Here is a 71,529-nt window from a genome sequence, read left to right as displayed (position 1 = left end):
AACACTGTATGAAAACAAACATGTCATTTATGATCCTTCTCTGAGACACTGAAACTGAATATTGATCATTATTATTATTTCACTTCTATCACAATCATATATGTTTATTATTAATAATGAGAGTAGAGTGAATAATAATGATGATAAAGTGAGAACATGCTGAGACACTTTGTCTTTTACTTCTCTGTTTTGTCACAAACCCGTTTCTTAAATAAACATGAGACTCATTTAAATTTATAATGATGAAGAAACAACAGAGAAGTCATAGTGACTCACACTGGACCAGTCTGTGCCTGCTCTATACTTATACATACACTATATACATGTATACATATATATATATAGATATATACATATATAAAAATAAATATATACATGTATCTACTCCATATGGACGACAACGCAGTTTGTCGTCTAACGCTCAAACTTGAGTTTATGTTTAATGTTACTATATTTTTAATGGTCCAGTTTTAGTGACATCTAGAGATGGGACTGCACATTGTAACAACAGGTTTCCATGGATACAGATCATGTGGGCGGAGCCACATTTTGTGATCCAAGTGAACATGTAAACGTGTTGTCACGTGAACGTGTGATCCATGTGAACGTGTTGTCATGTGAACGTGTGATCCAAGTAAACGTGTTGTCATGTGAACGTGTGATCCAAGTGAACGTGTTGTCATGTGAACGCGTGATCCAAGTGAACGTGTTGTCATGTGAACGCGTGATCCATGTGAACATGTTGTCACGTGAACACATGATCCATGTGAACGTGTTGTCATGTGAACATGTGATCCATGTGAACATGTTGTCACGTGAACATGTGATCCAAGTGAACATGTTGTCAAGTGAACGTGTTGTCATGTGAACGCGTGATCCATGTGAACGTGTGATCCAAGTGAACATGTTGTCATGTGAACGCGTGATCCATGTGAACGTGTTGTCATGTGAACGCGTTGTCATGTGAACGCGTGATCCATGTGAACGTGTTGTCATGTGAATGCGTGATCCATGTGAACATGTTGTCATGTGAACGTGTGATCCATGTGAATGTGTTGCCATTTGAACGTGTGATCCACATGAACGTGTTGTCATGTGAACGTGTGATCCACATGAACGTGTTGTCATGTGACTTCTCTGACAGTGACAGACGTTTTCTCTGTGGACGAGTGAAGTGAGGACGAGCCATGATCGACCTGAGTCACCTGACGGAGGAGGAGCAGGGGATGATCATGACGGTGCTGAGGAGAGACGCTGATCTGAAGAAGGCTGAGGAGGAAAGAGTCAGGTAAACACACACACACACATCATAATAATAAGTATATTTTTAATTAACCGTCTACAACAAAGACAGAAACAAAGACAACAAAGTTTAAAAACAAAGACAAACATGAACAAAGTTATTTAAGTTTAATCTTATTTATTACATTTCTTGATTCTGATTCTGCAGCAGTAAACCTCTGATCAGATTAACTCAGATTAAGTCAGAATCTTTTTGTAATGAATGAATGAATGAACATCATCTGATGTTTGAGGGAGGTAGAACAACTGTGGGCCCAGAGCAGAACTGTGTGGAACACCACAGGACAGAGAGCTTGAGGTTCTGTGAGAGTTGAGCAGTGTGAGTTCAGATGTGTGGAGCTGGTATTTAAGCTAATGTTGTGTTTGTCACATAATGTGATTTTACAGATTTCATTTAAAGAGTTTCCACTGAGCGAGGAACAGAAAACAAGCAGCACAACAAGCTGCTCTTTGTTTGTCTCTAACAGAATAACACAATCAAACGTCAGAGGACCATCACATTTCCATGTCACCTGTTCAACCTGTGGGCGGAGTCACACACACTCCTCACTGTTCAGGGAAACACACACAAAGTTCTCATTTTTAACAGTGAAGAATATTCACTGTGTCATGATCACATGAATGGGAACTGTGATTATTATGGTTCCCTCGAGTTTCCAGAGGAATTTTATTTTCCTCCTTTGATTCAATTTGAGTTTGATTGAAAAATATTCAGTGAATGTTTTTCTTGGGATCAATCATGTGTTCATGTTACATGAATGTGATCAAGAGGAAAATTAAACCTGATTATTCACATGAGATAGGCAGGGTATTAAAAGTATTATATAACGAGACCAAGAGATGATAATCTGTAATCTATACAGCCTGGTATAGATTATTCCAGACTGTGTAATCTGGAATAATCTATACAGACTGTTTCTGAAGTTTACTCAGAGATTAGAAAATCTATAAAATTACATAAGAACAAACACGGAGTTGTAAATAAATACAATGTAAAACATAAATATAATACATTACATGTAATGAAAGATGTAAATCACTAGGACTGTATGTTGGTGTCGCCCATTTAAAATATATCAAATTTACTTTTATTTAAATCGTGAAAATTTATCCTCATCCTCATTTATCTGTTTATTTGTTTACAGGTCACGTTTATTTAGTCCAGGGCCGCTCCAACACTTTATGGGGCCCTGAGCAGAATATGATTTAGGCCCCTCCTCCCTCCACCTCAGTGTAATAACACTTTTATTAACATGAATAATAGAGAATTGTGTTGAATGAAACAAATAAAACATTTTTTACACTTGTGTTAAAAACAGATTTAAAAAAAAAGTTGTAAAATAATTGATTCTGTCGTTCAGTGTTTGTGATCATATGTCTTTGATCACTTTATAACCCTGATGATGACTGATATTTATCATGTGAATAATGTTGAAGGACTCCTTTAAGCTGATGAGTGAGTCTGTTTCAGACTGAAGTGTGTGTTGTTTTCTCAGGAAACTGGAGCGAGTCCTGACGAGTGAGTCAGAGTCAGAGTCAGAAAACAAACTCAAGTATCTGAGCGGTGAATGGTTTTATGAGGCGAAGAGTCGACGACACATGGACACAATCCACGGCTCAGAAATCATCCTGGCCGCCATCAAACACAAGAGAGGTGTGTGTTTGTTCTTACTGTTGACTCAAGGACCGTTCTCATGCTTCACTCACTCACTCACTCACTCACTCATCGTTTTCTTTCTTCTGCAGAAGGTTCTGTCAGATCAGACCGATCCAGAACCTCCAGCAGTCGAGGTTCTGACATCGTGGCTCCACCAAAACCTGCCAGATGTTTGGAGCTGCTGCAGCTGCGCGACAACAAGTATTCACTCACTCATTCACCGTCTGCTTTCATGCTCTAGTGATTCATGTGAACATGACACTGATTAAAACACTCACACGTTCATACATGTTTGTCACATGACACGGAGATTATTCTTCAACATCAGCTTTTAATGTTCTCAATAAAATAAAAATAAAACTCAATAAAAACAATAAAAAACATACATTAATGTCACTTTTCCACTTTCATTCTCGTTGTTTTTTTTGTTTTTTTAAGTCAAATTTAGAATGAGAAAAGTCTTTTTAACTCATCTACAGTTGGACGTTGTTGCCTTTGATTCTTGTGTAAATGTAAAATAAAGACGATGAGGAGGCCGGTGAGTGGGAGTGTCAGTGAGGAACAAGGGGGCGGGGTTATGGGTTAGAGAGGAGTTTGTTGATGATGAGGATTTCTTTTTTTTTTATAGATATTTCAAAAAATGTACAACTTTTAATGAATTAGTTTGAAACACAGAGAGACACAGCTTCTGTGTCTCTCTCTCTCTGTCTGTCTGTCTGTCTGTCTCTCTGTATCTTGTGACTCTTGTGTAAACACAGGTGTTTCCTCGCAGAGAAAAAGCCGCTGCTTCGTTACAAAAACAAAGAGCAGAAAGAAACATTTTTACTCTTTTATCGTCAGTAACAATAAACTACTGTTTATGTCACTTTTAATGATCTTTATATCCTGTGATATTTATTTGGTTTGTACCAATAACTGTCTTTATTGCTATTTTAATATTTAAATTCACTCTAAATCCAGTGTTTTCAAATGGAGGCTTGTGGACCATGAGTACTCACTCACTCACTCACTCACTCACTCACTCACATGTAACCATCCTGTTTCTCTGTGTTTTTTTCCTTCAGTCATTTTGAAGAAGACAATGTAAACGTGGAAGTTTCTTCTCCACGAACCGTGAGTCAAACTTTAAACTCTTTACTTTCTCACAATTTGATTGAAAACATTCATTTTTTTAATTTTATTTTTTTCAGCCAAGACGTAATCCTTTCAACAGAGCTTCACTCGTCGTCGTGGAAACGCCAGAAAACAACGACCATGCGTCGTCCACTGAGACAGGTACTTTTATTCATTCAGTTACAAAAAGTTTCATTTGTAGATTTTATCTGTAACGACTCGTTTGTCTGACGTTTTTCTCTCAGAAGTCAAACCTCACACTGTTTCCAGTCAGACGTCACAAAGTTCCGTCCCGTCTCAGAACTCAACCCTCGGTTTCAAACCGGTGCCAAAGAAGAGGACGTTTGTGTCCAGACGTCGCAGCAGTCAGCCGGACGTTAACGGCCTGCAGGGGGCAGAGTTTCCTCTGAGGCAGACTCGCCTCGTTCCCGCTCCGAGGCCAAGCGTCCGGCGTGGATCCGGATCCGGCTCTGGCTCCGGTCTGAAGAGTTCTGAGGAAAAACCCGACCAAGGTTCAGTTCCAGACTTTACTGCGCAGGAAAACTCCCATCAGCCACCGGGCCACGTCTCTCAGGAGTCGTCTAATTCCAGTGTGGACAGAGAGAAACAACGGTCAGTGGATTTCTGTGATTCCAGAGCTGCTGTTGATGAAGGAGGTGACCTTTCACCTCAGAGAGAAACCACACCGACAAGCAATGAAGAAGAAGATCAGACCTTCAGAGTCCAGGATTCAGACAGTGTGGCAACAACAGAGAGGCATGAGGACCTGAGTCTGACACAAAGCATTGTGGGTAAGTTCAGTCGCAGACACATTAAAATAAGTTGTTAAATGAACAGTGAGGGACATTTTCGTCTCTTGTCTTCTCTCAGATCCAGATCCTCCCGTGTCCTATGATCTCAACTACATCGAGAAGTCCAATCAACAAACGCAGAAGAAAACAAAGAAGAAAAACGTCTTCACGTTGTCCACTCAGGCCAGCAGTCCCACGGGGGACGGAGACTCCATTGCCAAGGTGCTGGACTGGTTCAGCCGCAGTCTAGACAGCCTGGACTTTGTGGGCACTGAAGATGAACCACAAAGATCCACAAAGACCTCAAACAGACGTGAAGACACCAGCAGAGACGTCAGAGACAAAGACACGGTGGATTTTACTGAGAGTGACACACAAAGACAAGCTAACGTGGCTAACGAGATCAGAGCATCAGACAGAACAGGCAACAAGGAACCGAGGACACAGGAAATGGAACATGAAGACAACCAAACATCTAAAATCTCTCATCTGAAGACGTTCTGGGAGACAAAAAACGCGAAAAATATACTCACACACACGTCCAGCAACAGAGGACAAACCGTCTCATCAGAGGAAGACGACGAGGACGAGATCAGAGCTCACGCGGCGTCTGAAATCCACTCTGCTCCTGGAATCAACAACGAGGACAAAGACATGGAAGACAACGTTCACGTCAGTAATAAGCAGCAGGACGACTCCCTGGAGACAGACTCTTTATCTCAGAGGAACGAAATCCACTCACAGCGTTTAAAGTTAGCGTCCTGCTCCAGACCTGACAGAAGAAGCTCAGACGCTGAGATTTTAAGTGAAAGGACAGACCTTCAGTCCAGAGAGAGTCCGGACCTTCAGTCCAGAGAGAGTCCAGACCTTCAGTCCAGAGAGAGTCCAGACTCTCAAAGCATCAAATCAAATCCACAGCAACAGTCTCAGCCGGACACTGATGTCCAACCCAACCCAGAGTCTTTAGACTCTGAGAGGCTTCACATGGAGCAAAATGATACCCACAACAGCTCTAAACTTCACAGAAGCTCAGGTGAAGACACAGTTCTGTCTCCCAAACGTAAAGACGTGTCCAACAAAGACAGAGCCGACACAGCGGAGAGAATCAAGCAGCTGAAATCTTTCTGGGAACAGGAGAGAAACAAACCCATCTTCTACTCGCCTCCAACTCCAGACGACGGGAAAGTTCCCCGGGGTTCAAACCTGCAAAAACTTAACAAAAGATTCACAAAGTCAGAGTACGATCTGCGCTCGGTGGGACATGAGGACCAGGACACGGACGAAGAGGACTTTGACAGAAATCATTACCATTTTAACGTTCGTCCTTTGAATCAGGGATTAGACAAGATGTCGCCGACTCTGAGCACGAGCCGATCACAGTTCAACACTCTGCGAGAGTTCTGGGACGAAGCCACGTCAGAAACCAAGTCCTCGGTTTCCTTTGACAAACCCAAGAGTCCCAAAAGAAAAGAGCCCTCGAGTTTCCAGGAGATGAACGACATTTACCGTCTGTCTGTGGCCGAGAAAACAAGACCAGCCGTCATGAAGACACCTCCGTCTCCACAGAGCAGAACAAAGCCACGACCAGAAACCAGCGACAGAAACAAAGCGTCCAACTTTACCACAACTGAGTCCAGGAGAAGCTCCAAAGATTCTGAGAAACCCCTGAAACCACAGACCCGTTCTCCAAAGAGCCGGAGAGACTCCTTCACCAGGTCGAGTGGAAGTGGAAGCTCTCTACGTCGCAGCACCAGCATGTTCGCTCTGAGCGCTGCTGAAGAACAAGATCCAGACCAGTTTCTGATGGACCTAAGCCCCGCCCATTTCCAGAGCAGGAAGCAGAGGCAGAATGCAGAGAAAGGTGCCAAAGCCAGAAGGTCATCGGAGGGAACCGACGTCCTGACTCCACGCGCTCGAGCGTTTGTTCCCTCAGATTATCGACATTATCTGGGAATGACGGCGAACCCCGGCGTCCACACTTCCCCCGCGACTGACGACGACGTGGCGGCGGCAAAGCCTGCGTTTGAATTTGATCTGAACGCACCAATCAGAGCCAGCACACCGCTCACTGCAGAGGAGCGGCACACCAGGAAGGCCAAGGCCAACCAGCGCCCCCTGTGGCCAAACTACAGCAGCTCAGACACGGGACAGGAGTCGTCAGTGAGCAGCGCCTCAGAGACCTGGACCACGTCCAGGATCAGCTTCAACCGTGAGGAACTTTTAACTTTTACAGTAAATTCACAAACATGAAAGCAAGAAGTCTTTATGATGTGAACTTTAATTTCTACAGAATATTTGATAAAAGTTTTAAAACTGAACGATAAGACAGCAGGAAAAATGTAACTGATAAAAAGAAAACACATTTAAATCATTACAGCGTAAAAAATATATAAAAACTGTATTAACAGCTTTATAAACAGCTGCGTTTGTTTTTATCTTCACGTTTATGATCAGTGCAAAAGTTTTTTAGCTTGGAAAACTTCACAAATGACGACAGACAACAAAAAATAAATATCACAATTTAATACAATGTAACAAACATGTAAAAAAACAGAGTTCAAATACTGTTTCAGTGTGTAGCATATTTAGTTTTGTGGGCTGCAGTGAAAACATGGTGGTTCAAAATGGATCGGACTCTGCTCCTGATAGAAAAATGAAAAATGTAAAAAATAATTTCACCTACATTTTTTACTCACTGCACTTTTAAAATCTAGATGAAATGAAAGTTACAAACTTTACACCAAATAAAAACATCTGATGAATCAGTGATTAAAATATTTGATAATCATGTTAAAAAATCATATTACAGTTTTATTTTGAAGCAAAAACAAACAAAGCAAAGAGAAATAAAGACAAACGTCTTTGTTCCGTCGCACAAACGTTGTATCCTCGTCGTGTCCGTGTGCTCTGATCTGTCAACACTGAGGCAGCAGCTGTTTCTGCTGAGTCATGTTTGGTTGCTGGGCGGGGACTAAAGTGCACCAAAAAATAAACTAAATTTAAACATTTTAAATCATAAAATAAGACATTTTAATGTTATTATGACATAAAATAAAATAAAAAAATATGAAAATGTTCAGATTATATTATGTTTAAAATAATGGTAATTTCAACAGGACATGGTTAATTATTATGATAATAATAATGATGATCATGTGTTTGCTGGATGACAGTGAAGTTTATACAAACTGTTAATCACATGACATCAAACTGCAGGAGAAAAAGACGACGACGGTCAAAACCCTGTGAAGAAAGCTCTGCGGCGAGCGGAGGCGTGGCCTAAGACTAAAAGCATCGAGGACATCACGTCACCGTCGCTGTCGTCACGTGAGTTCACTTGTGCTACATTGTCATTATTATTATCATTATTATGATGATGATGTCACAGACATGAATGTCTCTGTTTGTCTCAGGAGACAGAAACAAAGACTCCACTGAACAAAGACGCGTCAGTGACGGTAAATATTTTAAATATTCATCATTTTATCTGATAAACAGACAACATGTGTGTTCATGTACAAATGTAGGTAAATCTGTCTCTGTGTCTCTGCAGCCTCGTCCGTCCCTTCCCCCTCCTCGTCCTTGTCTCTGGATCCAGAACACCTGAAGAAAATGAGTAAATCTGTGCCGTCGTTCTTACAGCAGGAGGTAAAACTGCACCTGTGCTTTGTCTTTGTGTCTCGTCGGTCAAAGGCTGCTGAAAAGCTTGTGTGTGTTTCAGGACGAGGACAGAGACGTCGCTGAGTCTCCGTATTACGAGGACATTTTCCTCAAAAGGAGCTCCATGACTAACCTGACCCACCGCTCCTCTGGCATGGCTTCTCTGTCGTCTGTACGTTCACTAACACTGTCACACGTCTGTTAACTGTCACTGATGTTCATGTTGTCACAGTACTAACAGTCAGAATAACACATAACCATATCACTGACATGACAGAGATCACAGACATGACAGAGATCACAGACATCACTCACATGACAGAGATCATTGACATCACTGACATGACAGAGATCACTGACATCACAGACATGACAGAGATCACTGACATCACTGACATGACTGAGATCACTGACATCACAGACATGACAGAGATCATTGACATCACTGACATAACAGAGATCACTGACATCACAGACATGACAGAGATCACTGACATCACTGACATCACAGACATGACAGAGATCACTGACATGACAGAGATCACTGCCATCACAGAACAGAACAAACTTCCTTCTTGGTTATGAAGTAATAAGAAGACATTAATGAATGACAGTACAACACACAGATACAAACATCACACTCACCCTCTCACAAACAATGCCCTGCATTAACCCCATGTTGCCTCAGGGGGTAGTAATGAGTCACCATCAATAAATACACACAAATATAAATTCTACACAGAAAATGTCTGTGAAACACTGAGTTATTATTATTGTGTGTGTGTGTGTAGTTAAGCGGCAGCATCATGACCATGTACAGCGGTGACTTTGGAAACGTGGACGTTCAGGGGAACATTCAGTTTTCCATCAACTACATCAACAAACTCCGAGAATTTCACATCTTTGTGGCCGAGTGTCAGGATTTAGCTGCTGTCGATCCAAAAAGACGCCGATCTGACCCGTGAGTACTCACCCTTAACTCGCCCTTAACTCACCCTTAATCCACTGACCCTTCAGTTTAGCTCTCTGTCTCCCTCTGTGTCTGTCAGTGGTACTGCAGCCTCACAGCAGGTGAACAGTAAACTGTAACTGAGGGTTTTTACCTGGTTACAGGAGGTCAGGTTATGATAACTATGAGTCATCCACACTAATTCCCTGTTCACATGAAAAACATGAAGACATGTGATGGTGTTTCGCTTTTAGAAACACGAAAACGCTGTTGATAACTAATGTTTTCAAGAAAACAAAACCTATTTTCACTTGAACACACGAGTGATCGTTGACCTCGTCTGACCTTCTGTGTGACTCCACTGAAATGTTGTGTTTTTGTTGAAGCTACGTTAAAAGCTACCTGGTTCCTGACAAAGCTAATCTGGGAAAGAGGAAGACGTCTGTGAAGAAGAAGACACTTCATCCAAAATTCAACGAGATCCTGAGAGTAAGAAGTCACCGCACACACACACACGCGCGCGCGCACGTGAACACACACACATGCACACACACGCACACACACAGGTACTTTCTCACACTGTCATCTTTGGCATGTCTATGACTGAGTGAACAAAAGCAGCCTCTCCTCTTCCTCCTCCTTGTCCTCCTCCTTGTCCTCCTTGTCCTCCTCGTCCTCCTCGTCCTCCTCCTCCTCCTCTTGTGTCTCAACAGTATCGTGTTCGTATGGAGTACCTCAGGACTCAGACGCTCATTCTCTCTGTTTGGCATCACGACACGTTTGGCAGAAACAGTTTTTTAGGCGAGGTCGACGTGGATCTGTCCACATGGGACTTTGACCACACCCACATGAACTACTTAGACCTGAAAGCAAGGGTAAATACACAGACACACACACACACACACACACCTACACACACACTTTTGTTTATTTAATGTTTCCTCTGTAAAACATTTCAGACCACGCCCACCCCAGCGCCATCAAGTGGACGAGGAGAGATGAAACTGGCCATACGTTTCCTGCCACAGATCAGCCACAGCGAAGGTGTGTGTGTGTGTGTGTGTGTGTGTCAGACGAGTGTGAACGAGAGTATGGTGATAAAGAACTTTGACCTGTGGGGGGCAGCACTGCAGCTCTCAGTGTTCTCAGAAATCATTAGAAGAACAAGAAAATTAAAGAGGCCATAGCATGGTCCTATCTCACTTCTATGTGAGATATGGAGGTGTACTTACAAACAGGAAGTCGTTTTTATGGTCAAAAACGTCCTTGTCGCTGCAAATGAGCCGATGGAAATGTCTCATCACCGACGCTCTCGTCAGCCGCGCTGTTTCAGACCAAAACCACACCCACAGAACATGGACTGTCTTGTGATTGGCCAGTTACCTGGAAGTGACGTAATTGGCACGTCAGATCTCAGACCCGCAGCTCCCCCTCTGGAAAGGTGGGGGATTGAGTAATGCCGTCGTCACGACCCCTCGCCGTAATCTCTTACGCATTTGATCCGGAGTCTGAGCCAGAGTCAGAAGACACTGTGACAAGTGAACCACCTCCATCACAAAGACGAGATGATAAACACACATACATGCAAATGAAACGCGTGTAGCTTAGCTTGTAGTTGACTATCGCTAATGCTAAACAACAGAACAAGCACACAAAGACAGTTTTACCGTTTGTAAATATTGTTATAAACGTATGGCACTGCTCCATCCTTTAGGTGAAGTTTGGTGCTGTGTCCTGCTTTATTTTGCCCAAAGTTTGTGTAACAATCCTCCGTGAAGTGGCTGCCCCACACATGGAGGTATTTGGGAAATGTTATAATAATTGGATTTATAAATCCAATTATTTCACAAAACCTAAGGTTGCTCTACAATTAAGAACAGAGAAGAAAACAAACAAACAAAACAAACAATCATTACATTACATTACATGTCATTTAGCAGACGCTTTTATCCAAAGCGACTTACAAAAGTGCATTTAAACATTTGGGTACAAATAAGAGCTAGAAGTAAGTAAGAGCTTCAAGTAGATCAAACTATGAAGTGCTAGTCATAAGTGCTACAATGTCTTAAGGTAGAGTCTAGTCGGAAGATGTGGAGGCTTTCAGCTGTCCGGATGTCGATGGGGAGTGGGAGCACAGTGAACAGTTCGAGTTCTGCGAGTGCCTCTGCGATCCTCTCAGTGAGGCGGCAGCGAGCCGGTTTGTCGATGCAGAGCGGAGTGGGCGGGCTGGGGTGTAGGTTTTGATCATGTCCTGGATGTAGGCTGGACCGGATCCGTTTGTAGCATGGAACGCAAGCACTAGAGTCTTGAAGCGGATGCGAGCAGCTACAGGAAGCCAGTGAAGGGAGCGGAGGAGCGGTGTAGTGTGGGAGAATTTTGGTAAGTTGAAGACCAGTCGAGCTGCTGCATTCTGGATGAGTTGCAGAGGTCGTATGGCACATGCAGGGAGACCAGCCAGGAGGGAGTTGCAGTAATCCAAGCGTGAGATGACAAGAGCCTGGACCAGGACCTGTGCCGCCTTCTGGGTTAGAAGAGGCCGCATCCTTCTGATGTTGTGCAACATGTATCTGCAAGATCTAGCTGTTGCAGCACTGTTGGCAGTGAGGGAGAGATGGTCATCAAGTGTCACACCCAGGTTCCTTGCGGTATGAGAAGGAGTTACCACAGAGTTGTCAAGGGTGATGGTTAGATCTGTGGTGGGAGAGCTTCTTCCTGGGAGAAAAAGAAACTCAGTCTTGTCGAGATTGAGTTTCAGGTGATGGTCAGACATCCACTGAGAGATGTCAGTCAGACAAGCGGTGATCCGTTCTGCTACCTGTGTGTCGGAGCTGGGAAAGGAGAGAATGAGTTGGGTGTCATCGGTGTGGTGTTGGGTGTCACGTGGCAAAAGCATGTTGGAGCCTATCCAGGGTTTTCTTCGGGACACCCAAACAGAACAGCATTACAGTAGTCCAGACGTGATGTAATGAAGGAATGGATCAGGGTTTCAGCAACAGAATCTCGACTCCGGCCATCGTTGTTGTTATGACGACACACAGAATTCGGATGACACACCGACAGGACGGAGGGAATGGGTGAACCAGAATAGGTAAACCAGTGTCGGGAGACCCTGCTGAATGTACCAGGGTCGTCGAAGGGAGTCGAAGAGATCTAATAACTACAACGCAGTCTGGTGTGAAGTCAGCGTTGAGTCTGTGAAGTTCCGCGGAGGTGCACTGGATCCTCCCCATCATCCAGAAAGAACAGTAGCAGTCAGTGGCTAATGCTACCGCTGGGGGAAATCAGCCAAAACTTCCCCAAAGTCACAAGAATCCACCAAATGTAGCAGGGATATTCCTATCAAATGTGAAAGATATCCACTGAGCCTTTCTTTGCTCATTGGCGGGAAGCTTGTGGAGCGTCTGCTATTGTTTATCACAACCCAGAACAGAGCAAACACTCTCTGAACCTTTTTTCCACATGTTCTCAACCAATACGCTCAGCAGCTAGAACAAGGGTAGTTCTTCTTCTTCGTCACCAGATGTGTCCAGACTCTAGTGCCTGCACTAGGAGGCGCTGCTGTTTACAGGATTGGTGAGATTCGCCAGTGACGTTATTAGTCAATGGAAGTGCCTTCCCGCTTTGTAGAGCTCAGGGAAACACTCTCAGCAGTGGCTGAACTGATTGTTAAGGACTTTTAGGGCTTCATAGACGAGGTCATGACGCAGATACACACCCAAACACACTCATCCGGTTGCGTACATTCAACCGTAGAAGAAGAAGAACTACTCTCGGTTGAGAACATGTCTTTGAAAAAAAGAAAAAGTATCTTCTGTCTCTGGGTCAGACTCCGCGTCAAAGGTGTAAGGGATTACAGCGTGGCATCGTGACACAGACATTTAACAATGTTTTGATAATGACTAGCAGAGCATCCATCGTGCCAGAGGGGGAGCTGCGTATCTGAGAGCTGACGTCACTTCCAGGTTTACGTCACTTCCAGGTACCTGGCCAATCACAGGACAGTGGGAAAGCTCTTGTTGACTGGCCAATCACAACACAGTCCGCGTTATGGGGCGTGATTTTGGTGTGAAACAGCGCGGCTGACAAGAGCGTCAGTGAGGAGATATTTTGATCGGCTCGTTTGCAGCGACTAGGAGGTTTTTGACCATAAAAACAAGTTAATGTAATATGTAAGTAACTAGTTTCAGTTTCTCTCTATGATAGATAATGAATGAATGAATGACGACTTCATTTTGAACATTAAAAACACTTCGAATTGTGAAAAACAAACAAACACAAAATCACCCATAAATAAATTAAACATCGTCGTAGGAAGAATTTGTTCATAAACAACAAAAATAATATGTGATTTAAAAATTGTGTAAAAAAAGTGCTTTGATTGAAGAAAATTAATGAAAATATGTTTTAAAAGAGATTAAATTACATTAAAAATAATAATAATATTATTTCTTAAAATATTATTAAATAATAAAACCTGATCTTTGTTATTGTTACATCTTCAGTTTTTATTTATATTAAAATCCTTTAACAGCAGGGACTTCAGTGTGTGTGTGTGTGTGTGTGTGTGTGTGTGTGTTAATCAGCTGTGATTGTTCTCACCTGAGTCTCTGTCATCAGTGAACCTTATAAAGACACCAGGAAGTTTCTCGTCACCTTCACTTGTTTTCCTCTGAGTTTCTTGTTTGATTTAATCTCATTTAAACAGAATCAGATTAAAACGTTTTAAAAAGAATATGTTATCTGAAATTAGAGGGAATTATGAGGTCATTTAATCCAGAAAAACTGTGTCCGTGTGACGTGAAGAAACTCTGTAATCTGTGTTTAATCTGAGCACATACTGAAGTTTCTGACAGAAAACGGCCCCTACAGGAGAAATAACCTCACAACAACACGTCATGTTTCATGACTCACTGCATCCTATTTATTTTATTTAAACTTTATTTAAACAGGGATCCTGAGAGAGTTTATAAAGTTTAATTAAACACACAAACTTGTGTATATTATAAAATAGATTAAAGTTCAGTTTGAACAGTTGCTCCCTTTTTAATCTTCTTTTACACAACACAGAATATTATATAAATATTTACAGATGCAAACTGGTTATATGTAGAAATGTTATCACACATGTGTATGTATTTGTGTATGTATATATATATATATATATATATATATACATATATGTATCTTTATTTTTTGAAGGCGTGGCTAAAGACGGTCCCAACACTGGTGAGGTTCATATTTGGGTGAAAGAATGCCGGAATCTGCCTTTAATCCGAGCCACCATCGACCCTTATGTCAAATGGTACAAACTAAACCTTTACACATTTCATATTTTATATTTATATATATATATATATATGTATATTGTATAACATATATTCCTGGTCATCTTCAGCTTTGTGCTGCCGGACACAAGCAGGAAAAGTCGTCAGAAGACGCGTGTCCTGCGTCGGACCACGGACCCCGTGTTTAACCACACGATGGTTTACGACGGCATCAGTGACTCTGACCTCGCTGAGGCGTGTGTGGAGCTGACTGTGTGGGACAGGGACAGGTTAGCCAGTCACCTGCTGGGCGGAGTGAGGCTCGGTGTGGGAACAGGTACTGCCACTAACTTCTCTGTGGTTGTCTGCAGTATACACTACCCTCCAGTAGATGGCGCCCTAGGCGACCATGATATTCCATCATGACACTGTTAATATTAACAACTCTAATTTACTTTTGTGAGTTTAGACAAATGTTGTGGGTTACTTCGACTCGAAACTCGAGTTTGAAAAATGAATGAAATTCAGTTTTTTCAACTTTTTAAATTTTCAGAGTTTACACAGAAACCTGATATAATCCAGGTTATTTACAACAACAACAGAAATCCATGTCTTCAAAACATATTCAACTGGAAATAAAGTAAAATCTGTGAAATAAAAGCATTAAATTAAGCAAAAATATAACATAAGGAAAATAAAACTACTGATATACTATAGTATAAAATATGACGGTGCAGCATAAAACATTAATTTATTTTAAAATTATGAAAATAAAGTGCTGTGTAAATGAGAATATTTAAATGAAACGTTTTTTAAACATTGATGTCTTTGATATTTCTGATGTTGATGTATTTGATGTTTCTGATGTCTTTGATGTTTCCTGGTGTCTTTGATGTTTCTGATGTCGTTGATGTTTCTGATGTCGTTGATGTCTTTAAAGTTTCTGATGTCTCTGATGTTTCGATGTCTTCGATGTCTTCGATGTCTTCGATGTCTCCGATGTTTCTGATGTTTCTGATGTTGTCTTTAAAGTTTCTGATGTCTTTAAAGTTTCTGATGTTGTCTTTAAAGTTTCTGATGTCTTTGATGTTTCGATGTCTTCGCTGTCTTTGATGTATGTTTCTGAAGGTTTTGATGTCATTGAAGGTAAAAGTTACGGCGCTCCGGTGAGCTGGATGGACTCGACGGTGCAGGAGGTGGCGCTGTGGGACCAAATGATGGCATCCCCTGATGAGTGGGTGGAGAGTCTCCTCCCACTGAGGACGGTCCACTCTGCAAAGACGGCTTTCAAATGAAAACACGCTTTAAAGGTGCAGTGCTTGGCTTTAAATAACCGCTCATTAATGTGATTCATCATAAAGCGACAGAATCAAATATGTGCATCAATTAAAAAGTGACTTTAATGTAAAACAGTGTTTACCACCTTTCATCAAATATTAGGATTAAAAGTTGATTTTTGAGCTGAAAATATTCTTTAATATTCAGGTGATTCTGTTTTTCGTCTTCTCTGATTCTTTGCTTTTATCTCAATAAATTCACTTCAGCATTTTAAAAAAACTGGGAGGTGTTTTTTTTAAATGCACTGCACCTTTAAGCAGCTGAGAGTTTATCGTAAATGACTTAAAAACAAAACAAAGAAATTCTGTCCAGGAAGAAATGTTTTCATAAAAAGAGTCACATTTAAGAGTTTATACCTTAAAATCCCTTAGAGATAAAATGCAGTTGTATTTAATGCTAAAATATAATTAGGGTTCGAGCAACAAGGTTGCAAGAATTCTTATTATTGTTATCACACATAAATTTTCAAATGTTATGTATTACAAAAAATGACATTATGTCTGGATTAAGATGTCAAATTATAGTTTTTACTGAACAGAAAAATGACTTTTAGTGGTTGAATGTTTTGGAAAAGTGTGTCTGCTTCTCTCTGACAGTATTGTTGTGTTCTTGCGTATCACATGACACATGATGAGCTTTTGCACTTAAATGTATTTAAATATGTAACCAATAAAGAAAGTGGTGCAGAACAAGTTTGCTCGAGTTTATTTATGTATTATTGTTGTTATTATTGTTGATAATAATCTGAAACATCTCTTTAACATTAATCGTGGGACTGATCATGTGACCAATCATGTGACTCTTTCTAAACATTTGTTTCACAAACGGAAACTTAAATAGCATAAATCTACAATCAGTACATTTTAAAACTAATGTGGTAAAATGTGATTATAAATTTGCATTTTTAATCTGTAAATCACCATGTTTACTGTAATACTTTAGCACATTTAAGACTAAACAGGATTATCATCAGATTATATAAATAATTACAAATGAGGTTCTTTTGTCTTCACTCAATGTTTTTGAGTTTATTTGATGAGATTTTCATGATAAATTAAGGAAAGAAAGACGATGAAGGAAACAGATCGAACAGGTGAGTTTATGTCAGAGAATAAACTGTAAATATTCTCTTCATCCTACGTTACACTACGTGTTTTCTTTTGAACATGCAAATATACAGATCATGAATAAATTATCATAAACTCTACATAAATGTGGTTTAGATGCTACAGGTTTAAACTTCTACACGGACAGCTGAGCGCTGGAGTCGCTGGACCAGATTAGAACGACGGCCTTCGTCTGATGTACAACACAAAGTAGACACTCATGGCCAAGAGGATGATCGCTATGACGACGAGGCAGATGATGACGGCCACCACAGGACTGCTGTACTCGCTCTGAGTGTCCGAAACTGCAGCACATCAAAGAATCAACACGTTAAACAACATCAAAAGGCTGTAATCTGTAATCTGTAATCCTAACGCAGACAACACCATCATTCTGTCCTTCACCATGGTCACCATGTCGGATTAGTGGAATATTGAAGAGGACAGAATGGACGCTGTCTGTGCCAAGTTTATGTCTGTAACGCTGTCAGGAAAATACTGAGGACGTCACAGAGCGTCCACACGTCCGTTGACCAAACCTGGCCTTAATTTTTGTCGTCTGATCCCGACATCGGAGAATATTTTTCGTAACTTTGACACACTCAGATTCTTACCATGAGCAGAGAAGTTTGTCGCGGAATCGTCTGAAAAAAGAAAACAAGCTCAGGTCAGTGTTTGAGAACAGAGGACACACAGAGTCCATCACAGAGGACACACAGAGTCCATCACAGAGGACACATTCACTCTCACACTCACAGTAAGATTAGATTAGAATCCACCCACTGATGACGTCACAAAAAATATTTCATATTAATATTTAAATTGAAAGTAATCCCACTGCCTTACAGCAGAACTGTAAATAAAAAGTCATTGGATTTGAACAGAATGTGGTTTGTGTATTCAGGATCAGACTCTCTACCACCAGAGTAAATTTAATCTGGATCTGATCCAGTCTCGGTGAAGGTCTTTTCTCTGTGATGTTTTGTGGACGTACCGTTGGTCATGTGACCCACACGTATGGCGCCTGAAGAGACCGTGGCGTTGGCCGTCGCACCCTCAGTCACAGCCGCTCTCCTTCTCCTGGCTGTCAAGGAACAATCCTGAAGAGAATTCATAAGATGAGTTCGACTCAGAAACGTGACGGAGCAGTTTGTGAGACGTGGAAAGTCTGTTTCCTCACAGGCTGCAGGAGGCTGCACGACGACACCTCACACAGTCTGGTGATGCAGTGCACGTAGAACGTGGACACTTCCTGGTTTTGGTGCTCCACAAATCTGAAGGCCTCAAAGGAGAAGTGAGCCACCTGAGACTGTCCGTTCAGAATCAGATTAGTCTGAGGGTCATGGATGCAGCTTTAGAGAAACAGAGACGGGTCAGGATCAGGATCAGGATCAGGATCAGGGTCAGGGTTGTAGGTTATTACTGTATGTTCACACGAGACTCACCCGACAAACAGATCATAGAAGGTGGATCGGTTGTTGTAAGGACCCGTGGATGCGAAACATCGGTCCAACAACACGTTGAATCTTTGAGAAAAGAGAGATGGGATGTCACAAAATGACACAATAAAAAATAGCAGCAAGTAATGTTAACAATACACTGCATATTATTAACATATATAAAAACTCTGTTCAGATAAAGTAAAACCATCTCAAATATATTAGAATGAGAAAAAGACCAACTTTGATGTGAGATTGGTGGCTTTTACTGCAACATAGATGTTGGTCTTCAGGTTGAGTCCTGTGTTTGGTATCAGCAGCTCCTCTTCAAAATTTGGATCCTGTTCAAAAGAAAAAAAAAAAAGTTACTGTGTGTTTAAAACACAACAGTGTTGTATGTATTTAAAGTTACTTAAAACCTTAATTTTTGATAAAAACTAAACCATCTCTTAGTTATGCTGCTATCGATCTGGGCTCACACTCACCCTCTCACACTCACCCTCACCCTCTCACACTTACCCTCTCACATTCAGGGTATGAATATATTACTGTCTTTGCCTAGTTAGTCTTGTCCTGCCTGTCGTCAATCTGCAGGTTCCTGTGACTCCTGCGCTGCAGGATCCAGGTCCAGTTGTGATAATATTATTATTGTTAGTAGTAATATTGTCATCATTGTTATGCTGTGATTACAACTGACAGGATATAGGCAGGACGCTACATAAATGACTGTAGTATTATACAACACATCACAACTAATATTTCATTTTAATGAAATTAAAGGTCCTGTTTAAAATTTGGTAGAAATTGGAGATAAAATATTTCAGCTGATTGTGTGAATAGTTGTTTTTCATTAATCCGAGAATTAAGCTTTTTTATGTTCATATCAGGAGGCGGATAATGTTTTGAGTTTTGATATTACTACGTACACAGCGTTGACATAATGGATGTAAAGACTCACTGAAAACAGCTGCATGCTCAGAGTGCTGACGAAACTGCCATTGTTGTCTTGTATCGCGACGTTCACTCCCGTTCTGTATGAAATGACACAGTCGCACACGTCGTACATTAGAAACGTCAGCTGTGGTTCAGTCTGCGATCGTGTGTGTGTTCCATTGTACTCACACGCTGACTTGAGTGTTGTTCATCACATACTGCATCGGGTAACGACAGGAGAACCTGTAGAGGATCTGTGAGCGGTACGTGACTGTACCAGTGACCGGGTCCACTGAGTTAACAGTGCCCGACATGTTTAAGAACTGGATATTTGAAAAGTCAGAAAATTCTCCCGTCCCAACCTCGTTAGTTACCTGTGGAAAAAAAAAAGATCTTGTAATACAGGATTGAACATTTGACAGTTTTTCTTTGACAAAGTTTGGCTTTAAGTGCAAAAACTGTTCTTAATGCCAAATATTCTAATTTTATAAGTTCATAGTATATGTGTTTTAGTCATGTAAACACGTTAGTCTCACTAAAATCCAGCTAGTCTTAGTCAGACTAACATACGTCGATAATGTGATTCATAGTCCGATTACTCCTGCATGTAAACACTTAGTCAGACTTGTCCTTCTCACCGTTCACTGTTTGTTTTTCTGTCACATGAACTGATTCTGTATGTATGTAAAGTATAGTCAGACTGTTTGTCTTAGTCAGACTATGACGTAAACTGGACTGTAACAGACTGACTGATCTTCACTGGGTCCCTGTTTGTTTTAGAATAGATTTTAAGAGGTGATCACTTTTAAAGCTTGTAGAACTCTTAACATTTCAAAGTATACACACTCTTAAGTTTGGGAATGGCTGCGACAAACGTTTGATGCAAATGAGTTGTGTACAAATTAAAATCAGATGCATAGGTTTGCAGTTGGAGGTCATTTTGAATCAAATTAAAAGCACTACCGTGAGGACACTGCTGCAGGCGCCGGCATCAGTTACATTCAGCGGGATTTTGAAGTTGAGGACCGGTGGAACAACGGTCAGGTCGGCTGTGCCGTAACACTCAGATTTACCGATCTGATTGTTGAGGACCATCAGAGACTCGTTGTAACCAGATTTAAACATTGGACAGATATAGATGCTCAGGCTCATGAACTCTGTGCCACAGGTCACGATAATGTCAGTGTTTTCTAGAATAGGTAAAAAAACAAGAAATGACAAGAGGATAAGAATGAAACTGTGAGACGAAAAACAACAGCGACGTGAAGAACATGTATCACAGACCTGGGTCCCTGAACGTGTCACTGCCGCTGCATTCAGATGGCGTCTGGGCCTCGGTCCTCAGAATGAGGCCGAGCTGGCACATGAGAATCACCAGTCTCATTGTTGTGAATGTGGACCTGTGAGAAAAACCAGAGTCACTAATGATTCACAGAGAATAAATAAAGTTCTGTGAAATGAAAGAGATTTCAATTTTCCCAATAAAGCTCCCTCCAACGATCAAGGAGTTCGATTTTGTCTTTCAACACGTAAGGAACACACGACACTGACAGTTTCTGTACGAGCACGTGTTTGGTTGATCAGTGTTTGTCGAAGCTGGAAAACTAAATTTATTTAGTTTGAATGTTTTTTCTTTTTTATATGGATCAATGAAACCAGAAAATATTCACATTTAAGAAGCTGAAAAATCACAGAAACGGTTTTGATTATTGAAATTAATGGGATAATTGTTGCAGTCCTAATTACGAGTAAAATCATTTAATAAAAATGAGTGAAAGGCAACCTAAAAACCAAGGAATAATTTTGTCATTTGGTTTAGAAACACAGTGAATCCACAAACAAAATCCCAGTATTAATAATGAAGAGATATTTGAAAATGAGATTAAAGTTGGTCTTACCTGTAAGTCTCCATTTTTGTTCTCATGCTCTTTGCTCTCAGATCTATCATTTATACAGTCGTCCCTCCACCCTGATCCACTCTGTGGTCCCAGAGGACAGTGTCGGGGATTGTCTCACACAATAGAGTCTCAGGTAACACAATCTCAGCCTTAATATTCACGCACATTTTCATTTTAATAACAATCCATGTGAACTTCAGGCAGTTTAACATGTCGGGCGTCTCCAGCTCACGTCATGTTGATGTGACGGAGATTCTTTCAAAGCAAAAACCTCCATTATGTGTATGAACATCTACAGTTTAACTGTAAAGAGGCATGAAAGTGCATCAGTGTTATCAGTTAAAGGTCCTTAAAAGGTCCTCTGTCAGGCATTTGGACTTAGTTCTTTATTCTGAGAGAAATTTCCAACCTTATGATCTCTCTCTTTTTGATTAAATATGGAGTTAAAGGGTCACATTATTCACACTTTGTTGTTCTCTATTTGACTCTATTTATATATACATATCTATATATATATATATATATATACGTATGTATACATTTACATATCTATACATACGTATACACATGTATATGTATAGATATGTAAACTAGTTCTTTCGCGGTTTCTTTCCTCAAAGAATTCTCCCAACTTTACTCTGAGCAAATCTCTCTCTATGTCGACGACTCCCATGTATTTTAGCTTTGGCCTGAAATTGTTCAAGTTTGGGCTGAAGTTCACTTGTTTATGGTAAAGATTGTGGGCTATGATAAACCGAGGTCGTGTATGAAAATGAACTTGTTGATAACATGACAGGAGATACTGTGTCAAGAGAAAACAGATATTTCCTAAAAATCCTCTGAGCAGCGAGTAAAAAAAGTCACCTCGAGGAGATGGACTCAGGCAGAGCCACCGACACAAAAAGAATGACAGAATGAGTAATGACAGGATTGGTTTATCCTCCATGAGGAGGTCAGCCAATCACAGCCTGAGGTGACCTGTCCATCACTGAGGGGAACAACCATTCACACTCACACTCATGCTCACTTCACTCTGTTTTTGGACAGCGCACAGCCTTCTTGTTGTGAGGCAACAGTGCTAGCCACTTGCTCCACCGTGACAAAAATGTCTTATTGAGAAAATTAAAATCCAGATCTTTTGTTGTTGTTACAAAAATAATCCAACACAAACAACAAATAATAACTGAAATAATAATGAAGTTAAAAGAAATCTAATAAACATCTCTTATCATTTTGTTCTTCTTCTTCCTCCCTTTAGGGGTCGCCAGAGTGTCTTTTTCTTGATTTGATAAAGGTTTTACGCTGAATGCACTTCCTGACATAACCCTCTCCACTAGGACTGGTTCTAGTACACTGGATACGGGTTATCTGGTAGAATTTGGTTACCAACTGAAAATGATATTAGATATTAGATATGAGATATTAGATGAGAAAAGCTGTCCTAATTAACAGAAGAGATTCTCACTCCAGTGAAGAAAGAAGACAAAACAAAACACCTTCAACAACGATGTGTTGTATTTTAAACACAAGAAAAGTCTGTCATCTTGTGGTGTTACATCTTTTAAATGGAGAGACTAAAATTATGTAATTGTATGTTTACAACAGAGCTTCACGATGCTGTAAACCCACTCCAACTTTAAAACAGAATAATAAATAAAAGACATGAGGCACATGAGGCTATAAACACGGGTCAAAGTAACAGAGAATTCAATAAAACAATAAAAAACATTTTCAATAAATAATCCCTGCACAATCTCATCATATATCTGAGAGATCTTATCCTGATAGGCATAATAATAATAATAATAATAATAACAATAATAATAAGAATAATAATTATTATTATTATAATGATAATAAATCTGATCTGGGACTCTCAGATCAGTTACAGGTCACTGTATCAGCTACATGTTGGTCCACGTGTTCAGAGTCCATCTCGAGACAGTCGGTCAGTGTTTGGCCAAATTACAGACCACGGACTGTTTCGTAGCGAATGGACGGAATTCACCAATATATGATGGTTGCCGTGGCCACGCCCCTTTGAGTCTGCGAGACCTTTTAATAAAGACCTTTTCATCTTTGATGTGTCAAATACAAAATGTACAGTTTTTTCATGATGGTACGATTAACGTGCTCGGACCAGTTTGTTCATTTATGAAACATCAAGTTCAAAATCCACTAGACGTCTTTGTCGGTCTTGGACTGTGACATGTGTCCACTTATTCGGCTTTGTCCAACCAGGTTTCACCTTTGGGGGCGCTACAGAGTCATTTTGCACCACATATTTTGCCAGTTGTGACTTGCGTGCCAATTTTCACCAGCATGTAGTGCCTCAAAAATGTGATCCTCTGGGAAGAAATAAATGACTAATAAAGGAATTCCAACAGGTCGTCGCACCACTGTGTGTGTGTGTGAGTGCTCGGGCGCTAACAATAATAATAAAAGAATAAAAACGGCACAAACACTTGATTGTGGGTTTGGAAGAAGAGTCTTGTCGCATAGAAACTGTCATGTATTCACTCAGTGTTTCACATAACAACATTCACTGCTCTGTGAAAGAACAGGATCAGCCATTTAACCACAAGTGTTCTCCATTGAGATCTTTTATCGCGATAAAAGCCTCCGCATTGTTCCTGAGGGAGTTTTGTAATGGATCACTTTGTTATGGCCTCGGGCTGTGAACTGTAAATAGACAGTTTCTCCACCATTTTGTACAGTCTGCATTTAAAAGCCACACCTAAGGAGAAATCCAGAGTCTTTTGTGAAGCGTCACGACACAAAGGAAACTGCTGTGGTCCCTGAAGATCAGCACCACAATACAGCGTGAGGGTAGAACCTGGAAAAGAAGCCTGTTGGATTTCTTAAGATGTATCCGATGTCAAATGCCACTTTTAATCTCTCCTTTGTTGTCCAAATCAGCGTTTGTCTTCTGCAGGCAATGCCATCAGTGATCCTGGAGGCGTATTTCTTCAAAACTTGGATGCATGAGCAGTCATGGTCACCCTTGGGGAAAGTGCTTAGACATTTAGGTCAGAAACCAGCATTGAAAACACAAATGATGTTTTTTTAAAAAGGGAACAGATCGAGTTAGTGTTTGTCGCTTTGTTGATAAATCATTAATCATCTGGATCCTTCAGAGCGGAGATGTGAGGACAAACTGATCCATCTCCTCTGTTGACGCATTCAAATGATAGCGGATGCACCGCGGACATGAAGCATTAATTATGTTTTTGCCATTAAAAAATGGACAAAAGACTGATGTTTAACCGTGACACTGTTGCCATGGAAAAGAAGGTGTGGCCAGGTAAACCAGCAGTGTGTATTGTATTGCTGTGACGCATGCTAGGAAGCTAGGACCTAGCTTATCACTGATATCTCAGTATCAGTGTCGAGTATGTCATTCACCCATTCATAAAACAGAAATATAGACCACACAGAATGTAACTATAAAATATCTTAGCCATTTCTTAGGTAAATTGTCAAATAGATGATTTAGATGTGCTACTGGAGGAAGCTTACACTCTTTTTGGCGTCACATCGGCATCCAGTCTTTGCTGAGCTGGCTGTAGCACTCATGTGTCAAACTCAAGGCCCATGGGCCACATCTAGTCCACCTAACAACTATATTTGGCCTGTGAGATAATTATAGTGTTGACACTTATTAATCAGTACTTAGGCCGGACGATCAGTTGTCTTCCTGTTTGCAGTTACACTGGAGCGCAGTGTAACTTCTAAAGAACAAAAAGAACAAAACAAATAATTGGCTGAAAGTGGTGTTGATGGCTGGTATATCATTGATTTAAAACATAAACATGGTTTCCATGTGTTGGCTGGTGCTGCTGTTGTTCAGGGCTAACGTGACAGAAATACAGACACGAAACATGCTTTCATTCTAAAAAGACCTGTACAGCAACAAAACACTTTGTATGTCATGTCAAGTTTGGTCACTCGTTTCGGACCCTGGCTCTTTCTCAATATCTGTAATTGTCCGTACTTATGTACTGTACACCCGTACTTGGCGAGTCTGTACTCCAGTTGTACTTCCCAAGTGTGCAAGTACAGACTTTAAATGTAGACATTGTAAACACTGAGCTGGAACCAGAGTGGTTATTTAGCTTTAGCTTTAGCTAAGAAAAATGTTTGCGTTCAGGAAATGATTGGTTAAGATACTAACCAATACTACAGACCTGTACGTGCTGTTCTACTCAAGAGGAAATCAGGTCACTGCTATACTAAATATCCCATAATATCACTTCTATCATATTTGTTTGACAGTAAATCAGTCGTACACATAGTGCTCTTTAATCTTTAGCTGTTTGTGTGACTTCAGTATTGCTAACTATGGCTAACTTTTCAACTGGTCAACTCAGGATCCTTGAAATCCTTAATAGTTTGTGAATTACAAAAAAAATTCCATGATACCAAGGACAATCCCATGGATGAAGCTTCTTCCTCGAGACGAGACGATAGTGGAAGTCGTATTAATCAATATTAGAACATGTTAAAATTTAAGTTTCCTGTCCTGATCTTTTCACTGACATGTAGGTCAATACCAAATACTAATGTGGTAACACACACTGGCATCAGGCTGACATTTGGGTCATCATGCTGTATAACAAACACTGGGATTGGTTTCCCATTAAAAGAGTCCTGATGTGACCTTTACAAACCTGGGATCCTCCTATGATTCTGTCACAACATGTTATGATAGAAGCTCAGGTGTTTGAGAGAGTGACTCACTCTTCACTCTGGTCTCATTTCACTTGACAGGAAACCATTGTCAAGTTTAAACAAAAAAACCCACAATGATTCTTTCCAGTTTAATTTGACCCTGAAAAGAAGAAAAGCAGGAAACACCAGGAACGGATCTCACACAAACACTACTGATCTAAAATGATGAAAAATATTCAAATAAACTGTCCAGTAAAGCCCTTAACAGGTGCTTGAAAATGAAAACACAGGTCATTGAGAGTGCTTGAATTTTATAGAAGAAATAAATTAAGTTGCTATTTATGTAAATGTCCCCCTTGTTTGTTACGAAGCCACCTACTGTTATAATACAGTTTTAATGTATTTGTTGGTTTATTTTAGATATTAATATGTGAACATTTCTGTAAATATGCCAGAATCTGTGGTCTGACTTGCAGGATAAAACCAACACAGTCATGTGATTTGTTTGAGACAGTGCAACCACGCCATCTAGTGTTTGTCAGTGGTTCAGTCCATCAAACACAAAAATGAACGAGTGAATGTTAAAGTCAGAATAGACTTCAGGAAATACAACTGAATCTTTTAATAAAGAATACATTTAAAATAAAGTTGTTACTGAAGCCTGTTCTTACTCAGAGTTGTCCTGTTTTTGTATTTACAATAAAAAATATGTAATATTGGTTTAATTCACCTTGCTTCTCTCTCTGTTTATTACTGTGTAAAAACAGATTTGTCGAGTGCAAGTTCTGTCAAAGAACAGTGTTGATACAAGTCAGTGCTCATTTTCAAGTGGTTATATTGAAAACCTGAACCTTCTGTAGTCTATGGTGTATACCTGTGAGACTCAAACTTGTGGCCTGCCACTTAATATCAAGTCAGAGTTCATTTTGCATCATACATGTTTTTACTGTGAACTTTGTTCCATATCAAAACAAACATTATTATGATGAAATTGTGTGAAATATTGTACCAAATGTCATTATTTTGATATCAGATGGAAGATGTTGATATAATTTTAAGCTCATGTTGTCCTCCTTTACTGAACAGTTGTTTTTTCCCAGAAAGTTGACTTTTTGTTTTATTTGACTGTCGACTCCAGACCAGAGCAGAAAGTCTACAGCAGTCTACAACTGAGCCAATCGATGTAGGTCAGTGATGGACAGAGTTTCTGAGTAAATCAGTCTGGTGTTAAAACAAAAGACGACACTGACCTGTGTCTAACAGAGAATACAGAGCTAAAACTTCCGTCTTCATGTGATTTATAGATGTTACAAAAGCCTTTAATGGTGCATCATGACCGTCACTGCTGTGAGTTCTGGAAAGTTCCGAGAGAGAATATCAACAACAATTATTACTAAATAAAAGTTTACAATTTTATATAGTTTAAAATACAGCGGTGGCTCATATATAATCAGATATGAGACAATTATATTTGTAACTGCAGACAGTACATGTAACTGCCCTGATTTCTGCTTAGAACTGCTGAGTCATCATCAGAGAACTGCTGTCATCATCAGAGAACTGCTAAGTTATCATTAGATAACTGCTGAGTCATCATCAGAATGTATTTTTCCATCAGTTTTCCATCTTCATCTTCACTCAAGTCCAACTGAAGATGACTGAGAACCTTCAAAAACAGAAGATTGTCCACCATCACACTGCTTTCTGGTAAGTTCTGGAGACATGGCCACACCCTCTCACTCTCTCTCTCTCTCTCTCACACACACACACACACACACACACAAACTCACTCACTCAATAATATTCACAAAATAAAAGTTCACGATATTTATTATTTGACTTATGACACAATGAGACTGAGAACCTGACCAGATCTTACAGTTCTCTTTTCTTTCTTTTTTTCTTTTTCTGTCCTTTAATCATCAAATTCCTGCTAGCAACAGCTGAGTCATCATCAGATTGTTTTATTGGATTGGAGCAGAGGATTGTCCGCCATTACTGTTTTTGAGTTCTGGAAAGTTCTTAGTAGAACACACACCACACACACACACGCACACCTTATAATTCTTAGTGAATAAAGGTGTTTTTAGTTAAAGTCTTACATACAGCGGTGTTGTGGTAGTTTCATGTTTATACGGTCCTTTATTTTCTTAAAATCAATCCCTGCCCTGAATCATCGAATTCCTGCTAGCAACTGTTGAGTCACCATCCAATTGTTTAATTTGATTGGAGCAGAGGATTCTGCTCCTGAGTTCTGGAAAGTTCTGAGACAGAGAGAGGAGGCTCGGCCACGCCCACACGCCCACACACACAAATACTGTGAGAACGTGAGTGACGGCGGGGACCAGAAGAAGACAGAGAAGAACTACACTTCTATTAAATTACGACATTAAACGACAGTTCGTGAATTTAACGCAGGTGAGTGCGCATGTGTGTGTGTGACTTGCAGCGCGATGATAAACCTTTAACATGTGCGTCATTTCCCTCACGTAAAGTAACGCTAATTTAACGGTGGCGTCTGTCAATCAGTTAACTGTCATTAACCACGGTTCTAACCTGTTGTGATTTTAGAAATGTTCGATATTCAAATTAAAATCACACAAAAATTGATTGTGGTGATTTTTTTTTTACTAAGTAGAATGTACACAAAATACAAAAATGACCAGAAAAGTCTGTAAATCTGGCAAACATTGAGTCCCAGGCCACTTTATTAGGTACACGTCACTGGTTCCAGACCATTTTACATCAACAAGCGTGTAAGTGTGTGGAAACATTCCTCGGATGGGTTTGGTTCATGTTGACATGATCACATTTACTGCAGATTTGTACACAATATAACTGTTGATGAGAGCAAACATGTGCAGGTATGTGACCTGTAACTGTAACATGTATGCAACACCTTACTAGGGATGGATATCAGTATCGGTCCAATATTTGTCAAATTCACTGAATCGTATATATCAGCTAAAGCATTTTAACTCTGTGTTGTTTGCGAATTCATTGATCATAAATAGTTTAAAATGACTAATATCAGAGTCAGACTAATGTCAGTACTGGTAGATACTCGAGTTTGTCATATTGGTATCGGACACTAAAAAAGTGGTATTGTCCCATCCCTGCACCTTATTTATTTATGTTGGGTAAACCAGACATTTTCAGTTTGATAAATCATTAAAACGCATGCAATAATCCTGAATTTAATTTAATAAAAAGACATTCACACAGATTTAAAATCACAGTCTCTACTGGACTGAGATCTGGTGACTGGAGGCCATTTTAGTTCAGTGAACTTATTGGGTTGTTTGCTCAGCAGCCATTTTGTTACGTTTGGTCAGACATCATCAATTTGATTTAATCTGAGAAATTATCGCATGTGCGTCATTTTGCACGGCAGCCATTTTGAGCTTTGTGACATGGACATAGTATCAGAAGACGGTTGAACGTGAGGGATGAACGTGGTCAATATTATATTATATAAACATGGTGATATATATGTTTTTTAATTGCTTTTTTGAACATATGGTGTAAACCAGAGGTCTCAAATTAGGCTGTGATTATTTTGTTGATTATTTTCTCCATTAATCGAGTATTTGTTTGGTCCATAATGTCAGAAAATGTTGAAAAATGTCGTTCAGTGTTTATTAAACCTGGAAATGATGATGAGTAGTTGATGATAATTTAGTAATCACTTAATTGAACAAATCAAAATAAACCACCATGGTTAGCTTAGCTAAATAGTTATCAGTGGTTACAGTTCAACAAGCGTTAATTAAGAAGGACTGATGGTTGTTATTGCGTGTGTTTATGGGCTGAACCCAACCCAAACCTAACCAGACACAGTGTTCTCTCAGGCTTAAAATTTAACGTTGATCTTCAAAGTGTGCCAAGTAATCAGCACAGCGTTTCAGGATCACTGTCTGAACTTGTAAGATAACCTTTATTATTGCAATGTTTGTGTTGCCAAGAAGTTAACGCCTCACACATGACAGCTCCAGCCTGAACTGTTAATACAAAGCAGGAAGAATTCAAACTTGCATGAAGTCTGGCTCTACTGTGTGAAACTCACAGCAGAAATCAAGATTCATATATGCAATATATGCATATTATATCTATATATGGTATGGTGACAGATCTGGTCTTAAATTTTGGAAATTGTCATATCAAGGTAAAGTATCTGTGATGACTTTTCCTGGTTTTAAAGGCTGTTGCATTGATAGTCTTCATATTTATTATGTTGAATACATTTGTGAAATGCACTAGATTTTATGTACTAATTGAAAAAGTGCAATTACATTTAAAAAAGCAACTTAATAAAGTATTTGTAACACAAATATCCGTCATTTAAAGAATTAAAGCAGGTATTATCTGTAATGAAAGGTAATAAGTATATTTTAAGATGATATAATACAGATCTCAAACTGCAGATTATATTGTATTTTACAGTGTATTGTCACACTCAAACTTTTCATGAGTCCAGAGAAATGACTGCGCTGCTTTATATCCACATCTATCTGCTATATCAGGATAAAGACTTAAACATATAAGCAGCTATGTGATTGGCTGGTTACATTATTTGTGTTAAAAAGCAGTTGTACTGGTGTACCTAATGAAGTGGCCTGGCTGTTGAAGTCTCATGAGCTCATTAACTGTTATTCAGGCTTAAGTAAAAAAAAGTCGCTCACCCGCCTGTTTTCTGTTGTTGTCATAATAAAGCAGCTGTTGCTAAGCTGTCTGAAGTGGGGGGGCTTGAGGACAGGTGCTGTGGACATCATCACTTCACTTCGTTTCCACTTGTGTTTGAGCTGCTCAGACTCTGATAATAGCCCCATTACCCCACACTGCAAATGTGCCTGATGGCAGAGCTCAGAGAGCTTCAGTTACTCTTGTCCACCTCAGTGTCCGGGGAGGGGGGCTAACATGAGTTCACTCTGATTTCCCTCAGCAAACATGTCTAAGACACCAGCAGTGGGCATTGACCTGGGCACCACCTACTCCTGTGTGGGAGTGTTTCAGCACGGCAAAGTGGAAATCATCGCCAACGACCAGGGGAACAGGACCACGCCCAGTTATGTGGCCTTCACTGACACTGAGAGGCTGATCGGTGATGCAGCCAAGAACCAGGTGGCTCTGAACCCCAACAACACAGTGTTTGGTAGGATTATCTTTTACGGTACAGATTAGTTATGGGATGGACATTTCTCACAAAAAATACTTTATTAATATTTGATGGTGAAGATTATTTTTATAATCGAATAATCTGTCGGTTATTTCAGTGTTTCTTAAAAGTCTTGTTTTTGTTCACAAACTGAAATGATTCACTTTGAATCGAACGAGATGCATTCAATGACCCTGGTTAATTTCATCACTTCTTTGGGATCTACAGTGTTGAGCAGAGAGGAGCAGCTTCAAGATGCATTCAAGAAAGCTCGTAAATTTCATCACGTTTGCAAACATGTGAATTACACAAAGTAAATGCCCGCTGCTGCTGCCGCCTTGTGGTAACAGATGCACCACAAATGACACGGACGTTCTGTTGCAGAATTTCAACGATGATTGGTTTTCTCATTGTTGATTAATGTGAACATTTTGCCAAACTTTAAATTTTTTAGTGTGTTACTACTCACGTCTGTGCATTGACAATTAATGGAAAACACATGTCCATCCCTACTACAGCTCAAGTATTAAGACCTCTGTATGTATTTTTCTGATAAATAAGTGTGTTATTGTTGTGTTCTGTTATTATTTAGATGCCAAGCGTCTTATTGGGCGTCGGTTTGATGACGCTGTTGTCCAGGCAGACATGAAACACTGGCCTTTCACTGTCATCAATGATGCTTCACGCCCCAAAGTCAAAGTGGAATACAAGGGTGAGACAAAGACCTTCTACCCAGAGGAAATCTCCTCCATGGTGCTGCTCAAAATGAAGGAGATTGCAGAGGCTTATCTGGGCAAGGTAACACCTGTGTGTCATGGCTCAGTAAAAACATGGGTTTTATATTTGTTGAATCCACTCTCTGCTTCGATTATTACTGCCCTCAGGTGTCCACTATCTAAACCACGTTTGGCTTAGGTGTGATAAAACCAGCTCATTATTGTTAGACTGTTTTGTTCATTTAATATGAAAATAATTATGATAAACATCTCACGGTCCTGTGTTTTTTTTCTTCCTCAGACTGTAACAAGTGCTGTGGTGACCGTTCCCGCCTACTTCAATGACTCTCAGCGTCAGGCGACCAAAGATGCCGGAACCATCTCTGGACTCAACGTGCTCCGTATCATCAACGAGCCGACCGCCGCTGCCATCGCTTATGGTCTAGACAAAAAGGTGCAACAATCCTGCGACATAATTAAGACTATCGCTGTTATATTCTTTTTCTCTTTCTTTTAAACTTTTAAACCTGTTGGAAACCCTTCCACTAGTCCATGGTCTAGTGGAAAAGGAACTTGTATTGTAACTGGAGGGTCTATTTCTGGCCCCAGTCTTGGATAAATGTGAGGGTTGCGTGAGGTGGACTCCTACTGAAGGAGAAAGAAACAATCATTTGAAATGATTTTAAATTGACAGGTTGGCTCTGAGAGACACGTCCTCATCTTTGACCTGGGCGGTGGCACATTCGACGTGTCCATCCTGACCATCGAGGACGGCATCTTCGAGGTGAAGTCCACAGCGGGTGACACCCACTTGGGAGGCGAAGATTTTGACAACCGCATGGTCAACCACTTCATCTCCGAGTTCAAACGCAAGTACAAGAAGGACATCAGCGACAACAAGAGGGCGGTGCGGCGTCTTCGCACGGCCTGCGAGCGAGCCAAGCGCACGCTGTCCTCCAGCACACAGGCCAGCATCGAAATCGACTCGCTCTACGAAGGCGTGGACTTCTACACGTCCATCACCAGAGCGCGCTTTGAGGAGCTGAACGCAGACCTGTTCAGAGGAACGCTGGAGCCTGTGGAGAAAGCTCTGCGCGACGCCAAGATGGACAAAGGTCAGGTCAACGAAATCGTACTGGTGGGAGGGTCCACTCGTATTCCCAAGATCCAAAAGCTTCTGCAAGACTTCTTCAACGGGAAAGAACTGAATAAGAGCATCAATCCTGATGAAGCAGTGGCTTATGGAGCAGGTATAAACACAATATAAGACTTATTTAAACGCCTTTGTTCAGCTGAAGCTAACATCCACACTCTGTTGTGTCTGCAGCCGTGCAGGCGGCCATCCTCTGTGGAGACAAATCTGAGAACGTGCAGGACCTGCTGCTGCTCGACGTCGCCCCCTTGTCTCTGGGCATTGAAACTGCAGGAGGAGTCATGACGGCTCTGATCAAGAGGAACACGACCATCCCCACCAAACAGACGCAGACCTTCACCACCTACTCAGACAACCAGCCTGGAGTCCTCATCCAGGTACCACTGCTGTAGTCAGATTACCTTAATCCAGGTACAACCATCACTGCTGTAGTCAGATTACCCCCGTCTTCATCTGTGTTTCAGACATTATTTATAAGGATATAGATGACTGATATTGTCCAGCAGAGTCATGGTGTGTTTTCTGTATCTCAGGTGTACGAGGGTGAGAGAGCCATGACCAAAGACAACAACCTCCTGGGGAAGTTTGAGCTGACTGGAATCCCTCCTGCTCCCAGAGGAGTTCCTCAGATCGAGGTGACCTTTGACATCGACGCCAACGGCATTATGAACGTGTCTGCGGTGGATAAGAGCACGGGGAAGGAGAACAAGATCACCATCACCAATGACAAAGGTCAGCTGTGACTTCACTCTGTCCACGTGTCTCAGGCAGAACCCAGTTTTATTTTGTGTTTTTTTCCTGCTCAGGTCGTCTGAGTAAAGAAGACATCGAGCGAATGGTTGACGAAGCGGAGAAGTACAAAGCCGAAGATGAGGTCCAGAGAGAGAAGGTGGCTGCCAAGAACGCTCTGGAGGCCTACGCCTTCAACATGAAGTCCACGGTGGACGACGACAAGCTGAAGGGAAAGATCAGCGACGAGGACAAGAAGATGATTCTGGACAAGTGCACCGAGGTCATCAGCTGGCTGGACAGAAACCAGGTGAGGACCAGAGAAGCTGCTGTCGGACCATCTTCATCATCATCATCACGTCGCTACTGAACCTCCCTCATGTCTGTCTCCATGTCTCATGTGTGTCACCATGTCCATGTGTCTCAGTCTGCAGAGAAAGACGAGTTTGAGCATCAGCAGAAGGAGCTGGAGAAGCTGTGCAATCCCATCATGACCAAACTGTACCAGAGCTCTGGAGGAGCAGCAGGAGGAATGCCAGGAGGTTTCCCTGGATCAGCCAGTGAAGGAGGAGCAGGCTCTGGTCCCACCATCGAGGAGGTCGACTAAACCAGGCTTTAAACCAGAGTTAAAAATCCTGATTTTGAAAAAGTGCCAGAAACCAGAGTTAAAAATCATAAGTTTTAATAGTGTTTAAACCCAGAGTTAAGAACCAGTTTTAAAATCTGAGTTTAATTCAGAGTTAAAATTCCTGATTTTCGAAAAGTCTTTGAAACCAGAGTTAAAACCAGAGTTTAATCTAGAGTTTAATCCAGTCTTGCTATAGCTTGTTGTGTTCAGTGTAAACATGATGATGATGAGGTTAATCTTCAGTTATTTTTTTAGTTGCTTTGCTCAGACACTTTAGCTCCGCCTCCTCTGACACACACCTGTGTTGATGGTCACATGACCACAGAGTGGTGAGTGCCTTTGTTTCATTTACTTTCACTAATGTTATTTTATAAACTCAGACTCAATAAAAACACTTTTGCACTTCTCTGTTTGTCATGTTTTCATTGGTCACATGACTTTAATCCACAAATTTAGAACTCAATTACAATTAGAAAAAAATAGAAAATAAGTTCTTTTTTAATTTATTAATTAAATGCAAACAAACAAAAAACAGAGTTCATGGTTTTATACCTAATGAATTTTACAGCTTAGTTTTACAGAAAGTGAACTGTAATCCAGATTAAAAAGATTTTTTGACAAAAAGTAGACTAATAAAACCTTTCTGTTTATGTATTAGTGTGAGTTTGAGTGTGTGGAGCTTTGGTGAGTCCTGTACGCATGCATGAAGAAGAAATCTGCTGAAATACAAAACTGAGCAGGAAACTGATGACGCTGACATTTACTTCTTCACACACGGTTTCACCCATTATTTTAAAATGGTTAAATAAGTTTAAATTTAATCTGTTCACATTTCTGTAATTCAGGTTATATTCATTTAAATGATTGGAATGGTTTTAATCTCTTCATATCTATAGAAAATCTAATGTGGTTGAATTTAACAGATGAGAATAAAACAAACAAAAAACTAAACTTGGACGCAAATAATCAGGTTTTTGCAGGTTATTCTAACAACAAACATGAGCAACAAACTAACACATGAACATGTGAACACATGAACATGTGAACTACACACCAACACACACAGACGTTTTACTAAAAATGTTTTTATTTAATTTAAAAAGTTCAACAACACACTGGTGATTTGCAAACACACACACACACAGAAGATACATCCAATAATCTGACAGTTACATTAATACAAACACATTTTCCCTCAGATTTATTTATTTAATCACTTTAAAAAAGAAAAATCACAGTTTTTTTTTTTTAAATCATTTAAAATAAAAACATTTTCTTTCTTTCAGTTGTCAGATTCTCGTCTGTTTCCACGGCAACAGCCAGGAAACCAGAGCAGAAAATCAGATCAGCTTCCTTTTACATGATGTTCTGGAAGAGACACACACACACACACAGAAGAAACTGTCTGATTATACTGACAATGATGAGATTAAATCAGATTAAATGAGATGCTTGTGTTTTCAACTCTGTGTTAAAACAAACCTTGTCTCTCTGTCCAGGAAAGACTCCGCCCCCTCCCAGTGACCCGTAGCCTGACATGTGGACACTGGGCAGGAAAGTGGACTGACCATGTGGGATTATAATCGTATCTGCACATGGATCAAATGACATTTGGGATTATAATCTCATCTGCACCTGAATCAAACGACATGTGGGATTATAATCTCATGTGCACATGGATCAAACGACATTTGGATTATAATCTCATGTGCATGTGAATCAAACAACATGTGGGATTATAATCTCATCTGCACCTGAATCAAACGACATGTGGAATTATAATTTTAGCTGCACATAAAACAAACGTGGGATTATAGTCTCATCTGCACCTGAATCAAACAACATGTGGAATTATAATCTCATCCGCACATGAAACAAACAACAAGTCGCTAAATTAAAAATGTAAAACAGTGATGGAGTGGGCGGAGCCAAAGACGTTCACTGGTCATTGTGTCTAATCTCAAAGTGATTAAATGTGATTTCTTTGAAGTCTCCTCCTCCTCTGAGGTCAAAAGTCACTGCTGTCTCACTGGGACTCAGAACATTGTCAGCAGGTTTAGTGAAAACTCTGAGTCAGTTACCCTGGCAACATACTCTGTGAACCGAACCTGCTGAGCCTGAAGCAGCTGTCAGCTGACAGTCGATCTCAGAACACGTATCAGAGCGCATTCACCTGCTAAATTAAGAGATGGGTTTCAGGTGTGTGTGTGGATCCTGGAAGCTGATTGGCCGTTCCACAGGAAGCTTAAGAGAATAAGAGTCCTGATGGTCCACAGGTGCAGCTGCTCACACACTCTCTCTCACAGTGTCAGAGGTTTTGATCGAAAATGTTGGTTTTAGTTTGTTGCTGCTGGGATTTTTTGGGAGTTGGGAAGGGAAAGGGTTGTGGTGTGTGTGTGCGTGGGGGGTGTTATTGTCAGACCTGCTTGAACGTGTGTCTCTCTCTCGTCCTTGTGTATTTTCTTCTTACTCCTGGTTCTGTGTGTGTGAGCGGTGAGGCTGAAATCAGCAGCTGCGACACACACACACACACACACACACACACAAAAACAACAAGAAAAGATGCTGGTGAAGAAACAGGAAAAATCATTCTGTGTCAAATAAACGACAGATCACATCTAGAATTGTGTTCATGTAGAATTCATGTTGACTCTGTTGTCACAGTGGAGATGAAACCATGAACCTTTATTTTTACCAGGAAGTCTCTTGAGATTAAATCTGTTTTTCTAGGAATTAAAACCTTCACAAATTTAAGATAAAATCATGTCAGTCACATCTTTGAAATTTATTTTTGAATCCAGTCAAAAGACTTTCATTTCATTTCTGCAGGAAATGACATTTTTCTAGTTTGATATTGAAATTTGAAAACCTTTTTTTTAATGTAAATTGTTGAGTTTTAATAAAGTTTTGTAATAAAACAGTCCGCTGAATAAAGTCTGACCTCTGCTGCTGTGAACCTCAGTGGCGTCGCGGCTCTGGTTCGTGGTGAACAGATCTGGGTTTGATTGAGAAACCTGTGAGCTGAGGTGATGATCATGATGATGGTGAGTGAATAAGTGACAGTGATGAGAGGGTGAGGAGTCGCTGGGCTGGTAAAACAGATGATCTGCTTTAGATGACAGGACGGCCACTTCATCCCTGGACGTGTCCATCAGATAAGTCCTCGCAGGAAGTGGGGGACACCAGTCATCCTCGTCTTCATCATCATCCTCATCAAAGCTGCAGAGAGACAACAATGAATACATGAAAACATCATGTAAACATCTGTAACATCAACAGAAACAAAGCTGAAACTTTAATTAATGAAAACATGAATAATAATTTACATGTTTGTAAAAACATGCCAAATAATGAGCTGTTCTCTATAAACACCAATAGACTGGCTGCCAAATAATGAACTGTTCTATATATCCACCAAGAGTCTGGTGGCCAAATAATGAGCTGTTCTCTATAAACACCAAGAGACTGGCTGCCAAATAATGAGCTGTTCTCATAAACACCAAGAGACTGGCTGCCAAATAATGAGCTGTTCTATATATCCACCAACATACTGGCTGCCAAATAATGAGTTTTCTCTATATCCACCAACGTACTGGCTGCCAAATAATGAGCTGTTCTCTATATCCACCAACGTACTGGCTGCCAAATAATGAGCAGTTCTCTATATCTACTTTAGGACTAACTTCCAAATAATGGGCTATTCTCTATATCCACCTAGAGACTGGCTGCCAAATAATGAGCTGTTCTATATATCCACCAACATACTGGCTGCCAATAATGAATCCACCAAAGCTGTTCTCTATATCCACCAACGTACTGGCTGTCAAATAATGAGCAGTTCTCTTTATCTACTTTAGGACTAACTTCCAAATAATGGGCTGTTCTCTATATCCACCTAGAGACTGGCTGCCAAATAATGAGCTGTTCTATATATCCACCAACATACTGGCTGCCAAATAATGAGCTGTTCTCTATAAACACCAAGGTACTGGCTGCCAAATAATGAGCTGTTCTCTATATCCACCAACGTGGCTGCCAAATAATGAGCTGTTCTCATTATCCACCAAGACACTGGCTGCCAAATAATGAGCTGTTCTATATATCCACCAACATACTGGCTGCCAAATAATGATCTGTTCTCTATATCCACCAATGGACTAGCTGCCAAATAATGAGCTACATGACTAAATAAAGACATTTTTCCTGGAGAAGTAGAGAAGGTGTCAGTCACGAGTCTCACCTGAGTTGCTCTTCTTCTTCTCTTTTTGTCAGACACTTGTCCTCGTTAGCAGGAACAGGAAGTGACATCACGTCCACCCAGGTGAGAGGAGCTGACTGAGACGAGGAGCCCGTCGACTTCTGTGTCATCAGTTTGTCTGTGAGGACAAAGAAAAGTCTGTCAACTTACGTGAAGTGATTTCTGAGGTCTTAACGGGTCACGTGACTTTGTTGTCTTTAAAAAACAACAACCTGTGTCTTCACATAAAATTATAAACTATAAATAATAATAATAATAAAAACTCACCGTTGTGTTTCTTACTGTACTGCAGTTTGGCATATTCAGACCCGGACTGACTGGACTGGATGGTCCACTGGTCCAAGTCCTGGTCCAGACCCAGCAGTACCGGGTTGCTGCTGTAGGGGTCTGGACCCTGGTTGTAGGAGGAGCTACAGTAGGTGTCGTAGTAGGTGAGCAGCTCGTGGTCAGCAGCAGCAGCAGAAGTGTTGATGGTGCTGTAGATCGGACTCTCGTTAGACTCTGTCTGGTTCTTGAAGTTCAAACCTGAAACTGCTGAAGAGAAAAAGACTGAGTTACATTAAATGTCCTCTCTCTCTGTCAGGCTGCAGGATCCAGATCCAGTTTATTGTTGTTTATCTGCTCCTGGTCTCTACCTCACCTCCCTCTTGTCCTTTCTGTTCCCATTTTTCCTTCCACCCCAACCTGTCTTGGCAGATGATGCACATATTTGGTTCTGGTTCTGTCAGAGATTTCTCCTTCTGTTAAAAGGGAGTTTTTCTCTCCACTGCCCTCTAGTGTTTGCTCATTGTGTGAACTGTTTCATCTCAATGACGTGTCCATGTACAGAGACCAGAGATAATGCATGTTGTGATTCAGTGCTTTACAAATAAAGTTGAATTGAATGGAGTTCTTACTGTTGTAATATTTGCCTGAGTCCAGTTTTCCTGAGTTGAACTTGACAGAGTCCAGGTTTGGAGTTGGCCATGAATCTGCGAGCCATGGATAATTCCCCATGTTTGAGCCCAACAAGCTGGGTCTGAACAAACAAACCCAGGATTAACACTTAAAAGTATTACTTACTAAATATAAATGGTAATGTGGATTTTACCGTCCGTTTAACATCCCAGATCCTTCACCGTGAGCAAATCCAACTAAGAAGAAACAAAACGACGTTTTACAGCAGATCAAGAAATCAAAAATTAAACACAGGTTTGACTCAGATTAAAAGTGAGTGTCGATAAAAAGTAACAAGTCAATCGTTTTATAATAGGAAGTTTGACTTCGAAAGTCAAAACTGTCAGTTATTATTCTTTGCAGCTCTTTGAAATTTAAAGAAAGTTTTACAGACATTTGATTCAGAACAGATAAAAAGTCATTAAAATAATCTGAAGGAGAAGAAATAAAAACTAATCTTTTTATCTTTGTCTTCATCACCATAGACTTTTATTTAGCAAAGAAATACGATGAACTAACGATTCATGATCCATAATCTATATTAATCTATATTAATCCATCCATAATCTATATTTGTATTAACTACACTGAACTCTGTCCAGACTCTGTCATGAAATATGACTGAAGTTATTTTATTTGTCATTATAATATTAAATCACAGTAACACAGCATAATATCATCAGCATAGACTTTAACCTCAGAATCTTTTAAATCAGCTTTTAAAACATTTTGTTTGTCAGAACTTTTAGAAAAAAGATGTCTCGCCAAGTCATGGTTTCATCTCTTCTGTTTTTAAACTCTTTTAAAAGTAACTTTTCCTGCTGTTTTAGCTTCAAACCGTTTGAACAGTTTTTCTCTGAGTGAAATGTGCTAAATAAATTAGCCTTGTTCTGTAATAATGCTAAGAGACGTCTGTGTGTGTGTAAGAATAAATCATGTATATAAGACATGTATATACTGTATATAAGAACCGTTTTAAAGTTTAAAAAATCCTGACTCAGCTGTTCACCCTCTCACCTGCTGGTGTGTAGGCGAAGGATGTGCTGTAATGTCCCAGCTGTTTGCTGCTGCGGTGACGACAGTAAAACCAAACGCCGACGCTTGTCACCATCAACCACACGGCCACACCCACTCCTGCGATGAAGGCGGGCTTAAACAGCACGCTGCTGATCTGCTCCGATAAGCTGAGGTCAGTGTCTTTGTCCACAGGCGTCAGAGACTTCTCCAGAGGGACAGCTGACGGAGACAAGACGCAGACAAGACGGAGACAAGACGCAGACAAGACGGAGACAAGACGCATCATCATGTTCATGTGTTCATGTGTTCATCATGTGTTGATGTGTTCATCATGTGTTGATGTGTTCATCATGTGTTGCTGTGTTGACTCACTGAGGATCAGATGGACAGGAGGACTCACAGATCCCTGACCCAGCTCGGTCACAGCAGCCACAGTCACAGTGTAGTGGACGTCAGGACGCAGACCGGACAGAAGGATGGACAGAACTGCTCCGTCCACTGTTCTGTTGATCTGCTGCTTCTCCTGGTCCACACTGTCCAGGTCCCTGTCCCTGCTCAGACACCAGACCTGAACCAGAGCAGAGAGACAACATCTGTGATGATGTCACGCTTCATTTCATTATTCCATGTTTTATAACACGAGAGATCATTCAAACATGAACTCTGCTGAATAATCTCATGCAGGGATGAGATTGTGTTTAAACTGACAAATATAAACTATCTTTCACATAGAAAAAGCATTAAAATTCATCATTATACACTAATAACAATAATAATCATGTATTTCCTTTTGTTTTGTTTAAAATTGTGATTTTGATCTGAACATCATGAATTCATCACTTAATCTCATAACTGCAGTTAAAATAAAATAGTAGAAGAAGAACAGTTCTGGCCTGAGCTTTATGAGTGAGTGGACCCACCCATTTTAAAATGTTTATTCACAATAAACATTTTAAAATGTTTCTTTTGTGACGTTTTATTAATTTATGGTGAAAATGTAGAAAAGAATGAAGACTTTTGTTGTTTTCTGGTGAACTCACAGATGGACAGAATGTAAATGACAACAATAGAAGAAGAGAGTTCTGTTTCCACAGCTCTGACGATTAATAGTCAGTGTTGAGCTGTGATTTTCTTCTTTCTCTGTAGAACACACTGTGACTCATCATCTACTCTTCTAACCACACACACACAGATTCAATGACTGAAGGATTGACGATATTTATGTTGATTTTGCTCTTTCACTGTGTGCTGTATTATTATGTATACTATATACTATACTATATACCATATACTAACCATCCCAGCCGGATGGTTAGTATATGGTATATGGTTACATGTATATATGTATATATACATATACATATATACATATATACATATACACATATAACAAGGTCCACGTCAGGTGCCAGGGAACCAGGGCAACCTGATGAGAAATGGGCTACTGGAACAAGACATAGATGGACAAGAGCGGAAAACATGGAACTGTTGGAATGCTACTATAAGAGCAACCCCATAGTGAAGGGATACATGCAGTGAATGTGGGACTAATGGTTACTTCGAAACCCACGATGTTGGAACCAGTGTTCCAACATCCGCAATCGAAAACTTCTATCACAACTAGAGATTGATGAGCTACAACAACAACGTTACAGAAAGGGGGTGCCAGGACGACAGGTCAGTGGGGGGATGCCACCATCACCCCCACAATCAGAAACAACAGCCTCAGTACAAGAGCTGCTGACCTGAGAATGAAGATCATGGCACAATTAGAAACCTGGAACCCCCTACGAATACCGAAGCTCACTTGTAAAGTACCTTCAGAAGATCTGCTAATGGATGTGAATGCTGCACTAACAACAATCCCTACGGAACCATCACTGAGACCAATAAGCTGATACACAGTACAGCAATGCTTGGATACATGATGGGCACGATGGGCTCAAACCACTAACAGACAGCATCCACCATGGAGATTACGGTTAGAGGCCAAGATAAGAACAACACGAAGAGAAGTTAGCAAGCTAGCAGAGATACAGAAAGGCGACATGGTGAATAAAGGGACATACACCAAGCTCTCCATAGAGAGGCACCTCGAAACTGCCAAACAGAGACTAACAGCATTGGCCACCCGGTTGAAGAGATACACCAAGGAGGCAGAGGCCAGGAGAATAAACAAGCTGTTCTCCACTGAACCAGCCAAGGTGTACTCTCAGTGGCAGGAAGGAAATAACAACAGGTCAGACCCACCAAGAGCTGAAGTGGAAGAATACTGGAAGGCCATAAGGGAAAAAGAGGCATCACACAACCTAGATGCCCAATGGCTAGTGGACCTAAGAGCAGACCACAGTAACCTCCCAGAACAAGAACCAGTAACCATCTCAATGGCAGACATCCAAGAAAGAGTGTCACAAATGAAGAGCTGGACAGCACCAGGCCCCGATATGATTCATGCCTACTGGCTGAAGAAACTAACAACACTCCATGACAACACTAGCGGCGCAGATGAACCAGCTGCTAAGGGATGGGTCCCACCTAAAGTGGTTGAACCAGGGCAGGACAGTCCTAATCCTGAAGGACCCTCAGAAGGGACCCATCCCATCCAACTACCGGCCAATAACCTGTCTCCACAACATGGAAATCCCTGTCAGGCATCATTGCGGCTAAGATGAGTAAGCACGAAGCTTAATACATGAACAGGGCTCAGAAGGGAATTGGTAGCAACATCAGAGGAGCCAAGCACCAGCCTGTTGGTCGATAGAACAGTCGTCCGAGACTGTAAGAGCAGACGGACCAACCTGTGCACTGCCTGGATTTAGTACAATAAAGCTTACGTCTCAATGCCCCACACATGGATACTGGAATGTCTGGAACTGTATAAGATCAACAGGAACCTAAGGGCCTTCATCCAGAACTCGATGGGAATGTGGAAGACAACCCTAGAGGCCGACTCAAAGACAATTGCCCAAGTCAACATCAAATGTGGCATATATCAAGGAGATGCGCTATCACCACCCCCTCAGTCAGATCATCACAAAGAGTGGTTACGGGTATCAATTCCGAAGTGGAGCAACAATTAGCCACCAGCTCCACATGGACGACATCAAGTTGTACACCAGGAATGACAGAGAAATCGACTTACTGAACCACACCACCAGGATCCACAGCAAAGACATAGGGATGTCATTCTGATTGGACAAGTGTGGCTGGATGGTCTCAAAGAGAGGCAAGATGATCAGAACTGAAGGGGTTGACCTATCAGAGGGCAACATAGGCGATATCCAAGACAGCTACAAGTACCTTGGTATCCAACATTCTAATGGAAACCATGGGGAAGCTGCAAGGAAGTCAACCACAACCAAATACCTTCAGAGTGTAAGGCAGTAAGGCAGGAACAAGATCCAAGCCATCAACATGTACGCACTACCAGTCATCAGATACCCTGCTGGGATCATAAGCTGGCCAAAGGAGGATAGAAGCCACAGATATCAAGACAAGAAAGCTCCTCATGGAGGGTTTCACCCCAAATCCAGCACCCTGAGATTGTACGCTAAGCGGAAAGAGGGAGACCGAGGACTAGTGAGCATCAAGGCCACTATCCAGGATGAAACATCAAAAACCCAAGAGTACATCAGGAAAATGGCTACAAAGGATGAACTGCTGAGTGAATGTCTCAGGCAACAGAAATAGTGCATAAGAGTGCAGAAGAAAAGGAGCAGACAACCTGAAGGAACAAGCCCCTACATGGCTTGTACCACTGCCAAATTGAAGAAGTGGCTGATATCGAGAAGATCTACCAATGGCTGGAAAAGGTCGGACTCAAAGACAGCACAGAGGCACTGATCATGGCAGCACAAGAACAGGCCCTAGGCACAAGAGACATAGAGGCCAAGATCAACAAGAGTAGATCTGACCCAAGGTGCAGACTATGCAAAGATGCCCATGAGACAGTCCAGCACATAGTAGCAGGGTGTAAGATGCTAGCTGGGTCAGTGTACATGGAGAGACACAACCAAGTGGCTGGAATAATGTACAGGAACATCTGTACCCTGAATGGAATAGAAGTACCCAAATCACAATGGGCCACACTACAGAAGGTGGCTGAGAACAACAGTGCCAAGGTGCTGTGGGACTTCAGCTTCCAGTCTGACAAACAGGTCCTGGCTAACCAACCGAACATAGTGATGGTAGACAAACACCACACCAGATCTAGCTAGACCGGAAACAAAACAGGCACTAAGGCACAGAGACTGAACATGTCTGTGAACGTGACGCAACAGGAAGTCATTTTTTATTTAGCCAATTTGCCACGAAACAGGAAGTTACTGTAGATCATACATTGACTGAAAACTGAGTCAAGGGCACAGTGCCACCTACTGGCAGAGTGAGTGGTCTGTCTGAAAGTGAGACATAGACATGTGAGAAGTGTTACGGTTTGTTGAACTCTTGTCTCACCTTGTATTCACGGATGATTCCACTGTGAATTGTGTGAGGGGGAGGTTCCCATGAAACACTGATGCTCGAGCTGTTGGTGAGTTGAACCACGGAGACAGCCTGAGGGGGCGCACTCACCACTGCACACACACGCACAATAACAAATAAAAAACATTAAAAACAGGTGACAGTTGTGTCGCTGTTGTGTTGTTGAGGTCATGAACGTGATGAAGATCATGAAGGTGATAAAGATCATGAAGGTGATGGCGTGGGTTCCGTACCTTCCTCAGGAGTTCTCAGCAGAACCATGAGGCTGTCATGTCCCTGCAGCTCGTTAAAGTATGGCCGGATCTTCACCTCATACTCGGTGCTGCTCTTGAGATCTTCTAAGATGCTGCTGAGGTCAGACGTGGCCTTCACGTCCTGGACCAACCATGAGCTGCCGATGGTCCGGTAAAAAACCCGGAAACCCTGAACGTGGCGAGACTGACGAGCCACCTGCAAAACAAGAGATGTTTAGTTTGTTCTGGAGACGATGGTGTCCTACTCACGCTGAAGGTCAGTGTCAGGAAACATTTAATCAGCTCAGTTTTTAACTCACAGTCCAGGAAATCCTGGCACTGGTTGGAGACAGAACCACGGGTTTCTGCAGGTAAACAGAAACTTCTCCTAAATCTCTCTGCACCTGTCTGTGGTCCACGGTCTGGACTGAAGGACTCCCGTCTGAAAACAAGGACGGACATCTCACTTTTACCTGGTCAACTTTCATATAATAAAAATAATGATAATAATAGTACTAAAATTGTTATGTTATCCAGAAACAGATGAATGCACAGCAGAGTAATAACATGCTCCAGTCTGGAATTACAAAGAATTATCACTCACTCACTCACTTACTCACTCACTCACTCACCGTGAGTCCTGACAGGTTCAGAGATGGGACTGGGGTCACTGAGGCCGTAGGAGTTGACCGCTCGGATGATGAAGAGATAAACGGTGTTTGGTAAAAGTTCCACCACCGTGTGGCGCTCCTGCTGCACGTGATCAGCCACCGTCTGCCAGCTGCTGCCCACGGACTGACTGCAACAAGAAAACAGCAACATATATCAGATCTTTGTCAGACTTCAGTCCCTGATCTGGTTCTTTTGACAGTCGTGTGAGGGATTAACACACAGGATTTTCCTGATTTCAGATCATAAGATTTAATTATGCTTGATATTTACTAACTGAACAGTGATTGTGGGCGTGAACAAAACTTCGCAATAACCAATGAGAGTGAGACGACTGGAAAACACCAGCTAACAAGTTCTGGTTCCCAGAATGTTCTGGAAACGTTACATTTTGGTTATGGGAAGCTTCCCTTGTCACAACCTTCATACAACCTTTAGAGAAGATTCCGCAAAGGTTCCCAGAACGTTCCCCCACTGTTACTTTGTCATAACCTTCATACAACCTTTAGAGAACGTTCCGCAAAGGTTCACAGAACATTTCCCTAACTTTACTTTGTCACAACCTTCATAAAACCTTTAGAGAACGTTCTGCAAAGGTTCCTAGAACATTCCCCCAACAGTACTTTGTCATAAATTCATACAACCTTTAGAGAACGTTCGGCAAAGGTTCCCAGAACGTTCCCCCAAATTACTTTGTTACAACCTTCATACAACCTTTAGAGAACGTTCCGCAAAGGTTCCCAGAACGCTCCCCCAAAATTACTTTGGTCATAAACTTCATACAAACTTTAGAGAATGTTCCACAACTTTACCTTGTCACAGCCTTCAAACAACCTTTAGAGAACCTTTAGAGAACGTTCTGCAAAGGTTCTCAGAATGTTCCCCCAACGTTACGTTGTCATGACCTTCATAAAACCTTTAGAGAACGCTCCACAAAGGTTCCCCTAACTTTACCTTGTCACAACCTTCAAACAACCTTTAGGGAACGTTCTGTAAAGGTTCCCAGAATGTTCCCCAACGTAACTTTGTCTTAACCTTTAGACAACGTTCTGCAAAGGTTCCCAGAACGTTCCCCCAAAATTAATTTGGTCATAACCTTCATACAAACTTCAGAGAATGTTCCCCTAACTTTACCTTGTCACAACCTTCATACAACCTTGAGAGAACGTTCTGAAAAGATTCCCAGAACGTTCCCCCATCGTTACCTTGTCGCAACTTTCATACAACCTTTAGAGAATGTTCCGTAAAGGTTCCCTGAACGTTCCCCCAACATTACTTTTCATAACCTTCATACAACCTTTAGAAAATGTTCCACAAAGGTTTCCAGAACGTTCCCCTTACATTACTTTGTCATAACCTTCATACAACTTTTACAGAATATTCCGTAAAGGTTCCCAGAACGCTCCCCCAAAATTACTTTGGTCATAAACTTCATACAAACTTTAGAGAATGTTCCACAACTTTACCTTGTCACAACCTTCAAACAACCTTTAGAGAACGTTCTGTAAAGGTTCCCAGGACGTTCCCCCAACGTTACTTAGTCATAACCTTCATACAACCTTTAGAGAACGTTTTGCAAAGGTTCTTTGAACGTTCCCCTAACATTACTTTGTCATAACCTCCAGACAACCTTTTGAGAACGTTTTGCAAAGGTTCCCAGAATGTTCTCCCAAAATGACTTTGGTCACAACCTTCATACAACCTTTAGAGAACGTTCGGCAAAGGTTCCCAGAACGTTCCCCCAACGTTACTTTGTCATAACCTTCATACAACCTTTAGAGAACGTTCTGTAAAGGTTTCCAGAACTTTCCCCCAACATTACTTTGTCATAACCTTCATACAACCTTTAGAGAACGTTCCCCTAATTTTACCATGTCACAACCTTTAGAGAACATTCTGCAAAGGTTCCTAGAACATTCCCCCAACATTACTTTGTCATAACCTTCATACAACATTTAGAGAACGTTCCATAAAGGTTCCTAGAACGTTCCCCTAACTTTACCTTGTCACAACCTTCATACAACCTTTAGAGAACATTCCGCAAAGGTTACCAGAATGTTCCTCAACGTAACTTTGTCACAACCTTTAGACAAAGTTCTGCAAAGGTTCCCAGAACGTTCCCCCAAAATTACTTTGGTCAAAACCTTCATACAAACTTTAGAGAATGTTCCCCTAACTTTACCTTGTCACAACCTGCATACAACCTTGAGAGAACGTTCTGCAAAGAGTCCCAGAACGTTCCCCCATCGTTACCTTGTCGCAACCTTCATACAACCTTTAGAGAATGTTCTGTAGAGGTTCCCAGAACGGTCCCCCAACATTACTTTGACATAACCTTCATACAACATTTAGAGAACGTTCCCCTAACTTTACCTTGTCACAACCTTCATACAACCTTTAGAGAACATTCTGCAAAGGTTCCAAGAATGTTCCTCAACGTAACTTTGTCACAACCTTTAGACAAAGTTCTGCAAAGGTTCCCAGAACGTTCCCCCAAAATTACTTTGGTCAAAACCTTCATACAAACTTTAGAGAATGTTCCCCTAACTTTACCTTGTCACAACCTTCATACAACCTTGAGAGAAGGTTCTGCAAAGATTCCCAGAACGTTCCCCCATCGTTACCTTGTCGCAACCTTCATACAACCTTTAGAGAATGTTCTGTAGAGGTTCCCAGAACGTTCCCCCAACATTACTTTGACATAACCTTCATACAACCTTTAGAGAACGTTCCACAAAGGTTCACAGAATGTTCCCTCAACGTAACTTTGTCACAACCTTTTGACAGTGTTCTGCAGAGGTTCCCAGAACGTTCCCTCAAAATTACTTTGGTCATAACCTTCATACAAACTTTAGAGAACGTTCTGCAAAGGTTCCCAGAACATTCCCCCATCGTTACTTTGTCACAACCTTCATACAACCTTTAGAGAATGTTCCGTAAAGGTTCCCTGAAAGTTCCCCCAACATTACTTTTCATAACCTTCATACAACCTTTAGAAAATGTTCCACAAATGTTCCCAGAACATTCCCCTAACGTTACTTTGTCATAACCTTCATACAACCTTTAGAGAACGTTCTGCAAAGGTTCCCAGAATGTTCCCCTAACTACCTTGTCACAACCTTCATACAACGTTTAGAGAACTTTCTGCAAAGGTTCCCAGAACATTCGAGCGTTACTTTGTGATGAGAAGGCAGACAGAGTTTCTGCTGCTGAGAAACTGAAGACGCTGAAATGTCACAAATATGGATCTGTGGAGGAAAAGCTTTTCATTTTCATCTCTAAAAAAGAATTTCTTTGGTGAGTAAGGTTTAATAATATACTAATTTAAACTTATGATTATTAGTAAATAGTGTAAAAGGGTTTCAATAAGATTAAATAAACCTAAGTTTCCTATTACTTCTTTTTATTTCATGTTTTAATTTGACTTCATTGTTTCCTGGTATAAAATAAAGTTTTTCATTCATTCAAACACATAATTTGACCGATGTGACCAATATTACTTTTACTGCCAGTATTTTTTTCAGTTGAGAAAAAAAAGATTTAAATAAATGATTAAAGATGTGAAAATTCTCACATTAGAGAATCTGGAAACATTCGTGTAATTAAATATTAACATTTCTGCCAATGATGCTTTTCATCCACCGAGTTTGGCTCATTTGAGCAAAACTAAAAATAAATACATGTCATTTTATGATTTATTTAATTCATAAATGTGCATTTAGTTTGAAAAAACTGTCATTTCTAAAATATTAGAACAGAAACAAGTTCACTGCGATGATAAAAACAAAATGAGAACGTGAAACTAACTAAATTAAACCTGGTTTCACACATTGGTTCAGTTGGCGCCTCCTGCAGGTGAAAGATTATGTTGCTTGTGTGACCCACCACTCACACACGTGTGGAGTGTGATCTCACACATGGTCACGTGACCACGCGCAATCGAAGAAATGGAGATCTTTGTGAAACTAAGGTGTTTCATCAGACTCTTTGTACCTGAACGCTTGGATGACGTATGCGGTGACCGCGGCTCCGCCCTCATGTGGGTTGGACTGCCAGGTGAGAGTGACGGTGTTTTTGGTGACGTCTGTCACCACAGGTTTGTGAGGAGGTCCTGGAAGCTGAAGGAACTCAGAGACTCTGGACACTGGAGGACCTCCATCCTCTGACACACATAGAGTACATACATATATGTATATATACTGTATATTTAACAGTGTAGAGAGCTGTTGTCATGGTTACCTCTGATGGTCAGCGTCCCGGTCCAGCTGGTTTCTCCTGTAGAACTGGACACGACACACATGTACGTCCCTGAGTCTGAGTCCTGTTTAAAACACCACAGGAAAGGTTTTCTTCTGTGTCAGAAACTGAAATAAAACTTTTGAACAAAATCACTTCATTTATCTCTGACTTATATTTAAGATAATGATTGTTTGTGTGCATTTATAAATAATGACTTTAGATATCTGATAAGTTTTATTAAGAATGAATATCCTGAAAACAAATGTAATATATTTACAAAACATGAGAACATGATGAAAAATCATAATTTACAAATTATATTATATATAAATAATATATTTATAATACATATTTAGTTCTGTGCAGGAAATGTCTTCTTTATTTAATTATTATTTTATAATTAAACTGTTTGTCTTGTGAAGTAACTGTGTGAATATAATAAAACAATAAATCAGTTAAACTGATTTTTCAGATTCTTAAATCTGAATATTTTCTGGTTTCTTCGCTCCATAAAAATAAAGAAATCATAAAAACTGTGGACAAAAACAAGTCAGATTATGCAGAATCACAATTAAGTGAATCTTGAACCAAATGTTTAGATTAAACATTATTTACGTCTGAATACCAAATAATGAGCTGTCCAAAACATCCATCAACAGACTGACTGCTAAATAGTGAGCTATTCTATACATCCACCATTTTATGTGGATGAAGAAATTTCCTGAAATGATGACGCGTTTACGGAAAAAGAAAAAGATTATTTGCATTTTGTTCAGTTTCCTGTATGTTCCCACCTGTTTTGTGCTGAATGTGATGAAAGTGTCTTTGCACAGACCTTTATGTCAGAGATCTGTAACGTGCCGTTCTCCATCAGAGTCAGTCTCGGTTTGTTCCCCTGAAGTTTCTCTCCGTTCTTCTTCCAAGAAATCTGGACTGAAGGTCCTCCGATGACCCGACACTGCAGCTGCGCCGTTGCACCACGAGACACCGTCTGATTGGCTGGACCTTGACCAATGATGGGAGGCACACGACCTGATGGACCTGGTGACGAGATCAGAGGGAAACAGTGTGTCGCCTCTACACTGGTGACATTTAGAATGATGAAAAGTGGAGAAAAACATGAGGCCGACTGTAGAAGCTGTTTGTTTGTCATGATATCTGCCAAATAGTGAGCTGCTCTTAATATCCACCAACACACTGACTGCCAAATAATGAGCTATTCTATACATCCACCAATGAACTGACTGCAAATTGTGAACTGTTCACAAACAAACTGACTAAATTACTAATCTACTGTAATCTGTAGACACAAAGACAAGATGGTGACTCTAGCGCAGAGGGTCAAATATGAGTCAGGAGTAAAAATGGTCAAATGTGAACATTAAGCCTTAAACGAATGGTTAATCAGGTGTGAGATCTTTGTTCTTTATGAACCTCTGTAGCATTAGACATCTTTGCAGCAGTCTATCACCAGAGTGGTCAGCTGGCACCTTTTATGCTAATATTCACGGGAGAGAATGACAGACCGCCACCATCTCTTTCGTCATGAACTCAACGCACTGACCGTTTATTCTGCGCATGCTCACAGTTACATTCAGGTGCACTCAGACATATCAGTTCTAACATTAACTTTACTGTGTAGGCTATTTTTACATGACTTTGCCATTCATACTATCAAATATGCTTAACAACCTCATTATTGATGCAGTTCTCACCTCCCTCCACCTGCAGCAGCGCTTTGGTCAGCACACTTCCTGCCACATTGATGGCCTGACACATGTAGAAGCCAGAGTCGTCAGGGTGGACGTCAGTGATGGTCAAAGCTCCGCCCATGGACACAGAGTAACGACCCGACTGTGACGGGGGCTGACCGGGGAACAGCAACATCTACACACACACACACACACACCATGTATATACATAATAGTGTCATCAGCGTATACTGTAACTGTGTGGAGCAGTTTGAGAGACTTTATATTTTCTGGTTTCTTTGCTCCATTAAACAAAGAAATCATTCAAACTGAATCATTTTGATTTGTCTGAGTGCAGATGTTTACTTGACTGTTGTGTGTTGTTGTTGTTGTTTACCTGACTGCCCTCTTTCTGCCAGAAGATGGCGGGTGGAGGATTTCCTGTGGTGCTGCAGTAGAAGGTGATGCTGCTTCCCTGAGTTGTGATTTGGTCTCTGGGCTTCGAGCTGATCTGAGGAGGAACTGGAAGAAGAAAGAAAAAAGAAGAGGAGACAGAGTTTTAAAAGAACACATATGTATCTATATTATTAGTAATTATCTTTACCACAAACTCACAGCAGCACAGTCATGAGTGACATAGAATTTCATGTCTTGAGCGACATCTTGCTCAACCACTATCACACAAATTGGCAGCTTGCTAAACTCTTGTTTGTGTTGTCTCAGGTTTATTTGACTTGTGTGAGGTGTTTTAGTTTGATCATATACGAGGTCTAGATTTTACAGCTTTAAATATCACAGCAGTTCCATTCTTTCTATGTTCACTGTATTCTTCATATTTAAATACAATTCTATTTAGTTTAGTTTGTATAAAGCAATAATAATTAATAAACAGGACATTTCACTTGTGTGTTTGAGTCTGATATTTGATCATTTTACTGTTTTATGATCATGTTTAAAATGAGAAGAATTCAAAGACAAGGAACATCTAATGTAAGGTTAAGAATGAATGATTTATTTTTTAAAACATGTTGTGCTTTAAAACCTTTTCTTTGACTTTGTCAATGAAGAAAAAACAAATATTTTGTGTTTCAGGCCCTGAAGATTTCATTTAAGTCACACAAGTCTGTGTGTGTGTGTGCGTTTGTGTGTGTGTGTGACCTTCAGAGCATCATCATCATCATCTCATCTTTAACAAGGATCTTCACCTTTGGAAAAACTCATCATAGAAAAAAGGCAGCGACACTGATGACATTTGAAATTGTGTGAATCTTGTTTCCCATGTGATCATGTGGTCATGTGACATATTGTGTGTTGATGGCGAATCATAAGCTAAACACACTGAGATTATTTTCACTGCATCTGTGTTTTTATCCTGGTTTTAAATCAAATTAAAATAAATCTTTTTTTTTTCTCAGAACAAAATAAAAACTCAGTTTTTACTGCACCTGATTTTTATTCTCTTTCTTTACGACAGCCATCATTTTTTTTGTGTGTGTGGTGACTAAATCCAATCCATTTTATTTGATGTTATTTGAAAATACAAACAAACACAAATGTCCTGTGTCACCTGTGTGGGTCCCGCCCCAGTGTTTGTGAACCCCTGCAACCTGGAAATGAGGGCGTGTGAGTATTTAAATGAAGTAGAAATAATAGTGAAGCGTGTGTGTGTTTGGTACCGTGGACCTGCAGCACGGCCGACGCCTCCGTCTTCCCCACGCTGTTCTCTGACGTGCACGTGTACGTCCCCTCGTCCTCCTCCTTCACACGCAACAAACGCAGACTGTTACTGTTCCTGATCTCAAACCTGCCGGAGAAGACAGGTGGACAGGTGGACAGAAGAAAATCAAAGTCACATCAGTCGGGACTGTGTCCTCCGTGTCACCTGAGACGATAAAAGAACTCAGAGATTTGGTCAGATTCTGATTTTCATCTTATCCATTTGTGAAATGATGAATCATTGCCTCACCACTGCATCAATGTAAGGCAGAAAATTTAATAACTTTATTAAAAAAGTTTAATAAAGGTAATTAAGATAAAAAAAGAGCAGTGTTTGCTGTGTGTGATTTTATTTTCATGTGTTCATCAAAAGTTTCTGCAGCTCAAAAACTCAATTTAACACCTTTTTCATGTGTTCGATGGTCCAAACTGACAAAATATGAAAAGTGTTTCTTCACTGAATTCATAGATGATATTTTTAAAGTTATAAAATATAAACATAGGTTTATTTTGTTAAAAGATCATAAAGTGATTGATTTTATGTAAAGTTGGTGAAACCCAGGGAGTGGCAGCGTGTGTCCACCAGGGGGCGACAAAAATACATCAGACAAACACATACACTGAAAAAAAGAAAACCATTTCAACTGTCGACAACAAAATAAATTAAGCTAAGAGGATTGACCTTTTAACCCATTATTTGACAGTCATTCTGTTGGGGAATGTACTGAATAGCTCACTATTTGGCAGTCAGTCTGTTGCATTTATATAGTAGCTCATTATTTGGCAGTCATTTCTTGGTGGATATATAGAATAGCTCACTATTTGGCAGTCAGTCCGTCTGTGGATATAGCGAACAGCTCACTATTTGGCAGTCATTCAGTTAGTGGATGTATAGAAAAGCTCACTATTTGGCAGTTAGTCTGATGGTGGGTAAAAAGAAGAGTTCATTACTCGGCAGTCATTCTCTTCTCCCTTTAGGGGGCGCCACAGTAGATCATTTGCCGCCATCTTGTCGTCACCCTTGTGTCCTCTTCTGTTACACCAACTGTCCTTATATCCTCATGTCCTCATGGACGTCCTCTGCACATGACCACAACCATCTCAACCTTCACTCTTTCACTTCATCTCCAAACCCTGAGCTGTCCCTGGATTACATGCTCATGTCTAATCCTGTCCATCCTGGTCATTCCCCAACTAAATCTCAGCATCTTCATCTCTGCCACTCAGACATCATGTGACTCACTGTGTGTGTGTGTGTATGTGTGTGTGTGAGACGCTCACCTCCCGCGGGGAAGTTCTCCTTCCTCCCTACGCCATCGCACAGTGGGAGCAGGATCTCCATGGACCTCACACAGGAAGTCTACCGTCTCCTCCTCCATCACCACCTGGTTCACCGGCCTTCGCACCAACACGGGTCGCTCTGTTTTAAAGGACGGGGACATTTTCACACACGTGTGTCCAACTCATGACGAGACACAGACAGAGGACAGAAGACTGACCGTAGACCACCAGCTCTGCAGGATCACTGTCCCTCTCTCCAACCATGTTTGTCCCCACACACACAAACATGCCAGCGTCGCTCTTCCTGGTCTGAGAGATCATCAGTTTGCCGCTGCGCATCTGAAAAAACACAGCAGACAAGAGAACGTAACAGTCAGGAATGATGAAGATGCAGATTAACATCTGTAAATGTATCCTATAGAAACATATTTACTGACACGATGATAAATGTGCAGATTAACATCTGTAAATGTATCCTATAGAAACATATCTACTGACGCGATGATAAATGTGCAGATTAACATCTGTAAATGTATGAAAATATCTATGATTAACATCTGTAAATGTATCCTATAGAAACATATTTACTGACACGATGATAAATGTGCAGATTAACATCTGTAAATGTATCCTATAGAAACATATCTACTGACACGATGATAAATGTGCAGATTAACATCTGTAAATGTATCCTCTAGAAACATATTTACTAATTGACATAAATAATGATGATAAATGTGCAGATTAACATCTGTAAATGTATCCTATAGAAACATATTTACTGTATCCTATAGAAACATATTTACTGTGATAAATGTGCATTAACATCTGTAAATGTATCCTATAGAAACATATTTACTGACGATGATAAATGTGCAGATTAACATCTGTAAGTATCCTATAGAAACATATCTACTAACCACGATGATAAATGCAGATTAACATCTGTAAATGTATCCTATAGAAACATATCTACTAACGATGATAAATCAGATTAACATCTGTAAATGTATCCTATAGAAACATATCTACTAACACGATGATAAATGTGATTAACATCTGTAAATGTATCCTATAGAAACATATCTACTGGCGATGATAAAGATTAACATCTGTAAATGTATCCCATAAAACATATCTACTGGCGATGATAAATGTGCATTAACATCTGTAAATGTATCTTATAGAAACATATTTACTGACACGATTAATGTGCAGATTAACATCTGTAAATGTATCCTCTAGAAACATATTTACTGACACGATGATAAAGATGCAGATTAACATCTAAATGTATCCTATAGAAACATATTTACTGGCCGATGATAAATGTGCAGATTAACATCTGTAAATGTATCCCGAAACATATTTACTGGCGATGATAAATGCAGATTAACATCTGTAAATGTATCTAGAAACATATCTACAGCATAACTGACGCGATGATAAATGTGCAGATTAACATCTGTAAATGTATCCTATTAACATCTGTAAATGTGCAGATTAACATCGTATGTCCTTAGAAACATATTTACTGCGATGATAAATGTGCTTAAATGTAAATGTATCCTATAGAAACATATCTACTAACGATGATAAATATGCAGATAACATCTGTAAATGTATCCTCTAGAAACATATTTACTGACACGAGATAAATGTGCAGATTATCTGTAAATGTACTATGAAACATATTTACTAACACTGATAAACGATGATAATATGAGATGATAAATGTGCATTAACATCTGTAAATGTATCCTATAGAAACATATCTACTGGCGTGATGATAAATGTGCAGATTAACATCTGTAAATGTATCCTATAGAAACATATCTACTGACACGATGATAAATGTGCAGATTAACATCTGTAAATGTATCCTATAGAAACATATCTACTGACACGATGATAAATGTGCAGATTAACATCTGTAAATGTATCCTATAGAAACATATTTACTGACGCGATGATACAAACAGAACATGTAACACAGACAGCGAGTCATATGTTTACAGTGTAACCTTGTAAAGGACATTCATGTGAATTTCAATGAAGGAATTAAAAATAAAATTATGGCACTGTTATTCATGTTTACATATTTCATGTTTAGAACAGAGATGAAATCTTTCCGTCATAATCTGCATTCACAAAGAAACTGTAATCAAATTCATTTTCATTCCTTTTTCACAGTTTTCTACATTTGAAGGATTTTAAACATCAGAGGAGAGAGAAACACAAATGAATCGTGAATAAAGAAAAACAGTGTGTTCACATTCAAGTCTTTGTAGAACAGTGTGTCCATAAAAAGACGTTCAGTAGAAAGAATAGAATTATTAACCCTTGTTTCAGCTTAAACTCTGTTTGATAATAAACGACCAGGTTCTGTTGAAACATGACAAACGATTATTTTCAGACACACGTTCTTCCAGAGCAGATCAGCTCAAAATAAACCACAGAAATTCTGTGTCACACATGCGTGAGCAGTGAGTAAAAACCATCACTATAGGAAATATATCTACACTATATCTATCTTTCTATATCTACTATAGAAAAATAATCCAAAAACAGGATTTGATCGTTACATTCAGGGACACTTTTCATTCTTTGTCTTTGGATAATTCTGTCATGTCTGTTCATGTGTTCATACATACTAATGCATGAATTTTTGTCCAGATTGTGTCTTTGCCTTTGATCTTGTTATTTCCAGCTCAGATTAAAACAGGTGTCACACTCAGACCCTTAAGTACACAAATGTCCCAGTGGAACTCTTTCAAAATATAATTTTTAATCTCACTTTCATTCATTAAAATTAAAATGCATGCTTTATGTTTAAACATGGATTATTATTATTATTATTATTGTTATTATTATTAATAATATTATTATTATTGTTATATGCCATATTTGGCATATGGAGAAAAATCACACTATTTCCACTAGATGTCACTGTCACGTTGCTGCTAGTCATTAGTATAGCAAATTCAAATTATACATGAAAAATGTTGTCGAATCCTAATAAAGAATCTTGTTTTTTAGATTCCTTCTGAACGAAACATGGAGAACAAAATAAAATAATAAAAGAGAACTCTATAAATATATTAAACTGATTATTACACTACATAATAATATTTGTAACAAGTGCACAAACACAAGCTGATGGAATCTCACCTTTATGTCTAAAATAAATCAAATTCATTGTATTTTAATTATACCAAATTATGGCAAACATTAAATTAAATTCCTTCTGAACGAAACATGGAGAACAAAATAAAATAATAAAAGAGAACTCTATAAATATATTAAACTGATTATTACACTACATAATAATATTTGTAACAAGTGCACAAACACAAGCTGATGGAATCTCACCTTTATGTCTAAAATAAATCAAATTCATTGTATTTTAATTATACCAAATTATGGCAAACATTAAATTAAATTGAAGACCTTTATCACACATAATGTGGATTATAATGATTTAGCTGTGGAAACCTGAGTCTCAAGTAATAATGTCACACATTTATAGTTTAATATTTACTCAATGCTTTGTGTGTGTGTGTGTGTGTGTGTGTGTGTGTGTGTGTGTGTGTGTGTGTGTGTGTGTGTGTGTGTGCGCGCATGCTGCATGTGTAAAACCCACAGTCATGCGTTCATCTCTGCTGCTGACTCGGACGTTGTTGCGTTTCCAGTAGACGCTGGGTTCAGGATGACCACGTGGAGGAACACAGTCGAGGACGGCAGGTTCTCCTGCAGCCACCACCACGTCACTGGGCGCCTGGCGGAAATCATCTCTCAGAGCTGAGACACAAAAACACAAAGAAATGGAATTAACGTCCAGACGTTTGGTCGATCTGATGTTTTTCAAACAAAGAGTGGAAATCAGAGCCACAGATCAATGATCCTCAGCTGCAGCTTCAGCAGGGACAGACACACGTTTGTCCTCCTGAGTGATCCCCTGTCTTGCTTTATTTATTCATTTATAATTTTTGAAGTCTATCACAGTGTTCGCATGAACGCTCGCCTCCATGGCAACGTCCTCGTTAGATGGTGCAGTGGTCTGGGTGTTTTCAGGGCGCGTGTCCTGCTCTGCTGTCTCTGCTGTCAGAGCAGATGAATAATGCAAGTCTTCTCCGTCCGACATGGAGCGAACAAATAACAGCACATTCATAATTCAGCTCGTGTGTGAGAGAGAAAATGTCCTTCATGTTAATCAACGGAGTGTTGTTTTCAAATGTTCTTGTAAAAATAAATAAATACACAATTTAAATGAGTTTTATTTGAACATGAAAATGCTCAGGAACATCCCGGCCTTTGATTAGGATTTGAACTGGCAACCTTTCAATGACAAGCCCAGTTCTCTTTCACTGTTTTCTCTGTCACAGAAATCATGAACGTTACCAATGCTAAAAATCCTCAGTGCTGCTCTGAAAAACGTCTCGACCTGAGGAGAAAAACCAGCGTCTGCAGTGAGGATGAGATTTGATCATTTCCTCCAAAGGTTAAATAACTCTTACTGTATTTAACATAGATCATGTTTTTATCTCATCACTCGTCTGTTACTGACACCAGAAAATGAACCAGTGTTCAAAGTAAAACAGTTAAATATGTGTGAATAAACACAGTGTACGTGCATTTCTTTGGTTCCTTGGAAACTCAGGGTCAGTGTGTCCTCACGTCAACACAATGACAGGATGAGAGGTTTGACCCCGTGAGTCTTGACCCCGTGGAAACAGAGACTCACAGGAAACAGAGACTCACAGGAAACAAAGACTCACAGGAAACAGAGACTCACAGGGAAACAGAGACTCACAGGAAACAGAGACTCACAGGGAAACAGACAACAGAGACTCACAGGAAACAAAGACTCACACACAGGAAACAAAGACTCACAGAGAACTCAGAGAGCAGAGGGAAACAGAGACTCAGAGAAACACTACTTGGGAAAGAAGGGAAAAAGAGACTCACAGGAAACAAAGACTCACAGGAAACAAAGACTCACAGGAAACAGAGACTCACAGGAAACAGAGACTCACAGGAAACAAGAGCTACTTGGGGAAACAGAGACTCACTTGAGGAAGCAGAAGACTTCGAGGAAACAGAGACTACTTGAGAAACAGTCACAGAAACAAAAGACTCACAGGAAACAGACTCACGGAAACAGAGACTCACAGGAAGCAAAGACTCTGGGAAACAGAGACTACTTGGGGAAACAGAGACTACAGAGAGACTCGCAGGAAACAGAGACTCGCAGGAAAAAGAGACTCACAGGAAACAGAGTCCGTTTCTCAATACTCAAGTTAGCAAGTATGTTCTTGCTTACTTGGAAAGTATATACTTGAGAAGTACACTGAGAGTATATACTTGCCAAGTACGGGAGTACACAAGTATGTGGTTGTTTCTCAATACTCAAGTATGCAAGTATGTATGTATTGTTCTGCTGTTTGAATGGTGGCTGGCGCCAAGTGCTGCAGCCTCATTACTGCCACCTACGGTGTTGATAAATGAACATATGAAATATTTTTAATATATGCATATATATGTTGTTATTATTTTTACATTTTAAATATTTAACTTCATTTATTAATTTATTTATATTAAAATATACAATACAAATAATACAATGTGGAAAATAGATATATTAAAGCATTGTTGAGTAGTATATATATTTGTACATGTCACATATATATGTATATGACGTGTACAAATATATACTACTCTACATAATATATTTAAATACAGCTACAATGACCGTCGACTTATATAAATCTGACATTCAAAGTTAAAATAAAAACATTAATAATATACAAACTGTCAGGTCAAAAGCGTTTCCATTAAAACAAAGGGGTGGAGTGGCTCAGTGGTTAAACCGGTACCCTATGTGCAAAAAAACATCATGGTCGCAATGGTCGCAAGTTCGATTCCACCCCTCGCTGATTGTACTCAATTCCATTGTAAGTCGCTTTGGATAAAAGCGTCTGCTAAATGACATGTAATGTAATGTAAAAAACAAAATAACACGTCAACAACAAATCTATGGATCACACCAAGCATCTAATGACAGCGACGTCTGAGCCAGCAGATCATTTCATAACACATGTTTGAATTCTAAATGACTAATTTCTCGCCTCAAATGACGTTAAAACTTTGTTCCGGGACACAGAAAATATTTATTTCAGATGTATATTTCTACTATCTGCTGCTATGCTCCCTATTCTGGGATACAAGTACGCTTCAGTCACCTGCGATGCATACTTGGTAAAAATGGGCGGAGCGAGAACACTTCCGGGTTTGAGAACCGTCCTCGCTGTTCGCTTACTTGAGAATTGGAACAGCACTTGGACTGAGGCTGATGACGTTTTCACAAGTACGGGAGTACACAAGTACGCACAAGTACGCACAAGTATGGATATTGAGAAACGGCCAGAGACTCACAGTCAGTGTTGCACCACAATCGATCCATGAAATCTCCGATAACACATTCATGAATAATTCATTCATCTTTCACTGATATGATGATGAAAGATTTCTGTCTCCTGTTCTGAAACAAAAACACTGATTTTTCTCACAAACGTCCCAAACGTCTGTGATAAATGTTTCTCAAAGGAAGATTTTAACTTCTTACTCTTTCTTTATGCAATTATGTTTATATATTTGCTACATTTCAAAACAATGAAATAAATATAAATATACTGTCCAGACTATTATATTAAAACATTACAACAGCAGATATTGACTTGAATATGACATTAAACTACAGTGTAGCGTCAACGTTTACACTAAACTTAATGAGTTAATAAAATGTTTGAGGTTCTTTGAATGCATCTCATAGCAGCTTCTCTAAGCTCAACACTCTGCATTTCACTCATTCACTCTCATGCTCTGGAGTTTGTTTTCTTACAAACTAATAATTTAAAGGCTTTTCTGGAACATTAAACCTTTTTTTCTGAATCAGAACGTTTTTGGAATATCCAACTTGAAAGTGAATTCTTTTTTACGTCTTTTATTTTCACTGAGTCTAGTATATTCATCTCCTGCCAGTGGAGGGCGCTACCTGTGTTGTGTGACGTCAGCTCTGGCTGTGTAATCCTCCTTAAATCAACTTCACTTACTCATTATTACAGCGAACAAAACTACATCGACCTCATTCATTATTCAGCAGGTTTCGTGACAGATCTGTGTCAAAATGGCCGCCGACCGAGCCTTTAATTCCACATCAGTATTCTCGTCCTGCAGCTTCATGTCCCACCAGAGACAGAGTGGGACATGAAGAGTGTCCTGCAGGTTTCAGAGGACGCTCGTCTGATTCCTCGTCAGAGAATGTTCGGACACTTTAAAACAAAGTTAGAGTGAAATAAAGTGAAAGTTACTTTTCTTTATCTCCTTTGTCGTTCTTTTCTTTGAGGTCACAGACAACAGAAGTCTTTACTGAGTCTATTTCTCATTATCCTGCAGTCAAATTTCAATTATTCACATTATTATAACACTGAGCATCATCATGGATCCACGACAGAGACTAAAACACACTCATTTATGTCATTGACCAGCGATTGTATTTAAATCTATTTACATCCATAACATGACTGCGATGATTCATCAATTAAATTAAACACCACCTGTTTTGGTAATCGATTTAAACTGTTCTACTGTTTTTTATTTAATAATTCAAAGCAGTTTTTCGAGTAAATAATTGACAAATGAATCAGTGATGAAAGTAACCCTGAGGACTGAAGTTTCTTTAATTTGTTTTTTATAGATTTTCTTAGTTTTAATTGAATATTTTATGATATATTAATCTTTATATTGTTGAATCATTTTTTAATTCTTATAAAATGATTTTGAAAAGAATTATTTTTACCTGATAATGAAGCAGGTTATGTTGCCATGGACACGGCTGTCTGTCTGTCCTGAACTCACACTGTCTGTCTGTCTGTCCTCAACCCACACTGTCTGTCTGTCCTCCCTCAACCCACACTGTCTGTCTGTCTGTCCTCAGCTCACACTGTCTGTCTGTCTGTCCTCAGCTCACATTGTCTGTCTGTCCTCAACTTCACTCCTCACTCATAATAACCCGACTACATCTCCAAAATAATCTCCTACACCAGAAAGGCTGTGTGTGTGTGTGTGTGTGTGTGTGTGTGTGTGTGTGTGTGACTGCAGGAATAAATCCTCATATTTCCCTGAGGCTCAGTCTCTCTCTCTCTCTCTCTCTCTCTCTCTCTCTCTCTCTCCCTGTGACTGATGTTCAGCACTTTCATCATTATTTCTGCAGGCACACACACACACACACACACACACACACAGATCAGGAGATTTAATCTGTGTAAGATTATCCATCACTTGATTTTTAAGTGACATTTCTGTGCAGAATGTGAGCCTCACGCCGTCTGTGAGTGTGTGAGTGGGATAAATGAGCAAACGTCACACAGCGATTACAGCAGAGCAGGATGATGGACATGTGACACAGAGCGTTGATTAACATCAATAAGAAGAAGAGCAGCATCTTAACATACACATTTACATCTGTAGAGAAAAGAGACAAACATAAAGAAGTAAAAGAATTAAGTTCATTAAAGTAAAAAATAAGTTGTATTTATCTTTTGTCTCTTGTACACTCTACCGTAATAATTCTATTCTTTTATTCCATATATAATATGTGTCTGCTACACTATAATTTATCAGTATCACATCTATTCTATTCTGTTCTATATTCTATTACAAATATTACATTTCAAAGTTGGCCAATTTTAACGTAATTTATTTCGCTTTTACCAACTGAAGAAACTGTGAGAACTCCTGCGTCATTCCAGCACAATGTTAGGACACGCTGTTAGCATTTTTGTTAGCATTGTTATTAGCAGAGCATGGATTTCATTGATTTTTTTTAAACCAATTTTTACAATTCGGTTCACAGCTTAAATAGTTTTAATAATTTTATCTTAAATCAATTCATGAACAAGTTAAAATTAACAAAATGACCAAAGAAAAAAAAACTGTAGCATTGTCGCTGAGCTCCATTGTAACATGTAAACATGCTAGTATGTAGCGAATTTACATCCATTGAAAAAAAAGAGAGAAAATAGTTGACAAATTAAAAAAAAATTAAGATAAGCTGTTGGCATAGCCACTAGCATAGTTTACCTTTTAAAATATGATTCACAGCTTAAATTTTTTAATTTCAATTTTCATCATAGTTTATTATTTAAACTTGTTCTCTTGTATGTTTAGTTTGAATGAATGAACGTTGTTGTTGTTGTTGTTGTAAACATTCCAGATTAAAGCAAAACATGTTAAATATCATCTATAATCCATAAACAGGTGCACCAAAAAAAAAACAGTTTTTTGACAAATTTTGTCAAACAATAATAATACTTATTTTGTAATCAACTAATATTATTAAGTTTGTTGACGCTAAAGAAGCATATTGTCTTCATATAAATTGGTACATTTTCTTTCAGAACTTTCTGAAACTTACATAGTGTAGCTTTAAAGCACCTGGACACAGATCTAAAGCTTTTTCTACAATAAACTGTAATAAACTTTCTCAGCGATGTTTGTTTCATGTGCAGATTTCAGTTTGTTTCAGTGTAAAGTGAACGTTTGATTCCTTGATAATCCTTCATCAGGAACAAGACGAACATCTGGCTCTAAAGGCTTTTCAGCAACTTCTCTGTCATTCGTCCTACTTTATTCTAATCCTGCTGCACCATGTGACACTGGCAGACGGTGATGATTGTGAAACAGACACTGTCACTGATTCTCCTCCCACTCTGCTTTTATTTTAAAACACACAGTTTCGTTATTCTGGGTTTATGAACAGACTCAGTGTCAGCTGCTCATTCTCAGCTTACACCGGGAAAAAAGAGGGGAACACTGAATAATAGCTGCTGCTGCTGCTGAAAATCTGACTTAATCCTCACTGTGTGATTCTCAGTCACAGTGTTTACATGAACCCAGCGGCGAAAATCTAATTATTCTGTGACTGCAATGAAAAGCAGACTTTAAAAAAACATGTAAACATTTGAGTCCAAATGAAATATACACATATATTTACTCTATATATACATGTGTGTATATATACTGTATACATGTTTTATCCTAAATGAGTCAAAGTGGGATTATCAGTAATCTACACTTAAAAAACAGAAGTCAAAACTGTGAGTGCCTGAGTCACTGAGGTTTACCACGTTACAGCTGAGAGGAAATAATACTATATTATCGCGATATTTCAGTCACGATATTATCACAATATTTAAGTCATGATATTTAAGTAACAATATTATCACGACATTTAAGTCACAAAATTTAAGTAACAATATTATCACGATATTTAAGTCACAATATTTAAGTCATGATATTTAAGTCACAATATTATCACGATATTTGTGTCATGATATTTAAGTCACAATATTTAAGTCACGATATTTAAGTCACAATATTATCCGATATTTAAGTCACGATATTTAAGTCACAATATTTAAGTCACAATATTTAAGTCACGATATTATCACGATATTAAAGTCACTATATTATCGATATTTAAGTCACAATATTTAAGTATATTTAAGTCACAATATTATCATGATATTTAAGTCACGATATTCAAGTCACAATATTTAAGTCACAATATTTAAATGATATTATCGATATTAAAGTCACTATATTATCATGATATTTAAGTCACAATATTTAAGTCACGATATTTAAGTCACAATATTATCACGATATTTAAGTCACGATATTTAAGTCACAATATTTACAATATTTAAGTCACAATATTTAAGTCACAATATTTAAGTCAGTCACAATATTTTAGTCACACGATATTTAAGTAACAGTATTATCACGATATTTAAGTCACGATATTTAAGTCACAATATTTAAGTCACTATATTATCACGATATTAAAGTCACTATATTATCATGATATTTAAGTCACAATATTTAAGTCGATATTTAAGTCACAATATTAATATTTAAGTCACGATATTTAAGTCACGCACAATATTTAAGTCACGATATTATCACGATATTAAAGTCACTATATTATCACGATATTTAAGTCACAATCCGATATTATCATGATATTAAAGTCACGATATTATCACAACATTTACTGTCATGATATTTAAGTAACGATATTTAAATCATGATATTTAAGTCACAATAATATCACGATATTATCACAATATTTAAGTCATGATGCAACATTATCTTGACATTGTAAAATACCTTTTAATTTGTGAAATCTATATCATCTTATCATATTCATCATATTTAGCATATTCATCATATTTAGCATATGTGTCCTTTTTTAAATTTTCTTAGATCTCACATTAAAAACAAGTCATAACCTTTGATGTTTAAACACAGACGTCACTGACAGTAAATTCAGACAGTAGATTCTTTATTTCGCTCTAATGTTCAGATCCAGCTCACAGTTGTAAATGTTTCTCTTTTAATGGACATTATGTCTTTTTTCTGCTATAAAAAAGTCAGAAGCACTTTAATTATTAGAGACGTGAAGCCATTTTCACCTGATTCCTGTCCTCATGAAGCTCTAACACGTGAGTTACTGCAGTGTTGTCATAACTTTGGCTTCTGCTGCAGAGGAACAGCAGGACGACCTGAGGACACATCCCACCTTCCACTACTTTATCTACACTTTTGTTGTCCTGCACTGGTCAGTGACACACACTCAAGTCTAGACATCATTGCTGTGTCTGTGTGGAGACACTGACGGTGAAGAACGTGTGAAGAACGTGTGAAGAACGTGTGAAGAACGTGTGAAGAAAAGCTCCAGCTGCTTTGTTGTTTTTGAGGATGTTAGAAGAGTAAATCCACAGCTGAAATACTGACTGATTTAATAGGATTTAAACATGATCTGTGTTTGTTCATGTACAGTTCTTATGATTCATGTTCAGATCTTTGAACTCTTGTTCCACACAGACCCAGAGTCTGTGTGTGAATCAGCTGTGATTGTCCTCAGCTGGTGTTTCACTGTCACAGCTGAGGACAATCATCAGTGTGAAGGTTATAAAGACACCAGGAGAGCGTCCACACCTTCACTCCACTTTCTCTCGTTCTGTTTGTTGTCTTTTAAAAATGTTTGTCTTCAGATTCATGTTTAGTTTGGGTTCCAGTGCAGTTTTGTTCTGACAGATTTATCAATTGTGGGAACTTTCAGGAAACTTTCCTGCAGCTTGGGATGTTTCCTCCTACGTCACATCACTATGTTTCTGACGCTCAGCAAACGTTTGTTTAAAGCTCTGAACTTTAACTTTCTGTACAGACGCTCACTTTTTAAACATCACAAACAGCAAATTATTTTACATTTGTGTGTGTGGGTAATTTACAGTCACATCTGTCATTTCAATATGTAAAATATGTTTGCTAAAATGTATTTAAAACACATAAATACAAATAAAACACAACTAAAGGAGGTGAGATGCACACATGACATGGCTTTTCAGGAGTTACTCACAAATGACTTCAGTTAAATCTGCCTGTGATTTGACTTCAGAATCTCCCAAAAAAAAAGTGTATTTCAGTGGTTTAAATAAAGATGTATTTTCTCATCCTCACAGAAACAGGTTTAGTGACATCAGATTAACATGGAGCCACAGATGAAGTGACTCACTCTGTGGTTTATATACAGTAGAACAGTGTTTCTGATCATGTTATAGTAGAACCACGTGTCTGTCGTGTTTGTGAAAGTGTTGCACAGTTTTTATCTCCTCGGCGTGAAGCAGTTTCTTCTTCACCGTCAGGGTCAATAATAACGGTCCACACGACGCGAGTTAAAGCGACGAATAAAACACTTCAACTACTCGCGAACGGGCAATAAAAACATAATGTTTTAAACAATAACAATAAAAACAATTGTTGTTCACAAGCCAAAACACACAGCTGCTGTTCCACCACTGCCACGCTGTAAAATATGGGATGTGTGTACATATATATGTATATGTATGTATATTATACGTGATTCACTGCAGTTAATGTTTAATGAATGTAGTTAAAAGCAGGTTTAGAATCTGAGCTCAACTCTGAGCTACTGTTACAAACATTTTTAATTTACTCCACAGTGGGAGTTTACACACACACACACACACTCCACTCTGCTAGAGCTAATTGGGTCACTGTTTACCCCACAGTCAGCACAATGAACCTCCCACAGAGGGGGAGGAGTCTCAGTGTCTGGCGAGGCGATGCGGTACAGACTCCAGCAGACAGTGAATGCACCACTGTGGCGTTTATGGTCACAGCAGTCACCAAACCATTGAGCTGGTGTCACACACTGTTTACATCATGTAAACTAATCTCCATCAGTGACACAAGTACAAAAAATAAGTATTATAAGAATACAAATAAACGTTTTATGTATGTAGACATTTAGCGCTATACAAATTTGATTTGTCGCACAGATTATTGAATTATGTCAGTGTTTTAGTGTATATATATATATACTCATAAGTTGTGGTTGTGTGTTATTGTGTCATATTTACTGTGAAGAGAATGAACCAGACTGTGTGTGTGTGTGTGTGTGTGTGTGTGTGTGTGTGTGTGTGTGTGTGTGTGTGCGTGCGCACGCGCAGGTCAATCCTTCACTGATACGACGTTAATCTGCAGCTCCATTAAAAAAAAACCCAACTCTTATCTTCAACTATGTTTTATCGACTTGAGCTCAGATTTGAAAGAACAAACGACCTGATGAGTTTACAGACTTTATTTTTAATCTTATTTGCTTCATTTTCAGTTTCCTGTGTTTTTGCTTCGTCTGTTCTGTGTAAACTTGTGTGTTTTTAAAATTGCTTCATAAACACAGATATTATGGGATATTATGGGATATTAGCCTGAGCTGTTCCTCCTGGTTGCCAGAGTTAAGAGTCGTTAAGAGTCTGTCCCTGTTTGTGAAGGAGATAAAGTCAGTGAGCCATGAACACACACACACACACACACACTGTCAGCTGCAGATAAGACTAAACTGTTGTTTTGTTGTTGTTGTTGTTTTCAGCGAGAATCGTTCGACCTTGGTAATAATCTGTGGCGTCGCTTCCTCTAATCAAACCACTGACTTAATCCATTTCCTCACGTCAGAGAGCTTCAGTTCAGCCTGGAGCTGAAAAACCGTCGTGAAGAGAAGAAAGAAAATGTTGCTGCTGCAGCGACTGACGACAGAACCAGAGAAAACACTCAGAGAAGACGCAGCGCGCTGGTTTTCCTCTGAATCTGACAAGCACACGCACACACACACACACACACGCACACACTTTGAAAACTGACATCCAGGCCTTGTGAAAACTGGTGAAAATTTAGTCTTGTCAAAATCCAATGTAGTCAGACTTTCAATAAGTTAGAGCTTATTTCAAATAGAAAAGAAAAGTTAATTCTTCTGACCATTATATTAAAAATGTTATCCCTTTCTTTTTAAGATTTTAAAATATGTATTCCTCTCCTGCTTTCTGGGCAGTCCTTTATTTTAATACAGTGTCAAGCTTGAAACTTATGTGTTACAATAGACTGGTTTCTTCACTAAGTAGTTTGATGAATAGCTCCACTACTATCTGAAAGACTGTCTGTGGCTGCCAGTCATTCAGACAACGGAGGAGCGTTAAGAAACGACGTGTGTGAATGAGGTGTTAAAATCCCTGCTCCAGCCAGCAGGAGTGCTGCTGAGTATGGTCTTTAACACTCACACACTTCCAAGTCCCCACTTTGCTTAATATTAAGAAAATACACCAGAGTGTCTTAGACATGATTTTAGGTTGATTTAAAGCATGACAAACAGAGGACCTGAAAAATGTCCCCTGTTCAACATGGAGTCCCCTCTTTGTGAGTGTGTAAACGACACCGAAGTCCCCTGTTCTACTGGTAGTACACACGCACACACACACACACACACACACACACACTCCATCCTGCTCATATGAACACTGGTACATGTGTAAACACAACAGAGGAGGTTGAGCAGGAGGTCGGAGACACATTGTGACCATGACCCGATGGCCCCGCCCTGAATTACTTACTAACAATAATACATCATAGCTTTGAGGAAGTGCTGCACAAAAACAGGAAGTTGGGCCTTTAGTTAAACAAATAAAGTCTGTTCAGTGAATGTGGAAGTAAACCCGATAAAAGACAAAAATATCTGGATTAAATCAGAACTAACTGTTCTTAACTTAAGATGAATGAGTGAGTGAGTGATTCTACAGCAAATGTTTGTATTTAACCTGAAATTAAAAAACACACACACACACACACACAGTCAGGCCTTACTGGCGACTTCCAGCGACGCGTTGCGACTCACGGCGACGCCCGCGTGGTTGCGTGCGACGCAGGTGTAAACGCCCTCGTCAGGTTTGCTGCGGCGTCCGTGGACGATGCGCAGGAAGAAGAGCGATCCTCTGGGCAGGAGCATGCGGTGCGAGCGAGGGTCGTCTTTGTCCGTCTCCACGCGCTCGCCGTCTTTAAACCACTCGATGGTCGGGGCGGGTCGACCCTCGGCCTTACAGTTGAGCGTGGCGGGTTCTCCTTTAGAGACGATTAAATCCGAGGGATCCTCCACGATGCGAGGCGCGAGGTCCTCGACGCGAGCGCGGGAACCTAAGACACGAGGACATGAATGTTAGATTTAGTCTCACAGAAAAACAAAAACAAACAAAAGAAATAAAATAAATATGAAAAACACCTCAAATATTATTGAATTATTCTGTTTTTACACCTGAAGGAGGAGATTAAAGTGAATGAAACAGATTCAACAAATAAAGGTTTAGAAATAAAACTAATGACATGATGAATGAATGAACGAGTGAATGAAGACAGAAACAAACCTTTGTCTTTTTTGAAAACAAGATAGTTTTTATTGTTTCTGCTCTGATTATAATTTTTTTTCTTTTAAAAACACGTTTAAAAAAATTTTATGCACAAAAACAAACAAAAACTTAGTCGATTTTAGTCAAAAACACATTTTTCACATTTTGTGTTCCCACTAGCCACACAGCAGGCTCCGCCCAGACAAACTCCGCCCTCACCTGCTTTTGAGCTGTATACAGGTTACCACGGCAACCATGGTAGTGGCCAAAACTATGCTAGCAGGAATAGCACTTGCAGCCAGTCATTGCGCCACCTACTGGCAACAAACAGCAACAAACACTGTTTCATGTTCATGACGCTTTCAGGTCAGTACAGTACAGTACACGTACTGTACTGTAGCGCCACACACTGGCCATGACCCTGACATACAACCTGTTACCTTTTTGATTTTAATGTATTTTAATGCAAGTTTTTATTTTTGTGTGATTGATTCTTTATTTTTGTTTTTTTCACTGTGAAATAAATCATCTTCTGTTTCGTCTTTCATGTTTTATTTCTGGCTCTTATTTTCCCTTCTAATATAGACACGTTTCAAATGCTGATGATTTATTTCATTGTTATTATCACTACTTATTTTTGTAATTCTTCTCAGTTTATTTCATGTGCGCCACCTGCTGCTCAACAGTGTG

The 71,529-nt window shown here is 39.7% G+C and overlaps 4 protein-coding genes and 1 long non-coding RNA gene across 10 annotated transcripts in view; 2 read left to right on the top strand and 3 right to left on the bottom strand.

Moving 5' to 3' along the window:
* sytl2b (synaptotagmin-like 2b) overlaps positions 1 to 16,609 on the top strand; it is a 17,155-nt gene extending 546 nt beyond the window's left edge. The window contains exons 2-20 of one of the 4 annotated variants that reach the window (XM_044016879.1): positions 1,145 to 1,288; positions 2,799 to 2,956; positions 3,049 to 3,160; positions 4,024 to 4,072; positions 4,150 to 4,234; positions 4,318 to 4,863; positions 4,943 to 6,278; positions 6,345 to 7,072; positions 8,080 to 8,190; positions 8,277 to 8,321; positions 8,417 to 8,511; positions 8,585 to 8,695; positions 9,315 to 9,484; positions 9,859 to 9,961; positions 10,186 to 10,347; positions 10,432 to 10,516; positions 14,672 to 14,774; positions 14,868 to 15,073; positions 15,883 to 16,609. In XM_044016879.1, coding sequence (XP_043872814.1) covers positions 1,188 to 1,288; positions 2,799 to 2,956; positions 3,049 to 3,160; positions 4,024 to 4,072; positions 4,150 to 4,234; positions 4,318 to 4,863; positions 4,943 to 6,278; positions 6,345 to 7,072; positions 8,080 to 8,190; positions 8,277 to 8,321; positions 8,417 to 8,511; positions 8,585 to 8,695; positions 9,315 to 9,484; positions 9,859 to 9,961; positions 10,186 to 10,347; positions 10,432 to 10,516; positions 14,672 to 14,774; positions 14,868 to 15,073; positions 15,883 to 16,031 — 4,455 coding nt within the window. In that variant the 5' untranslated portion in view covers positions 1,145 to 1,187 and the 3' untranslated portion in view covers positions 16,032 to 16,609. Of the gene's footprint in view, positions 1 to 1,144; positions 1,289 to 2,798; positions 2,957 to 3,048; positions 3,161 to 4,023; positions 4,073 to 4,149; positions 4,235 to 4,317; positions 4,864 to 4,942; positions 7,073 to 8,079; positions 8,191 to 8,276; positions 8,322 to 8,416; positions 8,512 to 8,584; positions 8,696 to 9,314; positions 9,485 to 9,858; positions 9,962 to 10,185; positions 10,348 to 10,431; positions 10,517 to 14,671; positions 14,775 to 14,867; positions 15,074 to 15,882 lie in introns of all 4 variants that reach the window. The other 3 variants (XM_044016878.1, XM_044016877.1, XM_044016880.1) reach the window with 3 other exon arrangements.
* A 449-nt stretch (positions 16,610 to 17,058) lies between these two features.
* On the bottom strand, positions 17,059 to 20,953 carry LOC122761659 (zona pellucida-like domain-containing protein 1). The gene is made up of 10 exons (XM_044016882.1): positions 20,837 to 20,953; positions 20,516 to 20,742; positions 19,742 to 19,926; positions 19,578 to 19,650; positions 18,863 to 18,960; positions 18,626 to 18,706; positions 18,361 to 18,532; positions 18,175 to 18,280; positions 17,795 to 17,824; positions 17,059 to 17,485 (listed from the first exon to the last, which is right to left on the bottom strand). The coding sequence occupies exons 1-10, from the start codon at positions 20,934 to 20,936 to the stop codon at positions 17,355 to 17,357; spliced, it is 1,203 nt and encodes a 400-aa protein (XP_043872817.1). The 5' UTR covers positions 20,937 to 20,953; the 3' UTR covers positions 17,059 to 17,354.
* Positions 20,954 to 28,416: 7,463 nt separating this feature from the next.
* Positions 28,417 to 34,908, top strand: LOC122761654 (heat shock cognate 71 kDa protein-like). 2 transcript variants are annotated; one of them, XM_044016867.1, is made up of 9 exons: positions 28,417 to 28,539; positions 31,064 to 31,273; positions 31,869 to 32,074; positions 32,294 to 32,446; positions 32,687 to 33,242; positions 33,320 to 33,522; positions 33,679 to 33,877; positions 33,952 to 34,184; positions 34,302 to 34,908. In XM_044016867.1, the coding sequence occupies exons 2-9, from the start codon at positions 31,069 to 31,071 to the stop codon at positions 34,479 to 34,481; spliced, it is 1,935 nt and encodes a 644-aa protein (XP_043872802.1). In that variant the 5' UTR covers positions 28,417 to 28,539; positions 31,064 to 31,068; the 3' UTR covers positions 34,482 to 34,908. The 2 variants fall into 2 exon arrangements, with proteins under 2 accessions (XP_043872802.1, XP_043872803.1); XM_044016868.1 differs by lacking the exons at positions 28,417 to 28,539; positions 31,064 to 31,273 and having other exon boundaries at positions 31,875 to 31,988.
* Positions 34,909 to 35,571: 663 nt separating this feature from the next.
* On the bottom strand, positions 35,572 to 36,987 carry LOC122761657. Of its 2 annotated transcripts, XR_006358605.1 has the most exons (3): positions 36,925 to 36,958; positions 35,985 to 36,091; positions 35,783 to 35,870 (listed from the first exon to the last, which is right to left on the bottom strand). It is a non-coding gene; the product is annotated as an uncharacterized LOC122761657 (long non-coding RNA). The 2 variants fall into 2 exon arrangements; XR_006358604.1 differs by having other exon boundaries at positions 35,572 to 35,870; positions 35,985 to 36,987.
* A 1-nt stretch (position 36,988) lies between these two features.
* Positions 36,989 to 70,634, bottom strand: LOC122761660 (roundabout homolog 2-like; the record flags this gene model as incomplete). The annotated part of the gene is made up of 22 exons (XM_044016883.1): positions 36,989 to 37,014; positions 37,444 to 37,721; positions 38,743 to 38,878; positions 39,028 to 39,294; positions 39,657 to 39,778; positions 39,851 to 39,893; positions 40,714 to 40,932; positions 41,086 to 41,281; positions 45,169 to 45,287; positions 45,429 to 45,645; positions 45,749 to 45,870; positions 46,061 to 46,227; positions 50,091 to 50,259; positions 50,337 to 50,418; positions 51,172 to 51,377; positions 52,052 to 52,223; positions 52,425 to 52,549; positions 53,704 to 53,831; positions 55,025 to 55,163; positions 55,243 to 55,363; positions 58,668 to 58,825; positions 70,304 to 70,634. Coding segments are annotated over 22 exons (3,543 nt in total), but the record flags the coding sequence as incomplete, so codon positions are not given.
* Positions 70,635 to 71,529: the final 895 nt, after the last annotated feature.

Source organism: Solea senegalensis, unplaced genomic scaffold, assembly GCF_019176455.1.
Source record: "Solea senegalensis isolate Sse05_10M unplaced genomic scaffold, IFAPA_SoseM_1 scf7180000014855, whole genome shotgun sequence".
NCBI classification, from domain to species: domain Eukaryota; kingdom Metazoa; phylum Chordata; class Actinopteri; order Pleuronectiformes; family Soleidae; genus Solea; species Solea senegalensis.
This window is presented reverse-complemented; position numbering and strand designations above follow the sequence as displayed.

What these genes read in the sequence shown, in the direction of transcription:
- LOC122761659 (XM_044016882.1), bottom strand. Translation starts at nt 20,936, where the DNA reads ATGAGACTGGTGATTCTCATGTGCCAGCTCGGCCTCATTCTGAGGACC. An exon ending in AACAACACTCAAGTCAGCGT is followed by an intron (nt 19,651 to 19,741) that starts GTGAGTACAATG and finishes CATTTCATACAG; the next exon opens with AACGGGAGTGAACGTCGCGA. An exon ending in TGTGGGTCACATGACCAACG is followed by an intron (nt 17,825 to 18,174) that starts GTACGTCCACAA and finishes TTCTTTTTTCAG; the next exon opens with ACGATTCCGCGACAAACTTC.
- LOC122761654 (XM_044016867.1), top strand. Translation starts at nt 31,069, where the DNA reads ATGTCTAAGACACCAGCAGTGGGCATTGACCTGGGCACCACCTACTCC. An exon ending in CAGAGGCTTATCTGGGCAAG is followed by an intron (nt 32,075 to 32,293) that starts GTAACACCTGTG and finishes TTTCTTCCTCAG; the next exon opens with ACTGTAACAAGTGCTGTGGT. An exon ending in GCTGGCTGGACAGAAACCAG is followed by an intron (nt 34,185 to 34,301) that starts GTGAGGACCAGA and finishes CATGTGTCTCAG; the next exon opens with TCTGCAGAGAAAGACGAGTT.